General features: G+C 33.6%; 1 protein-coding gene across 1 annotated transcript; it reads left to right on the forward strand.

Annotated features, from left to right (window-relative positions):
* The first annotated feature begins 18,508 nt into the window (after positions 1 to 18,508).
* On the forward strand, positions 18,509 to 53,087 carry LOC126777607 (cell adhesion molecule Dscam2-like). The gene is made up of 32 exons (XM_050500679.1): positions 18,509 to 18,542; positions 27,156 to 27,220; positions 27,894 to 27,979; positions 28,467 to 28,558; positions 29,466 to 29,620; positions 32,576 to 32,666; positions 33,471 to 33,713; positions 33,970 to 34,138; positions 34,246 to 34,381; positions 34,576 to 34,695; positions 35,156 to 35,332; positions 35,590 to 35,734; positions 36,337 to 36,485; positions 36,913 to 37,078; positions 37,679 to 37,818; positions 38,287 to 38,439; positions 38,703 to 38,793; positions 39,253 to 39,335; positions 40,048 to 40,170; positions 41,016 to 41,168; positions 41,817 to 41,946; positions 44,521 to 44,702; positions 44,944 to 45,123; positions 45,398 to 45,589; positions 45,760 to 45,957; positions 46,269 to 46,429; positions 46,867 to 47,023; positions 47,444 to 47,561; positions 48,308 to 48,462; positions 49,747 to 49,851; positions 50,865 to 50,945; positions 52,990 to 53,087. The coding sequence occupies exons 1-32, from the start codon at positions 18,520 to 18,522 to the stop codon at positions 53,016 to 53,018; spliced, it is 4,248 nt and encodes a 1,415-aa protein (XP_050356636.1). The 5' UTR covers positions 18,509 to 18,519; the 3' UTR covers positions 53,019 to 53,087.
* Positions 53,088 to 72,089: the final 19,002 nt, after the last annotated feature.

Below are 72,089 nucleotides of genomic sequence, written 5' to 3' on the forward strand. Positions count from 1 at the left end.
AAGGAGAGATTAGGGCGGCTCTAGAACAGCTTAAAAACAACAAAGCTCCGGGAGATGACGGAATCACAACAGAGTTGCTTAAGGCAGGCGGGACTCCGGTCCTGAAAGAGCTAGCAAGCCTCTTTAATTCCGTCATCCAACATGGCAAGACCCCGGAAACGTGGAGCGGGAGTGAGGTGGTACAGTTTTGTTCAAGAAAGGTGATAAAACCCTCTTGAAAAACTACAGACCAATCTCCCTCCTGAGTCACGTGTATAAGCTGTTCTCTAGAGTCGTCACGAACCGTCTCGCCAGACGACTTGACGAGTTCCAGCCCCCAGAGCAAGCCGGCTTTCGATCAGGCTACAGCACCGTGGACCACATCCATACTGTTCGGCAGATTGTGCAGAAGACCGAAGAGTACAATCAGCCGCTGTGTATGGCATTTGTGGACTACGAGAAAGCCTTCGACTCCATCGAAACCTGGGCAGTGCTCGACTCATTGCAGAGATGTCATATCGATTGGAGATATATCGAGGTACTGAGATGTCTGTACAACGCCGCTACAATGACTGTCCACATCCAGGACTGTAAGACGAAGGCGATCCAACTGCGCAGAGGGGTGAGACAGGGGGATGTAATATCCCCGAAACTGTTCACCAACGCGTTGGAAGACGTTTTCAAAACGCTGGATTGGACTAGGTATGGAGTCAATGTAAACGGCGAGTACATCTCACACCTTCAATTTGCCGACGATATCGTCATCATAGCAGAGTCGCTGGAACAACTCACCGAAATGCTGCGTAGCCTAGGCGAGTCTTCCCGGTGTGTCGGTCTCGGTATGAACTTGGACAAGACCAAGGTCATGTTCAATAGGCATGTCGTGCCGGGACCGATATACGTCGAGGGGAAACCTCTCGAAGTTGTTAGTGAATATACCTACCTAGGACAGATAATACAAGTCGGTAGGAACAACTTCGAGAAGGAAGCCGATCGAAGAATTCGCTTGGGATGGGCAGCATTTGGCAACCTTCGTCAAGTCCTCAAGTCGTCTATACCGCAATGTTTGAAGACGAAAGTCTTCAACCAATGCGTCTTACCTGCCATGACATACGGTGCCGAAACGTGGACACTAACTGCGGGACTAGTCCACAAATTCAAAGTCGCTCAGCGTGCTATGGAGCGAGCTATGCTCGGAGTATCTTTGAAGGATAAGATCAGAAATGAGATTATCCGGAAAAGAACCGGAGTCACCGACATAGCTTGCAAAATTAGCAGGCTGAAGTGGCAGTGGGCTGGTCACGTATGTCGTAGGACCGATGGCCGTTGGAGCAGACGAGTCCTAGAGTGGAGACCGCGAATCGGCAAGCGCAGCGTAGGGCGCCCTCCAGCCAGGTGGACCGACGACCTTAAGAAGGTGGCGGGCACCAACTGGATGCGGAAGGCGGAGGACAGGGAGCTTTGGCGCACCTTGGGAGAGGCCTATGTTCAGCAGTGGACAACGATTGGCTGTTGATTGAAATAAATAACAACAATAAATCACATATATGGAACCAGTGACAAAAGCAGTGATTCTCTTTAAGAAGTATGTCCACTAACGGCTGTCGAATTTGCTAACTCAGCTACGATTGCGCCAAATAGTCCTGTAAATAGTCATGTAGGATAATAAATATCCTCCACATATATACTACATATTTTTTTTAAAGATTTTTATGAATCTCACTGCGTTGGTCTATATATTTTTTTGATTTGTAAAGATTTATATATAAAATAATACTTTGTTAAATATGGTTGAATATATTTTAGATAATGTCTTGCTAAATAATTAATTTTTCTTCTATATTTTAAAATATGTTTACAAAAATCCCAGAGCAATTTTTTATTAAATTCTTTATATGTTTTTTAGTTCCAATAGAAGAAATTCACTTATTCGATAATGGAACAGCTATTTCATTTCCATTGAAATTTAGAACGATTTTCGTCTGGTAAATAATTTTATTGATTTTCATACTAAAGTAGACATTAGATTTTCGTCGAGATAATTAAAGATGATGAGTTCATTTAAATCTAGGCAAGTACCGAGTTTTAATTTTGTAAGTTTAAGTTTTTTAATTTATTTATTTTTTCACTTCTGTGACAATGTGGTACTGTCAGGAAGCATCCATGAGCTGATGATGATATTCTGCCTTCTATATATCCACCAATCGCTTGGGTACATATATAATATGTTTGTTGCTAATATAAAATATATATATATATAAATATATTGATAACTTTTGTCTCAGAATTGCTGCAAATAATTACCAGAAAAAAAATGAATATTTTATTAAATATTTAACCCAAATGTTACACATACGTTGCACTCAAATCTAAACTTGCAATTATTCTTTTTGTGTCTAATGAAACTGAACCAGCTTTCACTGGTGACTTTTCCGAACCGATTTTACAAACCTTCAAGAAAAGAGCGTGCTTATTCCTTAAAGGCCTGCATTGCACCTGCAAGACTTGGGTGTTGTAGGTGTTGCTAAAAAGGTGTCCATAACACCAGAGAGTGTGTGACATAATAAAAAACTATAGAAGTCTGAAAATTCTATAAAATGAAATTACAGTTTTCACTGCTGGATGCAATATCCGAATTCCGGGTAAAGCTATATCAATAATGCTATGTAGTAAACTATATACTACATATATGCTACAAAAATACTACTATGCTTTGCATTTATTTTCTATGGCAACAATTGCATTACTTATATATCATTTTTCTGAAACTAATGAATGGAAGTTCGTGTAATGTCACAGTTTTTCCACAGAAATATGAAATGTATAAAATTTAATCCACAAACTTTATGAATACTGGGAGTGGGAAATAAATAAAAATACAAATTGGCTTTTAAATGCAATTTTGATTGTTATTTTAAATTCAGTCGGTCATATTCCAATATTCCACAAGTCATCTGACTGTAGATACTATTTATGTGAAGTGTTATTCATGTGAAACCAGGTGGCTTGCGCAAAGCCCTAACCTAACCAGTGATGATGACGATTAATGTGTGACGATAGAAGAATTAATATACCAAAATAATATCTGACTTGAATGCTTTCTCAATACGATACTTAGATTTCGTAATCACGAGATTGTATCACGAGACTAGCGTCTTACACTCTTTAATTCCAAGCTTGCTTCCAAGAACACACCATGTAAGAATTTTGTGAGAAACTCAAATTAAGTCTCACATGTATCTTTAAGTCTAGTTTTTACAAATCAGGTCTGGTATCTCTTATTATAACGTTACAGAATTTTACCGTAATATTTAAATTATTACTTACCCAAGCGGTGACATCTTTATAGACAGGTGAAATTAAACAGGTTTAAGTGCTATATAACAAGGTTTGTAGTACGAGCTGTAAAATCTCCTGAATATTCTCCGACAACTCCATAAAATAAAAGTACCATACGACGTCTTAGCATTTTATAGCGATATATATACAGGCATGTATTTTTGAGAGCCGATATGGCCTAGTGCTAATATCACTTAACTTTTAACCAAAGATTGTGGGTCAAATCCAGGCTGACACCACTGATTTTTAATGTGCTTAATTTGTGTTTGTGATTCATATAATGCTCGTATGTGAAAAAACATCGTGGTGAAACATGTTTATCCACTAATCTGCATTAGAGCAGCGTGGTGGAATAAGCTGCTAACCTTCTCGAACGAAAAGGCTATTTAAACAAAACCTTCTCCTCAAAAGGATAGAAAGCCTTAGCCCAGTAGTGGGGCATTTACAGTTAAATTTATATCCTTTACAAGAAATTCAATCTGCTTTTGAAGACCACTTGCTTCCGTAAGAAATTATCATTTAATCGAAACTTGGTTTTATGATATTTTTTTTAATTCTGATAAAATAAAGGTCATATATAGTCAGTGGTTGTGGTGAATTGTGTAATACTTGCTAGAATACGTTCATCCTGTTATTGCAACAAGTAAGTGAGTAAGTGCACCATAAAAATTAAGTCTTGATATTTTTTTATAATGAAATTAATCATGTACATTTAGATTTACATTACTAGTGGTTTTGAACAAGCTCGTCTGGCTAGATACCACCCACTTATCAGATATTCTGCTGCAAAATAGTAGTACATAGTATTCTGATAATACTATGTACTTTCCGGTTTGAAGGGTGAGTGAGCCAGTGTAATTACAGGCACAAGGGACATTACATCTTAGCTCCCAAGGTTAGTAGTGCATTGGCGATATAAGCGATGATTAACATTTCTTTCATTACCAATGTCTATGGGCGTTTGTGACCACTTACCACCAAGTGGCCCATATGCTCGTACCTATTCTATATATAAAAAAAAATATACGATAGCAAAACCAATTTCAAGTCAATATTTTAGTATAATAGACGTTTAAAAGTGATGTTGTTTACTTTTTCACATCTACCCGTATATTATATTCGTGAGTGCATTAATGAGTGAGCTAAATACACATTCACTTGATATTCCATTTAGTTCTCATTACCGGAACTTGTACCCATCACTAGAACGCACCGCTATACATGTTAGATCGACCGTGCTAATGGTAACGCGTCATTAGCTAATGGGCAAGAAACCACCGCATTCAAAGGGTTTTTATAGCCATACGCTTTGTTCTATCGTGAAGTACGGACGGACTAATTATTTTTTCATATAATTTACCTGATTAAAATTAAGTAAATGTAATAATATTTTTTTTTAAATATTGACTTCGCTCAATCATCAAATTATTAAAAATTTGATTTTTATTTTTATATCCATCTGCTAGACACACACACTATATATGTTTTAAATATATTATATCTATTTGTATGGAAGTGTTTTTTTCTTATAGATATATAATAATAAGTAGGTGGACGAGTAAATGGGCCACCTGATGGTAAGTGGTCACTATCGCCCATAGAAATTGGCATTGAAAGCAATGTTAACCATCGCTTTCATCGCCAATGCGCCACCAACCTAGGGAACTAAGATATTATGTTCCTTGTGCCTGTAATAACACTGGCTCACTCACCCTTCAAACCGAAACACAACAATATCAAATACCCTACTAAAGTACCAATAAAGTACCAATAAAGTACCAATAAAGTAGTTTGCTTTATTTGCAATAAGAACGCCTGTTGTATAATTTTTTTCTCATATTTTGTGTACGATGTTATTGTAATTTGTGCGATTGAAATGTCAAAAAATATCCAAATTGAATCTTTGAATAAAATGTTGCTTGTAATACATATTGTATATTGAAATATATATCAAAACTTTTTCCTTTAATATTCGGTTTGATATTTGACCCTTATCGGGCGCCAATGATAAAAACTACATGCGTTTTCATTTAGAAAATTCAATTTTCACCTATTATGATTACTTAAGCGATTTAACTTTTATCTAAACTGAATAATGGTTGATGACTGCTCGCAAAAATAGTTTTAGACATGGATTTTGTCATAAATTATGACAAGTTTATGTCACATGGGTGGGCATTTGTCCTGTTACAAGCCATTCTAAATACTATTAGTTTAGAAGCCCCACGGTTTTTATTGTTATTATTGATATGTAAAATCACCACCCAAAAATATTTTTAAATATTTTTCTGTAGCAATTATTATATTTCTCTCCAATTTAAAATATCATTTTTGGCCCGTAAAAAAACATTTCTAAAAAACATAACACCTCGTCATATTGTCGTTCATATTACTGCTGATTTAAGGCCAGTTAGCCGAGAAGGCCTAGTGGTTAGAACACGTAAATCTTAAGCGATGATCATGGGTTCAAACCCGGGCAAGCACCACTTATTTTCAGGTGCAAAAATAAATGGTAAAGGAAAACATGGTGAGGAAACCTGCATGTGTCTAATTTCATTGAAATTCTGCCACATGTGTATTCTACCAACCCGCATTGGAGCAGCGTGGTGAAATAAGCTCCAAACCTTCTCCTAAAAAGGGAGGGGAGGCCTTAACCAAGCAGTGGGACAAAAACAAAGTGGGACAAACAAATTTGTATAAGATTATTTGAAGTGTCAATGTAAATAAACTCTACGATATTAGAATAAAAGAACTATTACAGCTCTTAAAATTTTCTGAGTACAAGATATTTATTAAAAAAATATGTAGTTATCAAAAAATTTGTGCATAAAACTTTAACTTTAGATGTTGATTGAACTGATGATTTTAGTATTAGTTCCAATTGATACAAAGCTAACCTGACACGTTTTTAACGTTTAATTGTTTCAAAGTATATTGCTTAGAATATTATATAAAAAATATATATGAATGAAAATGGGATGTACTGCGGGTTATTTCTAATTCTTTTTTTTGTTTCAGCTGCTGCTATCAGTATTATATACCCATCAGAAAAACAAGAGGACCATAATTTTCTCTACAGACAATATCACAGGTAAAATAATTCATAAAATATATAAAACAATATAGTATATTTTAAAATTATTAAAATTCTAATAACCGTCTGCACACCGACCGCCCTACCCACTCATAAATTATTTTAACTATCGATACACCGTATTACTGAATTCTGGTTTAAAGGACGAGTGAGCCAGTGTAATTGCAGGTACAAAGGGTCTAAGATCATAAATTCCATCGTTGGCAACGCTTGACAGTACTAGGTAGCTTAAATTCGTAGCTCTTGCAGTGACAATGTCTATTGTTGAAAAGTGATCACGTAACAATAGACAACAAAAGAAGAACCGGCAAGTCGCTCAGTGGTTACTCTTTTCCATCAATTTACAAAGATATATAATTTAAATACAAAAAATAATAATATTTATCCTGTTTGATAGTTAACAAATATCAAAGTCACGTTTTTTCGTCATCTTTATAGTAATTTGGTGAGAATAAAATAAGGCTCATCCTTATGCATGCATTTTATGATGATCCACTGAGTAGTTAAGACGTGAAAACGGAAAAAAAACAATTTTTACTTTTATAATTTTGTAACTGTCTGATATTTTTTAATTTAATCTGGCATCATTAATTTGCATTTACTCTATAAAAATCTTTAAATAAGAAAAAAAATATTATTACTTTTATTTATTTACTTCAAAGTCGAGTAGAATTTAATCGCATTCAAATCAGCAATAATGACTTTCTATTTAAATTTATTATTTAAACGGGTAAACTAAAGACCACCTACTCGTACATATTGTCTAAAATGGGTACAATCAAAGCGAAGAGTGTTCAGTAATGTTGGACAGTGAAATAAAAAACTGCTTATCAGCTGTTACAGCGAATGCTCGTATTTTTATTGGCTTTAAAGTTTTATGTCAGAGTGTACATTATACGGCTGAGGATGTACTTGGTTTATTTATACAATGAGATTATTTATTTTTGAACTTTTTGTTATTTTAAAAATTGAATATTGAATTGCATATCTTGTAAGTGTATTTGCAATATTAGAATTAAAAGTTTTTAGTTATACTTATATTATATATAGTTATATATATAGCATAGTTTTACTCAATATGACAATAAAAATAATCCAAAAAAGAATAGATAACGATACAAAGATCGAACCTTAAACTTTCACGACGGTAGGCGACTTTTCACTGTTGATGTTTAATTTTTAATGCAATTATTTATTCGATAAACAAAGATAGATGACCTATCAATTCATCTAATTGTACTGTCGGACCAAAAACTTAATTGATTCTTAAATTGAACTTAAATGATTAAATGATTAATTGATTCCGTAAATTATTAAGGAGTTGCCAACTATTATATTTAATCTGTGGCTTCTCTACGGTTTTTAAGCTGGCTCATATGTCCACCTTCACTTTTTATGAGTGTGGATGGAAAAAATCTGTACCTATTCATGATAGCTAGGATAAGTGTACTGTATTAAGATGATTAGAAATGCTTGTTTCCTTGAAATCAGGGCTTTTAGTCGTGAAGACACTATTCTACGTGATAGCGCGTCCAAGGTCTTCAAACACTTGAAGGAACACAGCCAAACTATATAAAGTATAAATGAGAGTATTTGTAGGATTTGGGAAGGATAATAGTGCATTACACTATCTGAATCTAAGCACGGAGCTTTTACGATACACACATACTCGAGCCCACACGTAAAGTCATCGTACGTCAAAATCAAATAATTGACATTAAATAACATTCCAACGTATGCATTAACCTAAATACAATATATATTATTAATAAATATTTATAATTTCATATTTTTTGACATTTATTTACATAAGATGTAAATAGAATATGGGAGTACGGGTGGATGACTAAGTTCAATAAATTAATATTATATATTATTCTCTTATTGTGCCATCGACCTATTAATTTAATGTGTTAGCAGTGTCAAAGTAAGAAGAGGGTTTTAGGGGTTGTTTTATTTCGTTTCTTGGTATTAAGATGTGAAATTGAATTCATTTTATCTGTCATTGTATATGTTTATCATTATTATTTATTGCAAATATATTATTGACTAGAATGTTTTTAAATAGCTCTTTGTATTAGTAAAAAAATTGTAACTTTTTTAAGGATTAAGCAATATTTCTATATAACTCTTCAATTATATTTTATATAATAAGTAGTGCTAAATGTAGGTCTTTATAGTCAGGATTTGACATCGCTGGGTTACGTTTAATTAATCCTTATAAATATTATAAAGGCGAAAGTGCGTTTTTTTGTTTCATGTGACAGAAGTGTCAGACGTAAGGTTACCTATGATCTTTCCTGTATTCCTGACAATATGACTGACTGAAAGCGTTACAAACAAACACACTTTCACAATATATATTGTGGTATAATATACAATTTTACATCGAGGTATCTATTAATATATTTCTGAAGTGTATAATTATTTTCATATCTAGACAATCCATCTATTCCCGATAACAATCCTTTGTTGTGTCGATATATAAAAAAAAAACAAATTAATTTATGTCTCAGCATCGGTAATCTCGCTTGTTCACAGGGATCCCGCATCTCGTCCCGGGGCCGGGATTAGTGGAGATAACCCGCTTGACAGACGGACTTATGGTGAGTGATACTTATCTATATTTCTATCCAATGCCTAAGCTCTTGATCAATGGTACAAATTGTTTACGACTTCCGAATATCAAGGAATATCGCTTCAATAACAATTTATACATGGATTTTTTTTCGTTAGTTCTTGTTTTTATCACAATATATTATTTATATCACCAACGGTTGACGTAACGCCACATAATTCTCTGGTAGCTTATGTGGGAACATACATTGCTATGCAGACGATAGTACAGTGCATGGTGGATACCACGGACGCGCAGTGGCTGGGCGGGCGGAAACTGAGGAGAGGCGGGAGAATCTTGTCATTGAACTCGATAGGACGTTAGAGCTCATCGCCAAATGGGGTTCTGATAATCTTGTTGAGTTAATGCCAAGAAAACACAGGTATGCGCTCTCACAGCGAAAAAGTCACCATTTTACCCTCATCCCTCCCTCTTTGGCACACCGCTGATGATACAAAACAAAATCGTCATGCTGGGGATGGACGTTCGCTGCGACCTTAGTCCAAGGGATTACATCGAGGCTATTATAAAAACAGCTTCACGGAAACTCGGAGTTCTGAACAAGGTGGGGCGTTTTTTCACGCCACAACAACTGTGCCTGTTATACAAAACACAGGTACGGTCTTGCGTTGAATATTGCTCGCACCTTTGGGATGGCTCCGCTAAGTACCTACTGGAGGCCTTGGACCGGTTGCAGTACGCATTATTGGCGACGTAAAGGTCACAAACACCCTTGAACCTTTACAATTGCGTCGCGAGATAGCAGCACTGAGCGCTTTCTATCGACTGTATCACGGCGAGTGCTCTGAGGAATTATTCTCTCTAATTTCTGCTTCCCCCTTCCTTCTTAAGTCCACGCGAGCTGGTTCTCAATGTCACCGCCTAACTGTGACATCAATTCCATCGCGAACAAAGAAATTTGGCAACTCCTTTCTTTGTCGCACTTCCAAAGAATGGAATTCCTTACCAGCTCACGTGTTCCCCTCCTCTTACAACCCGGGTTCCTTCAAACGGGGCGTGAAGAGGCATCTTGCGGGCCGTCAAGGCGGGGACGGCTAGTACAGAAACTTCTTCCCGACTGTACTGGCCGTCGTCGCGCTTGGACTCTACTACCACTTACCATCAGGTGGAGTAGAGTCATTTGCCATCCCGGAGCATATAAAAAAAAATTAGGAAAGTATGTATATATTGGTTTACTTTTTCCGAGCTTCGCTGGGTAGATACCACACACTCAGATATTCTACCGCTAAATAGCAATACTCAGTTTTGTTGGTTCCGGTTTGAAGGGTGAGTGGGCCAGTCTTCCTTCAGGTACAAGGGACATAAAATCTTAGTTCCCAAGTGGTGCATTAAAGATGTAAGGAACGGTTAACATTTTTTACAGTGCCAATGTATATAGGGGATGGTTACCATCATGTTGTACCAAGAAAATGTATGTATATCAAATTATAATATTTGTATATGAGTTAGTCCTAAGCAACTGCATTGAAGATTTATTATAGTACACACTTCTCTCAGACTCAATCCGATTCGACTGGAGAGAGGTCAGGCACCGGATGTAACATCTCCGACTAGCACCGGGATCTTTCTGAGTAATCCTCGACAAACTCATTTGTAGACCCATATCGTTATAAATATAAATTAAAACAATAATTATTAAACTTATTTAAATTGTCCTTTTAAATATTCCATTCACGTACTGATCCTTAATTTTATAAATTACACTCAACTTATACTAAATGGTTCCTTTCATAATTTTATAATACAGATATTTTTCTTTAAATATGCTACAACCAGACTTCAGCCACACCTTGGTATACAGCTTTCTCTTGTCTGTGTTACTCATCATATTAATCCTTTTATTAAATAGCTACACTAAAATTATTCATAATCCCATTCTACCGAAGCAAATTGTTATTAATAAAATTATTTAAGCACTCACAACTAAAAGTATGTTACGGAATTTCGAAATTCGAAAATATTCTGACGTGAGATTCGTTATAAGTATAAAACGTTAGAAAACATTTTTAAATCTCGCCCTCATGATTTTTATGCTTAAAGAAGTTTTTTGGAAAATTAAAACTGACGGCAATCAATTATTTGCGATTCTGTCGCACAAATCATTAATATCAACAGAACGCATTTGTTATCTGTAGCTTATCGAAAATAAGTTTTGATATTATGACGATCTAATTTTAAATTTGTTTTTGTTTAAATTTAGCTATATAAAAAACTGTGTAAAAAGTGGACCAAAAAGCTGGAGCGAAGCCAGGAATTCTAGACTTTTACAAACATGAAAAACACAGTCGATAAAACTAGTTGAAAAAAAAAGTTTTAACGCAGTTTTACGCCAATAGATATGGGACACTTTTGGTAAATTTCAGTTACGCAGAAGATCCTTAATATAAATACCAGTCGTAGTACATTTAATGTTTTATTTAATGCTATATATAAATATTTAAATGTTATATTAATGATATATCACAATCAGATTCGATAAAAGCCTCTAATCCCCCGTAAAGTTCTAATACATTGTCACTTCAGAAGCTTACATATTTTATGTGATGTGTTCTCTTAAATGAGTAGCCATAATTACATAATATAAATACAGGATAGTGTGATGTTAATATTTTGAAATGGTTTCCTTTAAAAAAACGATTAAAATTGATGTGTTTATTATTTTACTGAGGATATTTTTTAAACAAAAAAAAATAGTTTTACTCACGGTGAATTTATAATAATACAATTATTATTTAATATATATTATACTCATTATTTTTGTTGTGTCCAACAAAATTTCTTTTTTATCATAGACGGACAAAAAAACTTTGAATTTTTATACAATTCAAAAGAGGAGATATCTAGAACAATGATATAATTAAACGAAATAATTATTTGAACACAGCATATAAATATAATAATAATTATAATTTTAATTTACTTTTGGCACTATGTACAGTCATTTTTACAATATATACCCATGTGGCATTGTACCCGTTATCATATATATTATTATATATCTCATTACATGACAAAACTATACAATTGACTTTGGTCCACCTTCAGTTTTACTGTCTTTTTTTTTTGTAACGCTGGTAAAACGCGTTATGCGTTTCCCCCACGAGAATAGTGGGGGGGTATGTGGGGCTCACCGGCGTCCAAGGCACCGAGTGCGCCGCGAACATCGGAATACCCATTAAAAAATCAGCGGTACCCTTTCCGTCTTAAGAAGGAGCGCCACGGGATCGCTTTCGCATGCTACCGTGAAGTCTAAGCGTCTGGCCAAGTGTCGAAAAATAAATTGTTTGAACAAAATTATCATTAATATTATTCGTTAACTAATGTACTTTAAAGAAGCCACAAGATGAGCTACATACAACATCTTGTATAGTAAAAAATGGCTCAACACCAATACATTATATTTGATATCTGAACTAATAACATCTCTACATACATAACACATATTTAATATATGGAATAGATATTTCATTTTATATACAAGAAGCATTGTCAACGCTGATAACTTTCGTATCGGTCCCGTTCGAAAAGAAAAAAAAAGTTGTAAGATAAAAGTGTTTTCGAAAACTCGGAACTAACTTTGACGCTCCGACAGAAACTTCTGGGTTAGTTCCGAACATTTTGTGGTACTCGCTATCGGTACACCCGGGAGCAGAAAAACTGGAAAGTTTTTTTTGTTTTACGAAGTTATTACCGTTTCGTATTTCATTAAAAATAATGCTGATGTTTACATGATTCGTATTCGCAAGCGGGCAGACTGAAAAAGAACATTATTTTCATCATTTATAATCCAGTGGTTATCTACTTTTACAAAAACTTGGAAATAATCTTACTTTATATTATGATTTTTTTAATGTAATGGTTATACTCTTAAATAAACCGGTGGTGTAAAAACTTCGTCCACCGGTACTGGACTGGTAAAATTGTGGGATGTCGTTTTAAAATCATTTTACTGTGCCATTGAGATTTCTTTCCTAATATAATTTATTTTTCTTTTAATTGTTAACTAACCGTAATTGTTCTTAATTAATGTATTGTACAAGATTTTTGTTGAACTGTTTCAGATGGTTTTCGAGAGTAATTAATATTACGTATTATTTGGTATTCTATAGACAACATACAAATTATTAATATATTTATTTTTGTTTGGAACTGAATAATAACGTTTATGACACATGATGGTTAATGATAACGTTATCATAGCGACTCTCAACCCGGAACAAAACAATACAAAGTATTGATGTTTGGTGATAAATAATATTATCCTCCAGACCGATTTCGGCCACGGCTGCCAATCTCAAGACAGAATAGCTATCTGCGCAGGAGATATTACAGTGCACAAGTATGTGCGAAAACACAGGTGCACTCTTTATTCCCTAACTCTCATAATCCGATATATGTATGTTTACAGAGCGTAATTCAAAAGCGCCCCAATAAAAAAAAGTTTAAATCTCGAAGGTGGGAAGTGAATTTATTTGAGTTAGTTAAATAGCTCATTACTTGTAATTAATCGTCACTGGTCAACTCAGATTCGTTTAATGCACTATAAATAATAATGTTAACTGCCCGTCTCGACTTCGTATGAATAAAATATACATTATATTTAGATATTAATTTTTTTGTTAAAAAATATCCTGAATCTAAATCATCCAGGGGACCCTCTCTAACATATACAAAATAATTCTCAGACTTGGTCTAGCCGCTTTGAACGTGTTTAGTGACATAAGGTCTTCCAGATCGATTTCGGCCACGGTGGCCAATCTCAAGACAAGGAGATATTATAGTGCACAAGTCTGTGCGAAAACACAGGTAAACTCTCTATTCCCTAACTCTCGTAATCCGATGGGATGGCAATCCCACACGACCGGAAAGAGTTCAAGCGCAGGACCAAAGGCTTTACGTGCTTTCCGAGGCACGGGAGTGTATACACTTCCACCTTCCAGACTCCGGGCTGCTACTGAGAATTTTCTGACAGAAAAACCCAATAACTTTTTATTGGCTCGATCTGGGAATTTAACCCAGGGCCTCCGAATCTGCGGCCTTACATCAAGCTATTAGACCAACGAGGCAGAGGCGATAAATATAAACGTATAATAAAAACATGATCAACCCGCGTATGTTTATATTATATATAAATTATATGAATGATTATCGGAATATATTTTACGTTCTGATAGTCATTATTTGAATAAATATATATATAATTTCTTTAAATATTTTCCTTATGTGTATAAATTAAAGTTCTTATAATATAATGGAATGATTTCATGTTGGTTTTCCGTGCCAAGTAAGTTTTACCGCCTGAAGGGGTGAAGTTATATTCTCTACTCGTTATTGTTCAGATTGTTGTAGTTGAGTTAATACCTGGCTGGTTATAGAAGAAGAAAAAAGGTATAGATGAAAAGTGTAGGAGAAAAGCTAAAGTAGTCGGAAATGCTAAGATCTAGCTCCTAGATAATCCGTAACAGCCTGTGAATGTACCACTGCTGGGCTAAAGGCCTCCTCTCTCTTTTTTGAGGAGAATGTTTGAAGCTTATTCCACCACGCTGCTCCAGTGCGGGTTGGTGGAATACACATGTGGCAGAATATCTGTGACATTAGACAAATGGAGGTCAATTATAATCACAAATTAAGCACATGAAAATTCAGTGGTGCTTGCCCGGGTTTGAACCCACGATCATCGGTTAAGATTCACGCGTTATTACCACCGGGCCATCTCGGCTTATAATAATATAAGATAATACATTGTGCAAACTGATATAGAAAAGTTTAGACGAAATCATCGTCATTTAATAAAATGTAAGTCGAATGTAAACCCTGTTAACTACAAAAGTTTTGAAGTGTTTGGTGACTTCAACGAGGATGTAAGTTCATCAGAAGATCTACTGGTGTAGTAGTGGATCTACACTCATCAGATATTCTACCGCAAAACAGCAGTACTTGGTATTGTTGTGTTCCGGTTTGAAGGTTGAGTGAGTCAGTGTAATTACAGGCACAAGGGCCTTGTGCCTGACCTAACATTTTAGTTCCCAAGGTTGGTGGCCCATTAGCGATGTAAACGATGGTTTACATTTCTTACAATGCCAATATCTATGGGCGTTGGTGTATACTTACCATCAGGTGGCCCATATTCTCGTCCGCCTACTTATTCTTTATAAAAAAAGAAGATTTGCCTGTGCCTAAAGATTTGAATATTTCAAATGATAATGTAAACATTGAAAAACTTACATCCCCTTGGCCTTTTCGTAGAGCCAAAGAAATTATTAAGCAACGTCTAGCTCAGATTATATTTAAATAATTTATTTGTTTTATATTAAGAAATGTGTTAATATTTTTTTTATTATCTATTGTTATATTTAATTTAAAGGGGGAAGGTTTTAATTATATTAATTATTTTAGTACTTTAGTTTTTATTTTGTGATGTTTTATTTTGTTTTAAGTGTAATTTTAATTATCAATATACTTAAAAGGGGAAGATGTTGTTGTTTGTAACCTGGCTGGTTATAGAAGAATAAAGTCAGTTGTCAATGATGTTATGTCTTCAATTTACAACACAAATATAGATTTTTGTACAATGACCAAATCTGCCCCATTTTATATAATTTATAAGACTGGTATTGAAAACCTGAATTGAACCGTGAAATAGCTCAAGGTGTGCACTACACCCTGGATAATTGGTCTTCCTCCTTAAGAGAGGCCACCGCGTTATCATCTTATTGTTTTTAACCACTTTGACAGTGGTAAAACAGGTCAAAGAGTGTTTCTCATGGCTAAGTCATCATCAAATATGTTAAATAATATTTTTATTTAATAAAACTTATGCTTTATTAAATAATTTCTTAATATAAGCCCTTAATGTTTGTCGCTGTACATTATTAATGTAATTATATAAGGTTTAGAATATATTAACATTAATAACATAATACAATACAATATCTAATAATGTTTTCAATCTATCAGGTTTTTAATCAAATCTCCTTTATCCAATAAAGATATGAAGCGTACAGAAATAATAAATTTATTTGTTAATACAATAACGGCAGAGCTTCTATGTCAATATGGCTGTAGTTGTGAATCATAATCGTGCCCATGCGTACAACTTTGAAGCAACTCTAAAAAACGTTATCAAACGGGTTCCGTAGCGCAATTTCCACGCGGTTTAGTTCTGTAGTGCAGGGAACTAACTCCACTCCAAAACTTGCACGGCCCACGAAGTTACTCTGAGCCTAGGGCTGCCAACAAACTCACTCACTACTTAATTGTAAGAATCGATTACATACATTTTTCATAACATTTTTATAATGATGTATATTATTTTTGTTTATGAATTTAAAATTTATTTTGTTTTTAAAAACGAAGGAAGTTTATCGTTATCTATTTAATCATTTTTTTAATTAAAAGTAGCAACCCTATAACAACCTAACTGAGTAATCTATATCAAAGCTAATTCCAACTTTATCCCCACTCAATAAAGTTTAATTTCATTTGCGGGCACTTCCAACTTTCCAGTGCACTTTTATTTTTCAATTTAAAAGACCGTCGTGTTTCGTTCTCAAGATAAAGTTCCGAAGTAGAGCCGCAGTGTTCGGAATTTATTAACATGACGGTCGCTTGTAATTATGAGATTTTTTACGCGTTTTCCTTTTTCCTTTTTATTACGGTTTGCATAAAATTACCCGATACAAATAAAACTTTGCGTTTTCGAACGGATTTGTAATTGAAACGTTGAATTAAGATAAATGTTTTTATTAAATTATATAAAATCACCTTGGAATATTGGAGATTTATGAGGAATATATGGAAGGCTTTTTATTGGTGGTAGGGCTTTGTGCAAGTCCTTCTGAGTAGGTACGACTCAATCATTATAATTGTATATATAGTGGATGATATAATTAATACTATCCACTACTCTTTTTATAGAATAGGTAGGCGGACCAGCATATGGGCCACCTGCTGGTAAGTGGTCACCAACGCCCATAGACATTAACCATCCAACCATAAACATCGCTTACATCGCCAATGTGCCCCCAACCTTGGGAACTATGATGTTATATTCCTTGTGCTCACTCACCCTTCAAATCAGAACACAACAATAGCAAGTAATGCTGTTTTATAGAGTATCCAGATGATCTTGCATAAATCCCTACCACCAGTAAATCATATAATACTCAACATACTTACATCTTCATAGCAACACTAACACAATAGATTCACCATTATTATTGCCTATCTTTAAGCCAATCTGTATTCTAATATGGATTACCATATTTAAGATGAATTAAATAGATTATATAACACAAATACTAATTAATTGAAATCTACAATGCCTTAATCCCTGGTGATTGATAAAGGACGTGTTAAGATGGCTTTCTATATATGGTATATGTATATGGTACTGAAATTATTACATAGTCTGATTAGTCTCTCACTCGTAAATTTTACACCGTTTGGCAAAGTTTTTTTTTTCTTAAGGTGATAATTTGAATTATAAATCGCGCGTTGGTAGACACAAATGTAGCAGAATGAACGAAAAAAATTAACATTAGTTACACGTTCTTCCGACTGATTTACCGTTTCATCAGATTATTTAAGTGAAGGAATAGAGTGCATCTGTGTTTGCATACACACTTGTGCAATATAATATGTCCTGCGCAGTTAGTTAGTCTCCCATGAGAATAGTAACCGTGGCTGAAATTGATCAGGAGGACATCATTATATTTTATTATTAAATCGCAATATAAGTAACTTTAATTTAAATAAACATTAATAAAATAAGCTACTTATATATTTTAATTTGTTGTCAGGAGGATAAACGTGAAAAGAACCCATTTAATGGTAAGGTCACCTTCGCCCATAGACTTTGGCACTATATAAATACTTATTAGACAATCGATGGATTGCTAACCTCTTGTGAATTAATTCATTTATTACTCTGGGAAATTTACCTTTCAAACTTATCACATCAATCATCACAGATCACAGAAATATAGGTGTTTAGCCGTAGAATGTAATAAATTTATGAGTGGTAGAATCAATCCAAATGGACCTGCTACAGTAATAGTAATAATATATAAGAATTTAATATTATCTGGGGTTATTTTAATCTGGATATAATCAAATATTATCTTTCAGAGAAATCAGTTATGGTCCAGCTGTTATATGTGCAAACCGGTTTTGCGCAGTTACGGCAAAAAGTCCTAACAATGTGTGATGGTTACTTGGTACTAGTAATGCTTATGCTTTTTCCTCCCCTAAGAAGACGAAGTAAAACAAAAACAACTTGAATATTTAGCAATGTAACAAGTGCTGCTCTTTTATCATCCGCGCGAACATGTACGCGTTTAACTGCGCAAAATTTTTGTTCATATAAACATATAATGACATTAAAGTATGAAATAAAATTTTAAGATTTTGTGATGTAAATTAATTGTGCCGCGTTATTGTTTCAGGTATTGGAGATTTTCATCAAATTATGCACAAACCAAAAATAACAAGGTAAGTTACTTCTATTTGTCCTATTTGTCCGTTCTCTCCTTTTTTGACGAGAAGTTTTGGAGCTTATTCCACCACGTTCCTTCAATATGGGTGGGTGGAAAACACATGTGGCAGAATGTCAGTGCAATTAGACACATGCATGTTCACGATCTTTTCCTTTACCGTCAAGCACGAAGTGAATTATAAGCATAAATAGAAAATAAGCACATGAAAAGTCAGTGGTGCTTGCCCGGGTTTGAACCTACGACTACCGGTTCATGTCATAACAGTCTATATGAAACAATAATAAAATAAAATAGTTTAATAAGCAACATTAATAATAAATACCCATGGTGTTAAAAGTTACATACTAAAAAGACGTTGAATATTTTTATCTGACTTTCTTTGATCCATTTCAGACAACACAGAAACACGAACTCGACCTCTGTTAGTCTACTATACAGAGTTAGTAATTCTGTTGTGTGACAATGTATACGGTTATATAATAGGATTTCAGATCAACATATCCAATTATAAAATGAATGTTGTATTAAGGATATTAAAAGGTTAAAGACATTTTAAATGCTAACTTATTCAAATAAAATCTCTCTTCTTTATTATAGAATTATTCTGTACGTGTGTATGTCACTGAAAACCTCCTAGGCAGCGTGTATTGAAGAGGGATATTTTTTAACAAAAAAAAAACTAAATGTATTGTTTATTTCATTCATACCAAGACGAGACGCATTATTATTCGTTGTGCTTTAAACGAATCTTTGTTGACCAGTGACGTTGATTACAAGTAATGAGCTATTTAAGTAACTCAAATAAATTAATTTCAAATTACCTAACTTCGAGATTTAAACTTTTTTTATTGAGATACTTTTGAATTACGCTCTGTAAACATAATTTTTGTTATCAAAACGAATCGATTTGAAAAAAGAATACCATATTGTTGTCGGAATTAATGTTTCAATTTTAATGATAAAAGTATAATAGTTTCCATTTGAAATTATTATAATTATGAACAGCTTTATTAAAACTTAATAATTAACTCTACACATTATGTATGTTTTGCATTGAATATTTGTTGTTGTATGTAAATTTGTAGGAGTTGAAGTTAGACCGAATTTTGAAATTAAATTTGGACAACAGCCAAAATGGAACAATATTTCAAGCTGTTGCTGGATCTGATTAACTATAACTGATATCGTCTGTCGGTTGCAAAAATTTCACATATTATATAAAATAGTTAATAAATCATATAAAAGGCAAACATAAAAGGCTCGGAGACATGAAATCTAAGCTTGCGACTTCAAGCTTAGTCAAGTACTACTGAGTTTTCATTCACTTAACTTGTGCTTATAATTGGACGGCGTTGTGCAACGTTTCTATAAAAACACTAATTAATTTTATAAGAATTAAAAAGAGATATTTATGTAGGGACAGTTAATAATTTTAAAGACATTTCCGCACAGCAATTCATCTCGTGACCGAATACATAATAAGGAAACAGGTTGCATGTTTCGGACCGTAAAAAGTTATCTATGTCGCACGTATCCCGCACGTTTGCATTGTGTTTGCAGCAAAAACCAAAGATTATATTGCAGTATGACTTAATCGTAACAGTTTTTAATACAGTACAGTAGAGTACAGTAACAGTCTGTGAATGTCCCACTACTGGGCTTAGGCCTTCTCTCCCTTTTTAAGAAGAAGGTATGGAGATTATTCCACCACGCTGCTCCAATGCGGGTTGGTGGAATACACATGTGGCAGAATTCCAGTGAAATTAGACACATACAGGTTTCCTCACGATGTTTTCCTTCATCGTATAGCACGAGATGAATTATAATCACAAATTAAGCAAATAAAAATTCAGTGATGCTTGCCCGGGTTGAACCCACGATCATTGGTTAAGATTCTCGCGTTCTTACCACTGGGCCATCTTGGTTCTTAATAAGCAATCATTAATATCAATATACGCATATATCTGTGTGACGTAGAATATTGCTAGTATGTCAAACGACGTTGTGGCTTATATATATTTGGTATATTGTTTGGCTACGTCAAACAATTGGTATCATTGCTTAATTGGATGAGCACCTTAATACATTCGATGTGAGAATAAAAATCAAATAAAAGTATTAGTAATTATTATAAGTTAATAAATGTATTAGTTTAAATATTATTTTGAGTCTTGAAAACATTTACTTACCACGCGACCTTGGTTGATAAAATAGAATTATCCCGTGCTATTTTTAAAACAATGGTATAAACATTCGTCAACTGATATATGATTAGATGGACTCATGCAAGTTTTCTCATGAAGTTTTTCTTCACCAACACCACGTGAATTATAAACACAAATTAGGCATATGAAAATACAATACAGTTGCTTGCCTTGATTTGAACCCATGAGCATCGATAAGATTCACGCGTTCTAACCACTGGGCCATCTTGGATTTATTTGTTAACTCTGTAAGCTCTATGAATATCAAATAAAACCAAAAATGTAATACATTTATTAAGATATATATCGGTTCACAGGCGATGCTGCGGTGTGCAATTACTTACAACATAAAAATTAGTTGAACAGACACATATTTAAAAAAATACTATTACAGTCTATAATTATGTGCAATTCCATGAAAGGGTTCACGTTCATTTTTATCCAATTGCACAAAGTTCGTAGACGAGGTTGTAACTTGTTAGTTAGTACATAATTATACTATTCATAAAGGTAGGATTATACGTTGAACCATTCTGAGAAAAGCGTGTAAGGAAATGTCGAGTTAATTCCATGACTATACGTAGCTTCAAAATTGTCTCTACAATTCTTAGACGTGTATACTGGATAGTTTCCGAGTTTGAATTGTTCCTTTAATAGTATATATCTTATGTTTCTTGATGATTTTTCTATGTAAAATATTATATACTTTAATTACTAAAGCTATTAATTATTAATTTAATATGAGCAATTGACTAACTGTATATGGGCAAACCGTAATCGATCTAATTATTCTGTCCACCTACTAAGCTTTTAAAGTTAATTAAATATACAATAACCTACCCTATTGATCTAATTCTTGTAAAATGCTGGCCCCGAGATCTTGGATTCAAATCTAAGGTCGGGCGGCTAAAAAAAAATTGGGCATCCTGAAAAAAATAAAAACTATCGGATCGATAAAAGTTGACAGTATTGAAATTCCCGTGCCGTAGGCAGCTTGTTTGTTGGTCCTACGCCTAAACTCTGCGGTCATATCGAGAATTACACTTGAGGACAAGAATCATAATCATTACTGTTGTTATTGTCTTCTATTTTACCCAGTTCTAAATTTAAATCCTTAATAAAATTTCAATAGTATGAAGTTTGACTTAGTTGCAAGTAATATGATTACATAATTTGGTATATTAATTATAACTTTTCGATAGTACGAGTTGGCCTAGTGGTAAGAACGCGTGAATCTTAGCTGATGATCGTAGGTTCAAACCCGGGCAAGCACCACTTAATTTTCATGTGCTTAATTTGTGATTATAATTCATCTAGTGCTTTACGGTGAAGGAAAACATCGTGAGGAAACCTGCATGTGTCTGATTGCACTGAAATTCTGCCGCATGTGTATTCCACCAACAAGCATTGGAGCAGCGTGGTGGAATAAGCTCCAAACCTTCTCCACAAAAAGAGGAGAGGAGGCCTTAAGCCCAGCAGTGGGACTTTCACAGGCTGTTTCGGATAGTACGAGTAAACACATCACAAAACTCAGATTACATCTCCGATCTAATTACGCTAGAGTAAACAGAGCTGTAGTTACCGGTTAACTGTGCATAAATTAAACTGAGATTAATGAAATTACCAGACAGTGGTTGTTCGTGGTTATACATTAATGTATGCTCAATTTGAATTTACGGCATATGCAGGAGCAACGGCATTGTGGCTTTGATATGTGTATAGCTATATTGGATCTATAGACTGGTGATTATTAGTTCCAATTTCAAACAGTTCTTTATTCAAATACGTTATAAGTATATTTGAATCATATTACTGGGGAGAATCGATTTAAATTACCCACAATACTCTTAAACTATCAATAGGATATTCAGTTATTATTATAGCATATACTTTAAATAATTTTGATAACATTACCAGCCATTGAAAATCCTAATAGAGATCTTTAAACTCAAACCGAGTGATCAATACGATATTCTGCATAATTATGCTGCATAAGAGAGCTATTCGCGCAATTTATAACCTAGGACCTAAATAATTTCTAAGACAGAAACTTAAAGAAATTAAAATATTGACATTGCTTCTCAATACATATTATGTAATTTATGTATGTTATGTATGTATGAATACATATAAATGATTTTGTGAGTGAGACGTTTACTATTTTTTTGTTTACATATACCTCGATTTTCTGAAACGCTAGTCAATTTGAAAATAATTAATTTTACTATAATCTGAATTGTAATTGGTAGATTGCAGCCGATGACGTAATAAGCGACCAATGAACGCTCAGTATTTAACCAGATTAGTAAATATGCCGTTGGCTACCGTTATAAACATTGGGGGGTAAATATCGTCATTTCAAATAAATAAGAGTTTGTTTTAAAAAATATTTGTAATTATATTAGGTAATACAAGATTATACTATTTTACATCTTTCAAAATATCCATAAAAAATCTTGTTACTATTAATATGAACGTAGCTCCTTAAATTTTGTTGTAATATTAAATGAGAATGTACTATGAATAAATTTGTCGTAGCTCATGCATCAACGCTACGAAAACAACTGTGTGGCTACGATAAACATGACGTAGCTTCGTGATTCGCGCTTCGCGCTTTCATGTTTTAAAAATAATAAACGGTTATTATAATTTGGAACGCTTATTCGGTATTTCGTAGCTCTTTGTTTCAAGCTACGAAAACAAATTAATGGCAGTAATAAGATCAATCGGTTTACTGTATTTATTATCATTTCTTATTATAATTACTTATTTTCATTAAATCAAAAATATTTAAGAAATATTAAGTCCATTCAATTGAAATTAACCAATTTAATATTTCAGTAATTAAGCCTTAACAAGAAACAACTGAACAAAGAGTGCATTTGTGAAAATGCATTTATTGCAATATAATACAAATACAGAGCAGATATTAATACCCATGGCTAAAATCTGGTAGACAATATCGTTATTTCTAATAATAATTTACAATCATATATCTTTTTATTCAATTCCGTTAGATAGACTGACAAATGGGCTACCTGGTGTTAATTGGTCACTCATGCCCATATGTATTGGCAATGCGCCACCGACCTTGGGAACTGAGATGTTACGTTGTGCCTGTAGAACCGTAAATATTACAGCTTGGCTGTAAAATATGACATGATGACTGGGTGTGTGCTGACCATCAATAAAAAAAAATTAAATAGAACGCAAAAAATATTTTCGAATTCGCATTTAAGTGCACTGAACATAATACCTTTGGTTATAATACCTTTTACACTAAAAGCTATATTACGTTAAGCGCTGGGTTTGATTTTATTTTAAAGCTACGTTTCATGAGGTCATGTCCTAGTTTCATTTTTGATCACATAATTTCGTCGAATCAAACTACCAGTAAATGAACAAGACGTATATGTATATAAGAAGTATACGTTTATAGATTTCAAAACCATTAGTTATTGTGTCTAGTAGACTAAGAGTGTTTAAAATTAGTATTACTAATATTATATCTAGTTTAAAGTAACATGCTAGACTTTGGTAGCTTTGCAGTGTTAGTGCTGCGAAAACTATATAGTAACTAAATTATAATGCTGCTACCATAATTCCATTCTAGTTAATCAATTAATTTTTTAATCATTGATAAATTAAAATTCATTATAAATCTTCATTTATTTACCGTAAAATACAAAGGTCCTAAAAGTACTGTAATGAGACCATGTGTATACAAGATTACTTAAATTTAGAGAAATTCTATAGTTGTTGAATGATTGTGATATAAATATATAAACAAAATATATCTGATACTAACTAATTTGGTATTGTTGTGTTCCGGTTTGAACGGTGAGTGAGCCAGTGTAATTAAAGGCACAAGGGACATAACATCTTAGTTCCCAAAGTTGGTGGCACATTGGTTATGTAAGTGGTTATTGTAATGGTTGACATTTCTTACAATGCCAATGTCTATGGGCGTTGGTAACCAGGTGGCCCATATGTTCGTCCGCCTTCCTATTCTATATAAAAAAAAACCGTCAGGTCTACATAAAACGCTTAATTCACAATACATATTATACCTCTTGTTTACGCAACGCACGCTAGTCAATTTCAAAGTCGGTATGATTTTTCCGAAAGCTTATATAAATTGGCTGAAATAAGTTTATGATTGTGTCATTAACTTATTTCAGCCAATTTAAATAACACTTTAATGAATTATACTTAAACTTTCCTTAAAAATACTCTATTGAAGAAAAACGTATTTTTGGTAGTTTTTGAGTTTATCATGTTTTAACAAGCAGACACACTGAAGCGGCCGCAGTTTATTTTATAATATGTAGTAATTCTTATAACAAAACAGACATTAATAAAAGTAAACATTATAAATAATTAAATATGAAAAGCTTAATATATTTAAGTAAATAATACAAAAATATTCATATAACACGCAGCTTAATTTAATTATTTGTTTGTTACAAATTTATACTAGTTCGTAGTTACTCAAAACACTGTCTATTGTATTTATATTTATTTTTATTATATGTAATTATTATTTATATAATTGTTTTTTTATTCATGTATTAGTAATTACATTGGAAGCGTGATGGCCCAGTGGTAAGAAGACGATAGTCTTAACCGAAGAACCCAAGTACAAACTCGGGCAAGCACCACTTAATTTTCATGTACTTAATTTGTGTTTATATTGCAGGTATATTGTCAAAGCCGTTATATTACTCTGTAATCAGAACGCTCGACGACTCCCACTGCCAACTTCACTCATAATACACCTAGATTTATTATAATGTCACTATAGTTTCCCCCTGACATTACAATGTCACTAAAACCAGGACGTTAAATTTCAAGAAATTGAGTCGATTGACAATTTATCGTTTAATTATAATATCACTAGTGAAATTGTAACGTCACTTGGCTTTCACAATATACCTGCGACATTTATAACTCATCTCGTTCTCGGCAGTGAAGGAAAACATAGTAAATTATTTCACTTTTTACTTGATATATTTTAAGTGACTACATTTTTTACAATTAAATACATGTGACAGTTCACTAGCAAAATAAAGCTCAATAGGTATTTTATAAGTAGTCGAGTTTATTTACGTTATTCAATGAAGAATTCTCGTCATGTCTCGGGTAAACTACGGTTTCTATTATCATGGTGCGAACGTGGATGTGACGAAACCACTTAGGTGGCGACAATGGATACAAACGTATAAGTCAATACGAAATATTTCACAACATTGTTTACTTACTAATCTTAACCGAAAATTTCGAGTTCAAATCTGAACAACTTTTGAGTTGCTCGATATGTCTTTATATGCTTAATTTGTGTTTCTGTATAATCACGTGCTTGGTGAAGAGAAACCACGACAATCATGAGAGGTTAAAAACAGCTACATGTGCCTACCAACCCGTCCGTTTCAAGTCATAATATCTCCTTGAAAAGTCCAATCAAATGACATGTACACAAAGGCTTACAATCTTTTTTCCTGCTTAGTAGTATGATTTTGAAATGAATTATAAGCCATTTTTGTATTCCATATGTCGATTTAATGGGCCATTTTGGTTGCCAATGTGCAATTTCTTCGATACAAAAATAAGCCAGCTTCTCTTATTACCATCATTAAAGAAATATATGCTTCTTAGGTCGTAGTGTTTTTTTTATTCGCATAATTATTAGAATGGTTACGGTATAAATAATAAAACATTGAATGGACGATAAATTCTGAAACCATTTCATACCTAAAGAAATATTGTTTTCTCCCTGACAATTCCTCGTATTAATATTTAAATTTGGAAGTTGGCGCGTTAGAGAGAAAATTTCATAAATGTTAATCTACATTCAATTTATTTTTGACACAATACCTAGTATCTTAATCGAAATAAGCTTTTATACAAGCTTTAATTTAACTTCACCTACCAGTATCTCTGGGTAAAATGTTACAACTTAATTTTAAACCATCTAACTTTCTTATGAATTAGAATTGGCAAATGGGACCAACCCTTGTTCACCTTTAACACTTGTTAAATAGCCAATGTTTATCATTGGCGATTTAATAAATATTAACTAGGATGTTATTACCCTTTTCTCTGACTCACTCACCCTTCAAACTGAAACACAACAATACTAAATATTCTGTTTGACGATAGAATATTTAATGAGTGGGTTACCTATCCAAAAGGGCTCGCACTAAGACCTACCAAGTAAAACATAATTGAGCTAAAATGTTGCGCAAATTTTGGCGCTGATTACAAAACAATTGACAATCATTGTTTAGTGTACACTAAATACTTCAAAATAGCCACCAAATAAAAGTTTGTTTTGAAAATATTGTTAACCGTATTTTTTTATATGTGACATAATGAATTTAATATAATAAAAAAAATATTTTCAGATCGAATGATCACAAGAAGAACAAGAGAAAAAACGAAGACGCATCATTTGAAGCTGTTAGTTTTGGTAAGTGTTACATAATATGTGATCATTCATCCTATATTTAAGTTCTGTTACTTAAAATAAAATATGTGAACTGTCCGCTTCGTTCTTTCATGAGTTAGCAGATCCATATTGACATGGTGATTGGCTCTTTAATAGAACCTGTTATCATTTTATTATAATAATAATAATAATTTATTGATAAAAACATACATTATCTATCTAATATTAATACTAACCTACTACATAATATTTAATACTCGGATAATTGTAATATACTTAATTGTTGAATTCAATGTTAATTTGTCAGATAAAAGTTAATAATTAATATATTTTATTAATATTGTAAGTTATAACTAAGCATACGCGTAATAGATGGCGCTAGTATACTCTTGAATCGCGGTATAGTTTCGCTCAAGTCAAAATTATAATAAGTCATACTATTTTTTTTGTTTTGCGCTTCCCACTAGTAGATGGCATTGTACCCAATCCTAGATCACGCAACAGTTTTCTTTATTTATTTGTACAATACATTTCTTTGCTTTAATTAAATATTGAGTTTAACAACTGTGTGCAGTTTGATTTAATAGTACAAGCAAGGACATAATCGTTCCGCTGATCTCCAAAATAGACGGCCAGCCTGTATTTTAGTATAAGAAATAGATTCTTATCTGTGTGTATGTTTCATTAATTTCAGTACTCAGATATAAGAGAGATATCGAATCAGGAAATATTCTGATAACTCAGCATTTTAATGAAAAGATCATCTCGCCTGGTGAAGACGTAAGTTAAAATTTATCTTATATTAACGTAGTTAATATCATTGTTATACTATAAATGTGAAATCTTATATGTTCGGATATTTGTTACTAAGTAATGCCAGAACGACTGGACGGATTTGGACGACCCCCTCTCAAACACGATTAAAGTCGCGAACAGAACAGAAGTTAATGTTACTAATGTAATAAAATGTATTTTTTTAATTTATTTCCCACATAAAAATCATTTTGCGATAATAAAAAAAATACATACAATAATATCAAGGAAAATTTATAAGAGGAGTCCTTATAGTTTATTTGAAATGGAAAAATAAATATAAGCAAATATCTTGTTTGATTTTTATCCACACAATTGTTTTTGTCGTAGCGGCGTAACAAACCGAACATGCAAGTTTCATAATTTATGATATTAGCAAGTTAATCATAGTTAAGCTCGCATGTAGTCACTAATGAGGAAAGTTCTTAATTAATTAATGTTGAACCTTTAATAGGTAAGCCTACAGTGTACGGCAACTTCAGATAGACCGCCTCGATTCATTTGGGAGAGAGATGGAGTTGTTATCTCGTCGAATACAGATTCCAGGTATTCATTGGGTTTTTATATAATTTTTTACTTTCATAATTGACTCACTTGTTATAACTTTTAACACTTTTTGATTAGCCAATTGTATCATAATTAGGAAAATCAATTTTATTGCTATATGAAATTATATACAATAAAAAGTTTCGCATAGAATAGATTTATGTGCGTTTCTGTATGTATGTATGTGATTTTATAAGTTTTTTTTTACATCAATACTACTGGTGGTAGGGCTTACTGGTGGTAGGGCTTTGTGCAAGCTCGTCTGGGTAGGTACCACCCACTCATCAGATATTCTACCGCAAAACAGCAATACTTGATATTGTTGTGTTCCGGTTTGAAGGGTGAGTGAGCCAGTGTAATTACAGGCACAAGGGACATAAAATCTTAGTTCCCAAGGTTGGTGGCGCATTGGCTATAAGCGATGGTTGACATTTCTTACAATGCCAATGTCTAAGGGCGTTTGGTGACCACTTACCATCAGGTGGCCCATATGCTCGTCCACCTTCCTATTCTATAAAAAAAAAAAAATATATCTTGAATACACAACGAGTTCTAAATCAAGCAATGTCTGTTAATACTTCACTAACCGAAACGTTTATCTAAATGTCACGATATTCCTCATAAAATATGCGACGAAAAAGCTACAATTACAAATACAGCGTATCCCATACACTGATTGCAATAACGCGACATACAAAGAACTTCGTATATTACACTGACGACATTGACGAGGCGGGGAAATTGGTAAATGGAGTACAAATAGCGAATACCAAGGAAATTCTTGACTATAACCTTACAATGGCGATCTTTAATAGAGATAAATTAATAGAGATATATGTATCATATAATATCAATAAATATGTATATATATGTATCAAATTAATATTTATTATATTTTTAATTACAGACATATTCTTGGCCAAATGATGTCTTCAACGGGTATCGGTGTTATATCTCACTTAAATATATCACGGGTAAGAGTAGAAGATGGAGGCTTGTATTCTTGTATAGCATTTGAAGGCGATTCCACCACAAGACACACAGCTAGAATAGATGTTTACGGTGAGTATTACTTACAAAATTATTTTCTTTTTAATTTCAATGCAAATTAATATACACGAATAGGTTTTAAAAAAAAAACAATCTAAATTTTTTCGTTAAAGGTTCATGTCGGTTATATGGAAATATTTGAAGTTACTATATTATTGTATACTGCTGCTAATTTTTGATAATACCAGTGTCGGGATCTTATAAGCAAGCCACTAGAAAAAGACTCTTTCAAATAATACACAATAATAATATATTTATACAAATAAAGCATTAGTTTAAAACCACATTATATAATAATAATATCCTGGGACATTTTTTTTCAAATTTATGATAATATTGGTGAGGGTTTCGAAATATAAAATTAAATAGAGCAATAGAAACTTTTTAATTGATTTAAAATCATTAGTCCCATGTAATAATCTTTATACTGGTGGTAGGACTTTGTGCAAGCTCGTCTGGGTAGGTACCACCCACTCATCAGATATTCTACCGCAAAACAGCAATACTTGATATTGTTGTGTTCCGGTTTGAAGGGTGAGTGAGCCAGTGTAATTACAGGCACAAGGGACATAAAATCTTAGTTCCCAAGGTTGGTGGCGCATTGGATATGTAAGCGATGGTTGACATTTCTTACAATGCCAATGTCTAAGAGCGTTGGTGACCACTTACCATCAGGTGGCCCATATGCTCGTCCGCCTTCCTATTCTATAAAAAAAAAAAATATATAAGAAACTATTTTTTGTATCTTAAATATTGTACCTTATGTTGAGAACTATAATATCCTGGGACATTATTCACACACGGCCATCTGATCCCAAATTAAGCTTGTACAGAGCTTGTACTATGGAAACCAGACAACTGATATACTACATATACTACTTTTCTTTTGTAAATACATACATATATAATTACACCCAAACTCAGGACGAACAGACATGTAAATGCAGATAAATGTCTGTCCTGGGTGGGAATCGTACCCACAACCTTCAATGAAAGGCAAGTATCTATCAACCACGCCAACCGACTCGTCAACCACATTATAATTATGTATTTTTCAATTAAAGCTTAATTGAAGGCTAATTATTTCAATTCTATCGTTAATTGAAATCAGAATATAAATTTGAGTAGCAATTTGTGGTTAATTCATATTTCGAATATAGATTTATTGTAGATATTATATGATAAATTCTATCGAAGTTTTGTTATATTTAGTTATACTATAAATTAACCCCCTTTTATTATGTAATTTTGTCAATAACTATGGATTATTGAATTTATTTTCAATTTAACGATAATAATATTCATATATGTATATTGTGCAGATTTTGTATCGGAGTTTTTGAGAAAAAGATTAATGGCGTTATGTCTGTATCATATGATACTAATATTATGAATGTGACTGTAACTGTATCTGTCTTTTTTTTTTTTTTTTTTTTTTTTTTTTTTTTTTTTTTTTTTTTTTTTTTTTTTTTTTTTTATAGAATAGGAAGGTGGACGAGCATATGGGCCACCTGATGGTAAGTGGTCACCAAACGCCCTTAGACATTGGCATTGTAAGAAATGTCAACCATCGCTTATAGCCAATGCGCCACCAACCTTGGGAACTAAGATTTTATGTCCCTTGTGCCTGTAATTACACTGGCTCACTCACCCTTCAAACCGGAACACAACAATATCAATAACAATATAATTGTCTGTTACGCTTTCATTGCTTAACCACTAAATCGAATTTGATGAAATTCGAAATAAGTTTGAAACCCAAGGACATTTGTATACGTAACACCTGTCCCTTCCTAACACGAGGGTGTAACCACGGACGAAAAGTAGTAAATAATATAATTATTCCCGAATACGTCATATCCTGTATTCATCATCATTTTAAAAAGATAACACTCGTTGATTAGAAAACCTTTATTCTGTTAATCATATAAATTTTAACTTAAGTTAAATATTTGTTATAGACATAATCATACTGGTAAATTAATGTGGGGCATCTGATAGTAAGTAATCACCACCGCCCAGAGACATTGGCGCAATAAAAAATATCAACCACACGCCAATGCGCTATCAACTTTTGGATCTAATAAGTTATATTCTCTGAGCCTGAAATAAAACTGGCTCACAAATCAGACCATAACAATATTAAATAGTACAGTTTTGTAAAAGTGTAAATGGAAAAGTAAAAGTAATTCAAACGAGATTTAATACCAATCTTCAAACTAAACTACAAATAACAGCTTCAAGTATGTAGGTGACACCTATATAACGAAGCAGATCGTACATTATATTGATACAGACAGGGCCTTTGTTTTATATAGTTGCCAGTACATTTTTTACTTTTTAAATTATAAAAAGAAGGACTTTAATTCGAATTCTTCGATAAAAAAATTGAACTAAGACTCAATTTAATTTCAGAAGCCATCTATGTCGTAATGAAATTACTCTCCTATAGGATCGTAAATTTTATTAATTTACTCCAGAACTTCGAGTTCACATTAAACGTACCAGCATTTTAATATATTAATTACGCATTCTTAACAATTTATTGGATTTTTAAAGTATAACCATCATTGATAAGAATACCTAATATTATATAGAATACATAATATATAATTTCAAGGACAAAAAAGTTTCAATTTGTTGTCAAACATTTCAGTAAAATATTTCTTCTAGTTTTACGTGTCATAATACGCATATGTGTTGCGTGTGCTTTAATTTTGTATTGCGATATTATTGCTTGGAAGAGATGCTACAAAGTATAGCATATATTTATTGTGTTCTAAATATGCAACGAAAGACAAATGCAAATCGATTTTTTAAATTTCGAGTATTATATAAGCGGTTGTAGCGTTCAAGTTGAACAAGACAGATGTCATTGCTATTTTTGTAGTAACTTGTTTTTTTTTATTTGTAGATTAATCGTTTCACTTTTTGATAATCTTCAAATAACTTCATCTTTTTTTTCAGGTCCACCTTACATCAGAACACTTCCACCGATCAAAGTTCAAAGTGGTGATTCCCTGAAACTAAAATGTCCGTACTATGGATTTCCTATCAGGTATTATGTAACTGATAATAATTCATTTGCAAGTTTAAATAAATCTTATATTTTTTTAATATAACTAAATGTTCATCGAAACACGTTGACAATCATTTAACTCCCAAAATCCCATTGTTCGTAAAAAAACTTATTTATTTGTATAGCTTTCTACTTCTACTTATCAGAGTATTTAATGGGTATTTTAGATAATAACTAAATTTTGGTTACTGATGTTATCGGATTTATTCCGGCCATTGTGAACTTATTAAATTAAAGTATACACTCTTTTATCAATGATTCAAAGTAAAAAGAACCTACTTCTTTGTTATTCGTCTAATATCTGACAGGCTTTATTAATACTAAAATGAAAATATACTTACTTGAAATTCTCAGTAATTACTAAAATATCACATTATTTTAACCAATAATAAATTTTATTACGATATAAAAAGAAACTACTTGAGAAAACTCAAGCAACTCTGAATAAAATATTAAAAGTAGGTCTCAAGTTTAGATGACATTATACGAAAAAACATTTTTGCATACTCAAGACTCGTAAATTTAGATCTGGAACTCAACCTAAGAATCTAAATGAGTAAACGTGACTATGCATAATTGTTACGCAACATACTAACTTAGGAAATCTGTAGCCAACTTATTAAGCTTAGGATTACAAAACCAAGCTTAACTCCAATAATAATTTAAACGTAAATGATGGTTGGGAAAAGGAAATGATTATTCATTTCGTTGACATTTTTAACAGTTTATGATTTTAGCAAAATGAATGTAGTATATTATGATCTAGATATTTAAACTTTTTAGCAAACTCGAATGGGAGCATAAAGGAAAGAAAATCATGAGTTCAATGTTACCCCAACACACAAGATATAAACGTACAAATATTAACAATAAAAATCGTAAAAACACAAGAAAAAGACGAAGGAAACGACAGTTATTACAAAGTAGTGAAGATGGTGTGCTCAATATAGAAAGAGTTGTTAAGGAGGAGAACGGTGAAATGTATACTTGTATAGTATATAGCCCATCGGGAGAAATGGCTAGAAGGTATGAAATTATTTAGAGCAAAATTCACAATATAGCTTGAATATGCGTTGAAATCTTTAATCATATCATAATTAGTACATATTGTTTCTAAGCTTACTTTGGTATCCATAAAAATCGCGTTCCAAATAAAAGTCAAATAAGTAAATTTGTTAGGAAGTTTTTGTATTGATCCCTTTATTTCGGATTTCAATGAGCAATTGTTTGTTGATCTCGTAATTAACTCTTAAAATAGCAAAAATATTAATTTAACCTTCAGGTCATTTGAAATACAAGTAGTCGAAGCACCTGAATTAGATGAATTACGCGTCGGTTCAGGATTGAAAGAAGGACAGATTGTACAAATAACATGTAACATTATTAGTGGAGATCCACCGATTTTCTTCTCTTGGCTCAAGGATGGTACGAAGATACCTGCCAGTTTAAAAGTAAGTTTTCATTATATACCAAGATCATTGTTTGTTATATTTCTATCGCAGAGCCATATCTTTAGGAAATTCTTTAAATTAATTAACTATTCTAAAATATTTTCCAGATAACTGAAAGAAGTTCGGAACTGTTCAGCGTCTTGATCATAAAGCGAGTTTCTCTCGAACACTGCGGTAGATATACTTGCATAGCTACTAACCACGTTGGAAAAGTTAATCAGACTACAGATTTGTATATAAATGGTTCGTTAATTAAAACTTTATTTGTTATTTTGTAAGCTTAAGGCGTTATTGTACTTTCGAATCATAACTTTTTGTACGCTTAACCTTATCATAAGATTTTATCATTTCGATTTTACGGAAAAAAACGACGAAGTATTTACCTTTTTATAGATTAATGATTTAAAAAGTATATTTTGAGCATATTTGTTCCGTAGTTGCTCCAAAATGGGTAGAGGAACCGACGAATACGTCACTCCTGTTGGGACAACGCGGGATCGTAGATTGTAATGCTAATGGCTATCCCACACCACAGATACACTGGATGAAGAGGGATGGTAAGATATGAAAACAAATAATTTTACTCAATTTTAAATGGTATGTTAAAATTAAAAAATGTTCGGTCTATGACATATTGTGATGCAGCTTCTAAGACACCGCAACTTTTGATCGGTTTATTTGTTGCAACGATTTGCTTAAATGCTTCTTTTTATTAATCACCATTTTTTCATAGGACCCAAATTTTCACATAAGTAGCATCTGTTAATGTTCTACAACAAGGCAAAGACAATTGCTTTGTTAAAAAAGTTTACGTTACGCATTTCGGATAAGCAGATATATAACTCACATATTTCCTTCTAACACTGTCTGGTATCTTTAGAAAGCCTTAATTTAGAATTGTGTGCAGAATAATAAATTCGAAAGTATTTCGATTTAGCTTTAATTAACTCGCTCTAAACAAATCTTTAAAATAAAATTTGATATTATCCTATTAGAAATACATTTTTGAAATTTCAGCTGCTCTCGGTATTTGGCGTCCTATTCTCGACCTAGCTGGTGGTGGTGTTTCGAGTTATCCCAATGGCTCGTTATCCTTGGAAGTGGTTTCTTTAGGTGATGAAGGCGAATACGCGTGTCATGTTGACAACGGTGTTGGAGATCCATTGCATAAGAATTTATGGATAAGTGTTAATAGTAAGTTTATTCTTCAAATTAAAAAAAAATATAATAAAAATAGTGCGATTGCTTGCTTATTTCATTCACTTACAAAATAATTTTAATTTCATTATTATTTTAATAAAAATTTAAATTACTAACATTATTTAGTCTTTTTAATTTAAATATAAAACAAACAAATAAAATATTTGATGAAACTAATAAATCTACAGGTATCCGATCATTACGAATTATTATATTCAATTTTACTAAAATAGTTTCAAAATTATTTCTAGAGCCGGTGCACTTTGAGTCTGTAGGATTGAACCTAACTACCAAGATGGGGCTACCAATGGCTCTAACTTGCCAACCATTGGGAGACAGCCCAATAAGGATCAAGTGGAGTTTGAGTGGGAATCCTGTTGAATTTACGTCTTCAAGGTATTCTTATTTTTTTTTTTAATTTATTAGCTATTCTACATTATATATCAAGTTTTGAGATACTAAAATCTGTTTGTGTTATATAAAACTCGAGACTCGAGTTTTTGATAAACTCCACGTCTAATTTTAAGAGAAACTAAACATTACATTTTATACATTCAACTTTTTCTCAAAGAGTTCTCAAGTTTTTTTTTTAATTATTGGAACTATAAATAATTTATAATTTAATAAAATTATTAATATATTTTTCAAAATCATTTCGTAGCGACATCTGCTTGAAATGCTGTAATAATTGTAGTCGCTACATTTAGAATGAAGGCGGCTCTATTCGAACGTATCCTTTGCTGTGATAGAAGCAAGAAGTTCAAAGTAAAAAACATAGATGGCGTGACGATCTTTCACAAATATAACTTTTTGTCTATTTTGTGCCTTCTTGATATCAGCTCGCTCAGTATGTCGTTAGTTCTCTTGATGTTATATAATAAGTTTTATCGATTTCAATATTCATATTATATTTAATATAAAAGTAATATTATCAAATATTTAATTTAAAGTGATGAAATATTTTATTCAAATATAAATTTTTCTTTTTTTGCTTTCAGGATAACGATATCAGAGAGTTCAACAACAAATGGTATGAAGAGTATCATAAATATAAACTACGTTGAAAGTAGAGACGGAGGGACTTACGAGTGTAGAGCGAGCAATCCTTATGGTGTTGCTACGTTTAATATTCACCTGAATATACTTGGTAGGTATTCTTAATATTAATAATGAAATTTTATAGTTATTTAACTCATATCTATTTTTTTAATTTGATTAAGGCTGACGATAGGTATTATACGAATTGATTAAAAGAAAATCTAAATAAATTCCTTTTAATATAGTTATGTATAAGTATTAATAAATGAAATGTAAGCAATATTTGAATGTATATTCTATATTTTAACGTATGATTTTGCTAAATTGTATTATAATTTAATAGGCGTTAATCGCTGTAAAGGCAATTTATTAATTAATTATATTTGCATGCTGTTTCAAAAAGAACTTTAAAATATAAATACACAATAATTATTTGAAAAAACCGAGCTATAAAATAATGTGTAAAATTCAAAACACGATATTTATTAATTTAAGCTAACTTAAAATACGAGTATATTCAATCTTTTTTAATCCAGAACCTCCGACCCCTCCAATGGATCTCCAAGTGGATTCCATCACAAGTTCATCAGTAAAATTATCTTGGCGTGACACGATCATGATTCACGTCCAATACTATAGTCTTCAGTACTCATCTAACCACTACACCTTATGGGATACGGCGAAAACGATAAATATTACCAGGTAAATATGACCAATTTTAACCAAGTTTTCATTGGTTACACAAATAAAATTATAATTCGAATCAAAAATGTAGAGACCTCATGTGCCTTAGTAAGTCTTGTTAGAGAAAACCTTTACGCATTTAATAAATATAAATATTAATATTTATTAAAATATATTGATTCTTGATACCTTATATGAATATATAAGGTATCAAGAATCGCCATTATTTTTTTATCTTTTTTTTTTTTTTATAGAATAGGAAGGTGGACGAGCATATGGGCCACCTGATGGTAAGTGGTCACCAAACGCCCTTAGACATTGGCATTGTAAGAAATGTCAACCATCGCTTACAGCCAATGCGCCACCAACCTTGGGAACTAAGATTTTATGTCCCTTGTGCCTGTAATTACACTGGCTCACTCACCCTTCAAACCGGAACACAACAATATCAAGTATTGCTGTTTTGCGGTAGAATATCTGATGAGTGGGTGGTACCTACCCAGACGAGCTTGCACAAAGCCCTACCACCAGTACAATCTAGAAAAACATCCATTTTTAAAGGTTTTTGTGTTGTCTCTATACTTAGTAGATATAATAGCAGGACAAAAATACTTCCAGGCAAGAAAATGATATACGGCAAAGCGTTGAGCTGCGTGATCTCCAGCCGGCAGTCGATTACAGAGTGCGTGTCGCGTCTGGGAACCAAGTGGACTTGAGCCCTTACACACAACCAGTGCACTTCACCACTTTGCAAGAAGGTAGTCAATTATTTATAAAGTGTTTGACGTATTCATTTGTGTACGTTGAAATACCGGGTTATGAAATGGCATTAACTAAAAAAAAGTCGAGATGGCCCAGTGGTAAGAACGCGTGAATCTTAACCGATGAACGTGGGTTCAAACCCGGCAAGCACCTCTGAATTTTCATGTGCTTGATTTGTGTTTATAATTCATTTCGTGCCTTTTGGTGAAGGCTGTTACTGGAACTACAACTGAATTAACTAAAAAATATATATTAAAAGTTTAAGAATATAAATAGTGGATTTGACTTTACGTAAACCTTTTTCTTTGTATACCTACCACACATTTACTTGTTTGTTTTTTTTTATTTTGTTTTAATTTATTATGTCAACGCAAAATAAAATACGACTTGGCATCATGAAACAAGCATTTGACTTAGTCCTTGTAAATGGTTATATACTGTATTATAAAGAGGTAATTTTTTAGCACCATCCTCAAGCCCTCTAGGAGTACAAGTTCAACAGACGGACAACCCTGGGGAACTATTCGTATCATGGATACCTCCAGCTCGTGAGACTCACAACGGCGCTCTACAAGGATACCACGTTAAAGCTGTACCAAGAATTAATGGCGAATCAGGCAAGGATATTTTTTAATGAGCATCATTAAAATTTTAGTAATATATCACAGAAATTATGTCAATAAATATGGAAGCTTGATATCATTGCTTAAGGTACAATTTTCATAACATAAGTAAGTCTGTGAGACTGACAACTGTGTCGTTGGTTTATGGGTTGTCGATCAATAGTAAAGATTGTTGAAACTTTATTGTTGTTATACGAAAACCTAAAATCCAGAATTAAAACGCGTTGATTATTTAAAATTAATCATTTGAATTACAGGCACAAATGACTCTCAAACGAAAATTGTGAAAGTAGTTTCTAGGAAAGGAAAACAGGAGACTGTACTGAGTGGTCTTTTAAAGAATGCCAGGTGAGTTGAAGGAGATCCTTTGGGTAATATTTTAGGACTATTTTTATTTGAGCTGAGATGGCCCAGTGGTAAGAACGCGTGAATTTTAACCGATGATCGTGGGTTCAATCCCGGACAAGCACCATTGAATTTTCATGTGCTTGATTTGTGTTTATAAATCATCTCGTGCTTTACGGTGAAGGAAAACATCGTGAGGAAACCTGCATGTGTCTAATTTCATTGAATATCTGCCACATGTGTTTCCACCAACCCGTATTGGAGCAGCGTGGTGGAATAAGCTTCAAACTTTCTCCTCAAAAAGAGGAGAGGAGGCCTTTAGCCCAGCAGTGGGGACATTAACAGGCTGTTACAGATTTTTATTTGACATATGAAATTTTAAAGAAGTACTTAAATGGCCTTCGATAAAAGTATTTCTTAAGTAAGTTTTACGACGATAGATATTATGTTCTTTTATTTCAGGTACGCGGTTTCTGTAAGTGCTTTCAACTCAGCTGGAAATGGACCATTTTCTTTACCGGTTTATCAGACCACAAGAGAAGGAGGTACATTTTAACACATGCGCTAATTTTAGTCATTTTAATCTGATAAATTAAAATAAGAAGTTTGTGTTTAATTGTATCGGAGATGTGAGATAGAAATTTTCAATTATAACACAGAATTCTCAGAATATGAAATATAATTAGTTTTTATAAAAAATTTTAATAAATTTAACGTTTGTTAATATATTCCATTCTTAACATTTTAATTGAACGTTGTTCTAAGTGGAAACTTGATTGGTGTATGAACGAGTTAATTGTTGTATAATGTATGTTTCCCAATTATAATAAAAATATAAAAAAATATATAATCAACGAGACTATCACAAGCTCCCGTCTACAATCGAACCCAGTCGTAATCATCGGGAAGTGGCGGTTCACTGGTGGTAGAGCTTCGTGCAAGCTCGTCTGGGTAGGTACCACCCACTCATCAGATATTCTATCGCAAAACAGCAGTACTCGGTACTGCTGTGGTCCGGTTTGAAGGGGGAGCGAGCCAGTGTAATTACAGGCACAAGGGACGTAACATCTTAGTTCCCAAGGTCGGTGGCGCATCGGTGATGTAAGCGATGGTTGACATTTCTTACAATGCCAACGTCTATGGGCGTCGGTGACCACTCCCCCTCGGGTGGCCCAGACGCTCGCCCGCCTTCCTATTCTATAAATAAAAGTAAATGAAGTGCGGCGCGTGGCCAAGCAGTGTCCGGTGTGTCCGCAGCGCCCGAGGCGGCGCCGGCGGGCGTGCGCTGCGCGGGCGCGGCGCCGGCCGCCGTGCGCGCGGCGTGGCGCCCGCTGCCGCGCGCCGCGCTGCTCGGGTACGCGCTGCTGTACTGCGCCGACGGTGAGCCGCCCTCGCCGCCCCTCGCCGCCCCTCGCCGCCCCTCGCCGCCCCTCGCCGCCCCTCGCCGCCCCTCGCCGCCGCGTGTTGCCGTCGGTCGAGACCGGCTCGGTGTCGACTGCACGAAATCAGTTTCTATCTTCCGCTGTGTATTTTTAAATATAAAAAAATATTGCATTTTTGGCGTGTAGGCTATCTTGAGATCCTGAGGCATATGATGTTCAGAGACGGATCCAGGTATGAGGCTAGCCAATACTCAAAGACCGTAGAAATAATATATTTTATTTACGGCGCGTCACGATTGTTTGAGTACCCTGTACTGACCGATTAATGCATTATAATAATCTGTCATATCTATATACCATCATGCCAAATATGGAGTGCAACTAAAAAGGCGATGTGCTGGCGGCACAAATTTCTTTCCTATAAACTGTCTATAAGCAATAAATCATGTCAATACGTCGCTCCGTTTCTAATTTAATCGTGCAATAAGTAATATTTGATGGAACTAGTAATGTAACGAAGCGTTATCTTTTTGCCATTGGTATTTATATAGTGATTGTTAACCGTAGTTATATCTGTTTGCTTTCTCATCTCTCCTAAAAAATATATAAATATAGATTGCTAGCTTAATTTTTGACAGTTTGTCGTCTGCACAAGCTCATTGATATTAATATGTTTGCCTTGAATACTCTTAGCAACTTTAGTATAATATGTGTGTCGCTTACTTTTCAGAACATTTTAAGGCATGTGACCATGATATCCAAAAATTAAAATTTATATAAAGCATGCTGTTTTATTACTGTTTTAAGAGTTAACAAGTTAAAGAACGCAAATTATATTTCCAGACGGTCCTTGGATCAACATCACTACACCACACACGGAGTTATATCTGCAAGGTCTAATGAAATATACAAATTACACGATAAAGGTCGCCGGATTTTCAAACTACGGTCTTGGTCCATTCTCTTATCCCGTTGTTTGTACAACTCTACAAGACAGTAAGTATTTCTCCTACACATTTTACAAAAATCTATAAATTTAATCATCATCATCATCATCACCCTTTTCGCGTCCACTGCTGGACATAGGTCTCTCCAATGGCACGCCACTGAGCTCGATTTTCAGCTCTTAATCTCCAACCGCTGCCAGCCACCTTGCGTATATCGTTAAAATTTAATCAATATAGAAAAAAAAACAATCTTTTATGACTAACTACCAGTTTTGAAAACATAAAACTGACTTAAAATTTTTGCCGATGATATTATTGATATAGTAACAGCCTGTGAATGTCCCACTGCTGAGCTAAGGCCTCCTCTCCCTTTTTGAGGAGAAGGTATGGAGCTTATTCCACCACGCTACTCCAATGCGGGTTGGTGGATTACACATGTGGCAGAATTTCAGTGAAATTGTCACATGCAGGTTTCCTCACAATGTTTTCCTTTACCGTAAAGTACGAGAATAGAATTATGATCACAAATTAAGTACATAAAAACTCAGTGGTGCTTACCCGGATTTGAACCCACGATCATCGGTTAAGATTCACGCGTTCTTACCACTGGGCCATCTCGGCTATATTGATGTAAAACATAACATAACATAATCTCATAAAACAAAAACAATAAAAACAAAATACCATTCCATTTCAGTTCCTGGACCTCCGTCAGCTATAAAAGCCCTAGTATCATCTTCGACCTCTATTCTTGTCAGTTGGAAGAAACCTGATCAGCCCAATGGAGAAATCACTCATTATACTGTTTACGTCAAGCCTGTTACGAGGTAAATAACTGCAGAGATTAAACCTCAAAAGCACAATATACATATTTATAAATTATTTTATTTATTGTGTTATCAATTAATTATCCACATAATAATAATAATGTCCTCTAGACCGATTTCGGCCACAGCGGCCAATCTCAAAAGAGATTAGCCAACTGCGCAGGAGATATTATAGTACACAAGTGTGTGCGCAAACACAGGTGCACTCTCTATTCCCTAACTCTCATAATCTGATGGGACGGCAATCCGACACGACCGGAAAGAGTTCCGGCGCAGGACTAAAGGCACGGGAGTGTACATATTTCCGATTTCCAGACTCCGGGCTGCTACTGAGAATTTTCTGCAAGGAAAACATTATAATTTTTTATTGGCCCGACCTGGGAATTGAACCCAGGACCTCCGGGTCTATGGTCTTACATCAAGCCACTAGACCAACGAGACAGTCAATCCATATAATAGTTGTAACAATGAAAGTTGTCGTAACTATATAGTTGTAGTTTACCTAGAAACTATCTAGGTTTTAATCTAAAATCTAATCAAATACATAAGGGGATCGGTCTGACCCGGCAAATTATCGGCCAATAACTATCACCTCAGTACTTTGTAAGGTGATGGAACGGATTTTAAACAACCAACTGATCCATTACCTAGAAGATTAATGATCGTCAGTACGGGTTTCGACCAAAACGGTCCACAGGTGATCTTCTAGCGTACGTAACACACCTCTGGGATGAAGCTATCGACAAGCATGGAGAATCGTTGGCTTTCAGCCTCGATATCTCCAAGGCTTTCGACAGGGTCTGGCACAGAAGTCTTCTCTCCAAGCTACCGGCATATGGTCTGCCTGCTCAGCTATGCACCTGGATTGCCAGCTTCCTACACAAGCGTAGCCTTCGTGTTTTAGTAGATGGTTGCGCTTCACAATTCTATGTAGTGAATGCTGGGGTCCCCCAGGGATCTGTGCTATCTCCCACACTCTTTCTTTTGCATATCAATGATATGCTCTCCCTTGGGAACATACATTGCTATGCAGATGATAGTACAGTGCATGGTGGATACCACGGACGCGCAGTGGCTGGGCGGGCGGAAACTGAGGAGAGGCGGGAGAATCTTGTCATTGAACTCGATAGGACGTTAGAGCTCATCGCCAAATGGGGCTCTGATAATCTTGTTGAGTTTAATGCCAAGAAAACACAGGTATGCGCTCTCACGGCGAAAAAGTCAATATTTTCCCCTCTTCCCTCCCTCTGTGGTACTCCGCTGGTGATGCAAAGCAAAATCGCTATGCTGGGGATTGACGTTCGCTGCGACCTTAGTCCAAGGGATTACATCGAGGCTGTTATAAAAACAGCTTCACGGAAACTCGGAGTTCTGAACAAGGTGCGGCGCTTTTTCACGCCACAACAACTGTGCCTGCTGTACAAAACACAGGTACGGTCTTGCGTGGAATATTGCTCGCACCTTTGGGATGGCTCCGCTAAGTACCTACTTGAGGCCTTGGACCGGTTGCAGCGACGTGCCGTACGCATTATTGGCGACGTAAAGGTCACAAACACCCTTGAACCTTTACAATTGCGTCGTGAGATAGCAGCACTGAGCGCTTTCTATCGACTGTATCACGGCGAGTGCTCTGAGGAATTATTCTCTCTAATTTCTGCTTCCCCCTTCCTTCTTAAGTCCACGCGAGCTGGTTCTCGATGTCACCGCCTAACTGTGACATCAATTCCATCGTGAACAAAGAAATTTGGCAACTCCTTTCTTTGTCGCACTTCCAAAAAATGGAATTCCTTACCAGCTCACGTGTTCCCCTCCTCTTACAACCCGGGTTCCTTCAAACGAGGCGTGAAGAGGCATCTTGCGGGCCGGCAAGGCGAAGGCGGCTAGTGCAGAACGTTTTTCCCGTCTGTACTGGCCGTCGTCGCGTTTGGACTCTACTACCACTTACCATCAGGTGGAGTAGAGTCATTTGCCCTCCCGGCGAATATAAAAAAAAAAAAAAAAAAGTACGATATAAAAGTTATTTAGATTTTGTAATTTTAAAATCAGAGAATGGTGGTAGAGCTTTGTGCAAGCTCGTCTGGGTAGGTACCACCCACTCATCAGATATTCTACCGCAAAACAGCAGTACTTTGTATTGTTGTATTCCGGTTTGAAGAGTGAGTGAGCCAGTGTAATTACAGGCACAAGGGATATAACATCTTAGTTCTCAAGGTTGGTGGCGCATTGGTGATGTAAGCGATGGTTAACATTTCTTACAATGCCAATGTCTATGGGCGTTGGTGACCACTTACCATCAGGTGGCCCATATGCTCGTCCGCCTTCCTATTCTATAAAAAAAAATGTGACATTGAATTAAAAAAAATTACAAATTATTATATTATATCCAAAATTGTATGCTACTTTTATTTAGGCTGTATCCATGTTTTGTATTTCTTTTTTCTCTTTGTGGTGTACAATAAAGTATAAAGTAACTTTAATATTGCATTTAATATAATGAGTTGTATGCCCATTTATGTCCAAATTTATTTTACAACGACGCTATTTTTGATCTTAAATGGCTTACGTTTATTTTAGCACCAACGCTCCACAAAGTTATCGAGTAGAATCGACGCAAGAGTCCAACCTGTCCCGTCAGCTGACCTTCCCACTGCCAGGTCTCACAACTGGCATGCAATACGAAGTATTCGTCAGAGCGCATACATCAGCTGGTGAAGGTGCCCCTAGTGCAAGGGTCCATGTAGAAGTTAGTGCAAGAGGTAATGATAAATTGGGTAAAACCTACGCTACTTTCCTCGATTTGAAAAATAAACATATTGGCTATTCTATTGTTTATCGTTCACAGCTATCGGAGTAAAACTTATAATGAGGAACTAGTGAATTAATACTTGTTAACTTTTATACAAAATAATTTTTTTAAAGAAATTTGTTTTGGGAAAAACGTAAGGAAGTTATCAAATATGTGACTCACCAAGATGTGCCACTGGTCCCCGTCCGCAGTGGTGGCGGGCGTGTCGTCGCTGGGCGGCGCGCTGTCGGCGGGCGAGGGCCGCTCGCTGCTGCTCGTGTGCCAGTGCGTGGGCGCGCCGCCGCCGCGCACCGTGTGGTACCACAAGCACAACATCATCACGCACCACCCGCGGTTCACCAGGAACCACGACGACAGTCTTCTGATTAACAGTAAGAATTCGTTATTGTTGCCAATTTGCTTCCAAATCAAGAATCGTTTATTATTTCACCTTATTGTGTCACGAATCTTTTACTACTTCATTATAATTTGCATGTATTATTAATGATAGCAATACTGAAATATGTATTTACTAGATTGACTCGAAGGTTTAGGTTTAGGATAGGAATTTATATGGTCAGATTGGACCTTAATTTTTAAGTAACTGACCAAGACAAATTTCGTTAAACAATTCGTTCGAAACACATTTATTTTATCTCCTTACAGACATAGATCAATCTTTAAGCGGTAACTACACTTGTCTGGCCAAGAACTTATATGGATCAGACTCAGTATCATATGAAGTCTCGGTTCTACCAACTCCCGAACCTCCAATATTGAGAATCACTCCACACAAAAACGCCTTACACTTACAATGGGACCAGCCAAGGAAGGTTGGAGGCAAAAATCAGAAGATAAGTAAGTAGAAATAACAATACATTTTTCGTCATTAAAATTTAGTCTTGTCTAATTAATATAATCTTGCTTCCATATTCGAAAAATAAGTTTTTTGAATATAAAATAAAAAATTTAAAGTTACTAAAGTCATGCCATAGTCTGAAACTGATATTAAAATTTCCGAATTTCAGCTTACGAGCTAACATGGAAAGAAGCAAATGGGCCCTGGCAGGAAACATGGGCGGATAAGGGGACTACTATACAGGGGGTTCAGGAATACATGCTAGATGGGCTGAAGTGTGGCACGAAGTATTCATTGAGGATGACAGCTGCCAATAGCGTCGGTGTATCGCAACCAGCTTATGTCGATGCTATGACTTTAGGAGGAGGTAGGTCTTAGAACTTGTAACATATTGTGAGTTGTTGCTCAGCAAAGTTTTAATATTTAGGTAATTAGTTTTACATATTTAAGTATAGTAATGGTTAATAAATAAAAGAGTTAAATAAATAAAGGTCGTTATGTCGTTTGAATTCAAAGTATTTTAAATGAAATTAGTAAAATATGTTTCTGCAAGTCATAAATTTATTTCTTACAACCAATTATAACTATATTTTTACCTAATTGTTGATCATAATTTTCTCAACTTTCACTTTACAACCATAAAAGATTTTTTGCATATATTTAATTATTTTCTTTCAGTTCCAATAGCTCCCACGACGACAGAGTGGTTCTGGAGTAATTCCAGCCACGTCTACATCCAGCTAAGTGGCTGGGACGACAACGGCTGCGAGATCACGAGATGGGAGGTCGACTACAAGGAATATGGAAGCAAAGTGTGGAAACGAGCTGAAAATAGATTGGTACGTAATGTAAATCATACCGCAAGTTACACTTATCTATTGACATAGACCCCGTGTGCTGTATAGAACCGCCTCAAACTGGTTTATTTTCAAGAGCGACTCCAGTTTTTTTTTTTATAGAATAGGAAGCGGACGAGCATATGGGCCACCCGATGAGAAGTGGTCGCCGACGCCCATAGACATCGCATGGCATCGTAAGAAATGTCAACCATCGCCTACATCACCAATGCGCCACCGACCTTGGCTCACTCACCCTTCAAACCGGACCACAACAATAGTACTGAGTACTGCTGCTTTGCGAATATCTGAGGAGTGGGTGGGACCTACCCGGACGAGCTCGCACAGAGCTCTGCCACCAGCAAAGTTTAAATATACGTGTCACGTAAATCGGGAAGGGAAACCTTCGCGAGGGTCGGGTACAGCTGAGCGTTCCGCAGCCGGCGCCGGCGCCGTGGGCGTTCGGCGCGGCGCGCGGCGCGGCGGGCGCGGGCGCGCTGCGCGCGGCGCGCTGGTACCGCTGGCGGGTGCGCGCCGCCAGCAGCGCCGGCGACACCACCGCGCTCTACGACTACGCCACCACCACCGAGCGCGGAGGTGAGCTGAATTAAAATAAATAAATAAAGAGATGAAGTATAAATACGTATACACGTAAATATACAAGAAGCTGACCGAAGTAGATCAAAATCATATGTATATTTTAAGCAAAAGGTCTTATGTTTGATTGCTTTCTTTTAATTTTTTTAATAATATTTAAGTACTCTTTTATAACGAAAACAATTTTGCTTGTTGTAATTGTAAGAATATCTAAACCACGCGTCCTCCAGGCGCTCGCTCCATTCGTATTTATGCTATCGATAGTGGTTCTCGAATTTATTTCGAAATAACGAGTAACTTTATTTTTATATACGATACATAACGACATAAGTATGTATCGTTTTTGAGGCCAATATATGGCGCACAAATAAAATTATTATGTCCTTTAATTTTTTTTATAAATGCATCATATTTTTATAGAATCGATTGGTCCACCCACGGACTACTTCGACATCAACTTGCTGGTGATCGTGTGCAGCTCCATCTTACTCTTTCTCTGTTTGGTGACGTGTGTCTACATTCTAATTAAGCGACACAAGTTAGTATAACAATTTAAAAGCCATTATTTTAATTATAAATACGTCCGTAGGTAAGATTTTCACTTATAAAATATTTCTCGTAAATGTTAAGTGATCACCACCGCACATAAACATTTATATTGTAAGCAACAGTAACCATCACTAATGCACCACCGACCTTGGGAAGTGGCGCACTCATCCTGCAAATCAGAATACAACAATTCTAAATGCTGCTGTTTTGCGGCAGTATATCTGATGAGTGGGTGGTACCAATACAGGTGAGCTTATACAAAGCTTTACCACAAAGTGAGAGTGAGTAATATGTAACTTATCTAGTTTAAAACTGCGATTTTTACAGCTGTCATACTCAACAACTTTGTTGTTTTATGAATATTTTTTTTAGTTCATTTAGTTTTGACATATACGTATATTTTAATAATTCATTTTTAATAATTCGTTTTAAAAATTTTTTTTTTTTAAATAAAATTTCTGGACGGGTGTTTCGACCTTGTTGATTTTAAAAAATACAGCCAGTATCATTGTACCATAACATAGTATCGCTTATATGAATTAAATTCTAGAAAAATATATGTGGCAAATTCAATAAAAGTTCTCAATTTGTCATTGTAACTGACAAATATATATACATTGATATAGTCAAATTGTTTGCTATGATACCAAGTTTTCATCACACATCTACCACCAATGTACGACGTCACGCGTATTTTCTTCCGCAGAAAACTTTATATGAGTACAATATTTTCAGCCACCAAAGATTAACGGAATACAGAAACTCATTAACCGGAGAATGTAAGTCAGAACGAAGTAACGCGACCGTCAACACGCCGCAGAGCGTCCCGGCGGAAGTCAACAACAGAGTGTACAGCACGCCCGTACATCTCACGGCTGACAATAAACATGGTGAGGAATTGACTATCCATACATATTCTATTTATGTACCATCGTTAAAAGTTATTCATTCTTCATAATATGAGTGTCCGAATGAAAAGCCGAGATAGCCCAGTGGTAAGAACGCGTAAATCTTAACCGATGATCGTGGATTCAAACCCGGGTAAGGACCACTGAATTTTCATGTGCTTAATTTGTGATTATAATTCATCTCGTGCTTTACGGTGAAGGAAAACGTCATGAGGTAACCTGCATGTGTCTATTTCATTGAAATTCTGCCACATGTGTATCCTACCAACCCGCACTGGAGCAGCGCGGTGGAATAAGCTTTAAAAATTCTCCTCAAAAAAGGGAAAGGAGGCCTTTAGCCCAGCAGTGGGACATTCACAGGCTGTTACGGATTACGGAATATGAGTGTGATATTTAACGATAAAGTGATTTCCTTTCGTTTTTTTTTTCATTTATGTAAACATATCTGCGTGCCTAGTATTAGTTTATTACTTATTCGATAGCCTTAACATTAACTGCGATTTGCATGGAATTCCAATTCATTTCATACAAATCGCGGTTAGCGTGAACGCTATCGAATAAGTAAAAAAAATCGTACTGTTACACATCTCTCTTTCGTAACTAACCTATGTAGTATACCTTTTTGACTTTATTCGTTCCAACGTAAAATTTTACTCTCAACGCGCCTAAAAATTCTAAAGTTAAGCCTTTCCACGTAGAAGTACACGTGGAAATTTGAGCTCAAATTTGATCTTGAAAATTCTAAAGTTAAGCTTTTTTTCGTAGAAGTGTCCATGTTTAAATTTGAGCTCAAATTTGATCTTGAAACTTTATAGGAGTAAAGACTGATCGCAAGGAATGTCACGTAAAATCTATTGCTTTACATCTTTAGGGCCGTTTGTATAAAATGGTATATGTTTATACCATTTGAAAGTTTATATAAACGTTTTAAAATTATTGGAAGCTGGAGTTTAAGCAAAACTCTATCAAACGTAATAAACACTGTAATTATTTAACTGAACCAATTAAGTTATATTTTTATCATTTTAATATTAATCATTTTAAAAATACTTTTTTTGTCTATCGGGAAGTATTTTGTGAAGGCTATCTTTCTGTGTGTGTGGTATATTTGTATTCACAATGCTCACATGTTTTTTTTTATTAAGGAAAATGCAAAAACTCAATAACAAATGGACATTTCATGACACATTATATATAAAACTTTTATATATGATATTTCTTTCAAATAGAATAAACCCGCTTAAGTGAAATGTCATTTATTTTCAGAACTATACGAGATAAGTCCGTACGCGCAGTTCGCCATCGGCTTCCGTACGTTCGGTCACGTGGACAACCAAGAAGCGCCGAGACGTGGAAAGCGATACGACAGCGGTAACTTTATTACATTTATTTTTTGACTGTCTCGTTCGTCTAGTGGCTTGATGTGAAGCCACAGACCCGGAGGTCCTTCGTTCAATACCCAGGTCGGGCCAATAAAAAATTAATAGGTTTTTCTGTCAGAAAATTCTCAGTAGCAGCCCGGTGTCTGGAAGTTGGATGTGTGTTCACTCTCGTGCCTCAGAAAGCACGTAAAGTCGTTGGTCCTGCGCCTGAACTCTTTCTGGTCGTGTCGGATTGCCGTCCCATCGGATTACGAGTGTTAGGGACTAGAGAGTGCACCTGTGTTTGCGCACACACTTGTGCACTATAATATCTCCTGCGCAGTTGGCTAATCTCTCTTGAGATTGGCCGTCGTGGCCGAAATCGGTCTGGAGCACATTATTATTATTATTACATTTGTTTTTACTGTAAACGACATAATACCAACAATTTAATTATATCAGTACAATACAACACACTCATGAGAGAGGTTGCATTTGAATTTCAGTTAATTTTGTTACTATAGTGTACTATGTATATATTTAAGCCGGTTGGCGTGGTTGGTAAATATTTGATTTTCACGCCGAAGGTTGTGGGTTCGATACCCACCCAGGACAGACATTTGTATGCATGCTCATGTCTGTTTGTCCTAACTCTGGGTTTAATTATATAAGTATGTTTTAACGAAAGAAAACTAGTATATGTAGTATATCAGTCGTCTGGTTTCCATTGTACAAGCTCTGCTTAGTTTGGGATCAGATGGCCGTGTGTGAATAATGTCTCAGGATATTATAGTTCTCAACATAAGGTACAATATTTAATATACAAAAAATAGTTTCTTATATAAAGATTATTACAATATTATCATAAATTTGAAAGTTTATTTGTTACGATATCACGTCTTACAACTCGACCGATCATTATGAAATTTTACATAAAAGGTACCTAACACCCCCTTCCCCCTCAACTTGGGCGAAGTCGAGAGTGAAAACTAGTATTCTAAATTTTATTGATTTTTTTTTTAGAAACGAGTTTTCAAATGAGATCAGAATCAGAAGAGAGCGATTGCGTGTCGCGAACGACTACATTGAAAAGTGCGCCGAGAAGTGAGTTACAGTATTTAATTATTATTATTGTTTATTTGGTGGAAAAGTTTGTATGTGTTCGCGGTAGAATCCATACTCCTAACCAGTTGTAGATTTAAATTAAAATAAATCTTAAAAAACAACGACTAAAAATTCTCGTTTTTGCTTATATTACAGTACAGTACAGTAACAGCCTGTTAATGTCCCACTGCTGGGCTAAGGCCTCCTCTCCCTTTTTGAGGAGAAGGTTTAGAGCTTTCCACCACGCTGCTCCAATGCGGGTTGGTAGAATACACATGTGGCAGAATTTCAATGAAATTAGACACATGCAGGTTTCCTCACGATGTTTTCCTTCACCGTCAAGCACGAGATGAATTATAATCATAAATTAAGCACATGAATATTCAGTGGTGCTTATATTAATATAGTTTTAATTTGATTTGTTTTTAAATGCATTTTCAGTTTGAAAATTGGACTGTCTACGTCTATGGTTTCAGAAAAACTTACAATTAACATAACAAAAACCAATTATTATAATATTTAGCTCCAAAAATAAAAAAAATCGATAACCGCTAGACTATAAAGTCTAAGCATCAATAATAAAACATCGACGAATGTTCATTCAGAAAAGTATTTGAGATTACATATAGATAACTGCCTTTCATGGGACATACATATGGATGAATTATGTTCAAAAATATCAAATTTAATTGAGACTTCGAGGTACTATTCGATGTTTTCCAAAATCTGTACGATATCTTATAAATAATTCAATGGAAAAACCTCACCTTGAATATTTGATTGAAATTTGGGGAACTGCTGAAAGTACTAACTTTAAAAAAATTACAAATAAACCAAAACAAAATCATAAAACTACTTTTGTGATTATAATTCATCTCGTGCTTTACGGTGAAGGAAAACATCGTGAGGAAACCTGCATGTGTCTAATTTCACTGAAATTCTGCCACATGTGTATTCCACCAACTCGCATTGGAGCAGCGTGGTGGAATAAGCTCCAAACCTTCTCCTCAAAATGAGGAGAGGAGGCCTTTAGCCCAGCAGTGGGACATTCACTGGCTGTTTCGGATTTCGGAAAACTACTTTTTCACTATAAGTATCTATCTCCTACTGAAAAACTGTACAACGAAACAGGGTTGATGACAGTGTCCCAAATATATAAATATAACACGTGTCTATTATAGTGCAAAAGATTTTGAAAACATAAACACAAAACTATCCTTCACAAAAATAGGACAAACACAGAAACGGATAACTAAACTGATGAATACGACCATGAACAAACTACGGTAAAAAAAGTATATTGTATGAAGCACGAGTACTAAGGATATTCAGTCTTTAACTTTATAGAAAAAAAAACCCTAAAACACCACATCTTAAAACAGTTCTTTAGGCCCTAAAGTATTTGCATTTGTTATAAAATTGTTTTAAGAGTCTCCATTAATATTATCAACGACTAATTTTCAACATTTTTATTTTATTATTGTATTTTTCTTTATGTGATATATTATTTGATTATTATATTTTTCTTACAAAATTTTATTGTGTAAATTAGCTAAAGAAAATAATGTCAATTACTATACAATTGCTATAACGCATATTTTTGTCATACCCACATTATTTTAAGTGAAGTGTTTAATTTGTTGTTCATTATTTTTGTGTACCGCCCGTGTGCTGTATATATAATATTTAAGTATGTTAATCTTGTTTTCTTAAATATTTAAACTGAATTGCATTCTTTTTTTTGAGAAATAAATTCTTAAACCATAACGCCATCTTACTTTACTTACATGACATTGAAGCCTTGGGCTTCCAACGTTGCATGTTTCGTGAGAGGTATGATGGGAGGAAAGGTACCCCTTACATGTGCGCAAGAAAGGCAGCTGTCAGAGAAGAACGGAGAATAATTTTGAGGCGTGCTACAGCATCGCAATGACGACCACTCTGTCAAGAGCGAAACGACGAAGAATAAGAAATCTCTGAAAAAATGTTATTTGTTTTGTACTATTAAAATAGTAGTAACGAGCTTATCTTTATTTGATTTCAGAAGGATGCAGAGTACCACATCACAGGTAGCTCTGCAAGAATCTACAAACGGAATGAAAAATTTGTTAAAATATTACTATATGTTAAAAATTATCAAACAGTTTAGAGGCAGAGGATGTACTTTATTTAAATTTTTCTATGGAATTAATTTGTTTTAAAATTAATTGAATAATTAGTATTAGTAAAGTTAATGGATCTATAAAAATGTTTTGTTCGTAATTATAAAAAAAAATTGTTTGCATAATTATTGAATAAAATTTTTCAATACAGTATGCGTTATGCAACGTTTATTTTAAGAAAACAACACTATGAATGCAAGGTTTTTAATACCTGTGTTATGCTGCCACACTTTAGTTATAAAATAATTATAATAAAAATCATTATATATTTGTTAATTAACTTTATGTCACGAATTCATGCAAATTTTAACAGAAGTTTTCATGTTATCCAACATTATTTGATATTAATATTATTAAACAAATTACCTACCTCGAAAAGTAGATCAGAAGTCCAATCTGATAATTACGCAATGTTTTCATAAAGGAGCATCAAACTTCTAACAATTATAGATTTAGGTGATATTTCAAAACATTTCAAAACTGCAGTGTGGCAGCGCCATTATAAATATATTCATTCTGTCATTTATTTCTAGTCGTAAAAATATGTTACTAAGTTAACACTGCCATAATATTGTTTAATTTTTTATTAATATTAATGACTTTTTAAAACTAATTATAAGATGTTAATACCCCAGCGACAGACATTTTAGCAAAGATCTGCAGTCACATTCAAGCGAATTTGAAATTGGAACAACAAATCGCTCATAATTTAACATTTGTTGATTTACCAAAGATTCGTGTGTAACAGAATTAACGCGAATGTGTGGCGTCGATCTAATACAAAGGATATGATAATGACATTTTTAATATTAAATTTTTGTGATTAAAATTTTTCAATCATCTAAAAAGATAGATAATAAGATAAGTTAAGGTAAATCTTTTGTAATATAATTATAGAAGCAATAGAAATATCGTTTAGATGTAATTTTGCTTCTAGATAATGTTGTAGTGAAATTAAAATTTACCTTCAAAAGACTGATTGTTTAATGTTTATTTATTAATTACTCAAACTTGTAAATGTTCAATTTACTAGAAATAAAATTTCGAAAATATAAATGTTAGAACATAACTTGTGTTTAATTTATAATACTGGTAACACTAATTACAAATTCACGTCAACTCTTTTCAATTTATAACAAAATACATTTATTTGTCTACCTCCCTTATTGCTATCGGGATGACGTTTGATCAATCAAAGACAACAGTGTTTTCGCGCCATCTTGAACGCGCGGCGGCAGCGGAATAAAACATATGTGAAAATCGTTTTTTTTATTATAGCATAGGTAGGTGGACGAGCAAATGGGCCACATGATAGTGGAGTGGTCACCAACGCCCATAGACATTGGCATTGTAAGAACTGCTGTTTTGCAATAGAATATCTGATGAGTGGGTGGTACCTACCCAGACGAGCTAAAGTGATTAGCAAAGGCCCTAACATCAATAAATATAAAAGTCAGTAGTTGAGTGATTGATAAAGACTAATAATTAAGGACTGGGATAAGCTTAGCATATAACTTATCTATTATAATTACTCTCGTTATAAATACAACTCGTACCATAGTTTGTTTTGTTAGTTAGTGATTGGTTGTAATCTATTGAAAAAACCTTGGATAGATTTGTATCAAGGGAGATTTCCCCATTAATAAAAGTCACTTAAACTTTTATTTATCTCTTAATAAAACATTATTTAACAAAATCAATGTCTTAAAAGGCAAAACTAACATTATCAAGGCATTCTGGTTACCAAAACCTTTATATACATTAATGATGGTGGCAATTTATTAAAAATTAATTACATAAAATAGTAAAAATAATTTCTAAATTTTACAATAATTAATTCAAAAAACATACTCTACTTAAATACCATATATATTCATGTATAATTTACATACCTACAAACAATTCATCATTCAAAATAATTTTAATTAATTTTAAATAATAACAAAGGATATATAAATTCCCAACATGAACAACTTCTAATTATGTATATTATTTATATATAAATAATACGTAAATATTACCATAGCAATGATCGAAAAAATCACCAATGACCTGATGAGGATGGCGATGTTCGACTAGATAGGCAAGTCAGAGATCCCGAAGCCTTCTAGTAAAAGGCCGGTGTCCAGCAATTGATAACGATTGTCTGTATACGCTTAAAAAATCATTTATCATTAAGAATGGATGATATCATTTTTGGATGATAATGATATAAATTTCTGGCCTGTTAAGCAGTTTCACATCCAATATTTTACTATAATTCTAAGTATTCTTTTTATTTTATTTTTTATTTTTCTGCTTAAATTTTAATATTAAGTGGTTACCTAAAAATAGCATGGTAAGAGACACTATCTATTCCTTATCCCTTGAGCCTTTAGATAAACTGCCTCAGTTTTCAAACAAAGATAGCTTAGAACTTGCAGTAAAATAACTAGTAATTGGGTCGCTATCAATCCAGGTAAGCTTATACAAAGCCCTACTCACGATCTTTTTAAATATTAAGCCATAGCCCCACGAACGAAGCGACCACGTATTGTCTCTCTTTCACGTAGATAACACCCAATAAACTCATCTTCGGTTACTGTACAAAACAAAACAGTTCGTTTTGCTAACAAATGTTGAAATTTTCTACGAGGCATAGAAAATTTCATGTGTATATTAATATGTTTCATACGTTTCGAAGTAACTTTAAGCGTCAATAGCTCAATGGTCTACGGCCGCCTACCAATGTAAATGGTTCGACCCTGAACTCTTGGTTTAATGTCGTCCCCATTTCCAAACGCTAAATTGGAGGAGTAAATATTAATATTAGTAATACATAGCCGAGATGGCCCAGTGGTAAGAACGCGTGAATCTTAACCGATGATCGTGGGTTCAAGCCCGGGCAAGCACCACTGACTTTTCATGTGCTTAATTTGTAATTATAATTCATCTCGTGCTTTACGGTGAAGGAAAACATCGTGAGGAAACCTGCATGTGCCTAATTTCATTGAAATTCTGCCACATGTGTATTCCACCAACCCGCACTGGAGCAGCGTGGTGGAATAAGCTCCAAACCTTCTCCTCAAAAAAAAAAAAAGGGAGAGGAGGCCTTAGCCCAGCAGTGGGACATTTACAGGCTGTTACTGTTACTGTTACTGTATTTAAAAAGGACATAGCTATTATTAAAAAAAAAACAAATAGTTTGTATAAGAACATTTTTTTCTTATTTTTTAAAGTATAGGTAGGCGGAAACGAGCATATGGGCTTATTGATGGTAAGTGGTCATCAATGCCCATAGACATTGGCATCGTAAGAAATGTTAAACATCGCTTACATCGCCAATGTGCCACCAACCTTGAGAACTAAGATGTCCCTTTTGTCTGTAATTACACTGGCTCACACACCCTTCAATCCGGAACACAACAATAACAGCGGTAGAATATCTGATGAGTGGTTGGAACCTACCCAGACAAGCTTGCACAAAGCCCTACCATCACGGCTTATAAGAACGGCTTTTTACTAATAGGTCATAGCACAATTGTACATATTCTTAACAGATGACAGTATAATAGATAATGTGACGTATGTAGCTAAGGCTAAGATCTATATTGGCAAAACATTCACGTGTGGAATTTAAATTGGTATATCATCGTTGTAGTAGAACTATCTATCTAAAATATTATACCTAACTATAATATTATAAATATAAAGTTATTAATGCGGAAGTCCTGTTTGCTTCTTACGCTTTCACGTCTCAATTACTCAACCGATCATCATGATTCTTTTACACACACACGGGAACGAAGCCGTAGGTGAACATAAGTATAATTATAAAATGAAACACATATATGGCTAGACAAACGTCATACCTCAATAATTAATAGTTTTAGACTAATCATGTTGTTATTTACTTTTAAAATACTATGAAACAACTTTTATTGAGTCCTTATTGATATATAATACCATACAAAGGAAGAAAGAATCCTTGAAATTCCATAGTATGTACAAGTTACCCACCCAACTTTAACTTTATCGCACACCTCTGGAGCCAGAAAAAGTTTTCGTATAAAATCAGTTTCAAACTAACGTTTTGTTCGTTGCGCGCATTCAACCGAGAAATTGGCTTGAAACTCTCCCTAAGATGGGTAGATAATAAAACTAGTCGGCTCTTATACGATCGGAAACTCAATATGCCATAATCACTCGTATCTTTGATTACTGGATAACATTCTTGAAAATTTATTGTATAGATAAATAATATGAAATAACAAATTCTATACACACTCAAGTTAAATTTAAAATAAAATCATGTCAAGAGCCTTAATTTACTCATGCATTTTTAATTAATTAATTATAAATTGATTATTTATTATTAAATTATGTTTTCTTGATTTAAAAATTAAATTTATATTAAATTAAATTATATAAATGAATTATATAATTTCATGCACCTATTAAATATAAAAAATGTCTTGTTTTGTAATTACTTATGATTAATTTATAAATGGAAACTGTTTTGGTTTATGAATTGTTTTATATTTTTTATTTTATTGTAATTATTTCACTGTTTGTTTCCTGTACACTAAATAAATAAATAAATAAATGTCAACTTACAGTGCAGGTAACAGACTGTGAATGTCTCATTGCTGGGCTAAAGCTTCCTCTCCGCTTTTGAGGAGAAGGTTTTGGAGCTTGTTCCACCAATTTCAGTGAAATTCGACATATGCAGGTTTCCTCACGATGTTTTCCATCATCGTCATCACCGAGATGATTTATAAACAAAAATTAAGCACATAAAAACTCAGTGATGCTTGAACCCACGACCATCGATTAAGATTCACGCGTTCTAACCACTACGTACTCAACTCAGCATAACATCCGAAATAAACACAAAACTGAATTATCAATGACTTCCAAACACGGTAATAAAAGTATACATTTCGATAGCACTATACAAGGCATTACCAAGTGATATTTCATGAAAAAACCCTTTATAAAGAGAAAAAAATACAACAATATTGTAAATAAAGTAAGTAATATTTTGTGATTTTGATTTATTTGATTAATTATTTGCCTAATCTCGTTTTATAATTCACTACAGCTTATATTGTAATCTAACTAATTATATATTTCATTTACCATACCATAATACCATATATATGTATTGAAAATATGAAAACTAATGAATTTCTTGCTATATGTGTAACCTTTCATTGCTTGTAAAATAAAGATATAGAAGTATTTGGAATAGCCTACTTTAATATATTATACTGGCACTACCTAAGCGACTTTAGATGCTGTAGAACCAACAGACTTTCTTGGTATCACCATAGATTCTAAGCTTCAATGGGGCCCTTATATTAATAAATTGGCACATGGACTCGGCTCTGCAGCTTTCGCGGTAAAAGAAATTAGATTGTTGACTGATACGGCTCGCCTAGTGTATTTTAGTTATTTCCACAGTATAATGTCTTATGGCATTCTACTCGGGGGTAATGCAGCCGATATTAATACGATTTTTGTACTGCAAAAGAGGGCTATTGATGGATGATATAAAAAAAATCCCGCTGAGTTTCTTTTGCCGGTTCTTCTCAGGTCTGTGGTGTTTATTTCCGAACCGGTTGTAGATTTATGACGATCAATAAGTAAGTGTAACGCTTCTATATTGAAAAAAAGATTTTTGACCTTGACTTAAATCCTATCCGAGTAAAGTGATTTATTTTATGTTTACATTATCCTAGAAACGTATATTAATACTTTAAGCGGGTATTAATAACTTAAGGAAGGGGTGCAGAGTTAAAAAAATCTAAAAATCGTTTCTTTATATCATTGTCACATCGGTAGGATAATACCTCCTTCCATTTTGAAGAGAATTTATGTAGTTAATATTACCATGTGGCTTAAATGTGACATGAAAGTTGCATCAAGATGGTTCCTTCATCGTGCACAAGATGAATTATAAACACAAATTAAGCACATGAAAATTCAGTGGCTTCCCCGTGTTTCGACTCTTGATGTTATTATCCCATGTTAGATGATTTAGATTTAACATATAACGATCAAAATTTAGCCAAGATGGCCTAGAGGTAAGACGCATGTATTTTAACCGATGATCGTGGATTCAAGCCCGGGCAAGCACCACTGACTTTTCATGTGCTTAATTTGTTGTTATAATTAATCGTGAGGAAACCTGCATCTGTCTAATTTCATTGAAATTCTGCCACATGTGTATTCCTCTAACCCGCATTGGAGCAGCGTGATGGAATAAGCTCTAAACCTTCTCCTCAAAAAGGGACAGAAGGCCCAACAGTAGAAATTCACAGGCTGTTGCTGTTACTGATCAAAATTTATTTTTATTTCTTAAATAATAGCCTTGCTCGTTACCAGAGAAAGCGAATCAAGAAAGCTATCATATGTATCATTATTTACATATCCTTACTTCCTTAGTAATATTATAAATGAGAGAGTTAGTTTTTTACGCTTTCACGAATAACTAATCAACTGTCATTTTGCACGTTGTCAGGGAAGTTGGGTACAGCAAAGAATATACATTACATATTAACACCGCCTCACATGTGGCTGAAGTAGCGAGCGGGAACTTGTATAGAATAAGTAGAAATATTCGTTTTATAATTTCAAACCCGAAACAATTTATATATTTTATAAAGTAATACTAATTTATAATAGAACATGACCTATTTATGTTTTAGTATTCATTTCATAAAATATATTTGGAAAATATAACATTACACAACTTTTATAATTCTAGTAACAATAACGTTTTTTTAGATAATACTCATTCGTCCAAGAGCGTAGCCTTGTCTAGCTTTCTTGGAATATCGCCAAGAGCTATTTCATTTGCATTCGGATTACCTTTAATAAGGCCTATCTGATTTAATGTTTATACACAAACTAGTTCGAACTAGTTTTTTTTTTTACAATATTTATATCTACAATTTGAGGTCTACCCAATAATATCTGATTGAGAATTTACTATTGAACTTTCTTTAAATCGAAAAATAAGAGTTACAGTCCTAATGCAAATGCCTCCTATCATCTATAGAGAAGTTTTGGAAATTAGTCCATTTTTTATAGAATAGGAAGGCGGATGAGCATATGGGCCACCTGATGGTAAGTGGTCACCAACGCACATAGACATTGGCGTTGTAAGAAATGTTAACCATCGCTTACATCACCAATGCGCCACCAACCTTGGGAAATAAGATGTTATGTCCCTTGTGCCTGTAAAAACACTGGCTCACTCATCCTTCAAACCGGAACACAACAATACCAAGTCTTATTTTGCGGTAGAATATCAGATGAATGGGTTGTACCTACCCAGACGAGCTTGCACAAAGCTCTACCATCAGTAAAATGATACTTGTATGTGTATTTTAATTATATATGTTAGTTTGTCTATGTTTAAACAGCAACCAAACAAGCTGACAGGGCATAGACAAAGGTGTCAAGAATAAAACTAAATGTTAATATTATACTTTGGTTATTATAAATAAATAAATAAAACTGAGCACGGATTGGTGGTCTTCCATAAGATTAATTTTAAGATAAACAAAACCTTCTCCATAAGATTAATTTTAAGATAAACAGTCGGACATTATCAGACTCTTACGAGTTCTTGCTATTTACAACATTAGTCTATTACATAAATCGCAACAGCTATACATATTTTGATTACAAAGTTCATAAGTGTGACTCATTCATAATATTAGGATATTTATACACGTTGTAAAATTTAATTAGGGACCCGAACCCGCCTTGTTGGTGATTACAGGAAATGACGTCATTAGCTTAACTTTGCAGCCATGTTTCGTTTTGTTTCAAATGACTTTGTAATGGCTTTAGAGACTCATGTTATAAAGTAGTACAACATAAATAATTAATTTACATATACATAAAAAAAGTAATTGTGGTAAGAAATAGATACAACTGCAAGAAAATACCGTGTATGAGTAGACTTTATATTTTCAAAGGCAGCTACTGTGATATTATTTTTTGCTATTTATATTTATTATTTTATAGACCAAAAAATAAGCTAGGTTTATGTGATTCATGTTAAAAACTGCTTTGTAGATATACTAGATTGTAATGTATCAAAAAAGTGTGCATTATTTTAGCCCAATCGGTTGAGTAGAACTTTACTAGAGACCAGTTCTACTAATTAATAACGGTTACGATACGTTCCCGATTCTATTCCGATCCAACTTCGACCAAACCGCAACTATAGATGCGTTACTACCAACGAGTACATTTCGATTCGATTGCGATGAAGTGAAAATTTGTTAATAGTCGTAGTTTGTTAAATAATTAGTCCCCTGGCTTAAAATTCAGTTGCAAGGTTTGACCAACACATACAAAAGATAAATCGACCGGTGCTTAGTCTAAGGGTTTTGGATAAAACCTTCTGTGAAAAAAAAATCATTATATTTTTAAAATTTATATTAAAAAGGGTTATATAAAGAAAACTTGTCTTGACTACCTCGTTCTTCCTATGTCAGGTATACAAGCTCATAGAGGACGAGATCCTGCGTTCAAATTCAGTGTCGGGTCAATAAAAATTATTTGGTGTTTTAATCTAATAAATTTTCTGTAGCAAGTAAATTGGAAACATTGATCGTGCGACTGAATTTTTTGGTGGTTTCGGTTTTGTCGTTCCATCGGATTTAAAAAATGAGGGAATAGAGAGCGCACCTGTGTTGGCACATACACTTGTGAACTATATCCTGTGCAGTTGGTAAGGATAGACGTCATTCTTAAGATTGGCCAACGTGGCTGAAATCAGCCAGGATTTAACTGGTCCATCATCATCATCCTGATTGTATTAAGAGCAGATCTATTTTTTCTTAGAATATAAAAAAGCGTGAAATTAAAATTTATTAACATTTAAGTTAATTTATCGGTATTATTAAAAAGGTAAATATTTTTCTTGTTAGTTATTCTCGTTAAAATTTTCATTTAAATCTCATTTAATTCAATTGATTTGGTTTGATCATGCGGTGGCACGACCAGAGATTTTATCTCGAAACGTGCAATTTATTCACAATCGAAAACCGAGTCATCATAACGCAAGTGCTTGTGGTTAAAACAGCAGTGCTTAAGCGCTTAAACAGTACACATAATTTAACCAAAAATCTGCTGAATAATTTTTCAACAATTAACATGAATTCCTAAATAATCGTATGAACAATATTCTGTGACTCGGCTTGGGATGTATGAAAAAAAAATACTAAGCAAACAAGCACGTCATAATACTAAGCAAGTTAAAGCAAATGAAGACCAGATGAAACTGAGACTGATTCCAATTCCGTCGCAAAATGAATGTACCGAAAGCATTCCACATCCACGTCACGCGCAGACTCATTGTGCTAACGACAATGAACATCGGATACAAGATATTTTTTAACTTCTGTGAATAACTTTTTTGCTTGCGTGTGCATGTATTTTTATTATTGTCTTGCTCTTTGTGATTTTGTGTAAGCCTGACAATATATATATATATATATATAATGTGTATGCTAACGGTACTCATTGTCAGGCTTACACAAAATCACAAAGAGCAAGACAATAATAAAAATACATGCAAATATATATATATATATATATATATTTTTTATAAAAAAATATATATATATATATATATATATATTTTATGTCAGGATATTTTATATATATACCTATATAAATATATATATATATATATATATATATATATATATATATATATATATATATATATATATATATAGGTATATATATAAAATATCCTGACATAAAAAAATTATTGATCGTTTTATAATGTAATGGCATAATAAGAAGCTATTTTGCAAAATTTCGAGGTGTACAACCTATACAGAAATTTTCAACTTTGCCCGATCATACTATTTCATACATATTATTTTCTATTTTTTTCACATACGTTTTTGGACTACTTCACATATACACTTTTTTTATTTATGTATGTTATGTAAATGATATAAATATTATCTTTACTGGTGGTACGGCTTTGTGCAAGCTCGTCTGGGTAGTGTATGTCGTCTCATCAGATATTCTACCGCGAAACAGCAGTACTTGGTATTGTTGTGTTCCGGTTTGAAGGGTGAGTGAACCAGTATAATTACAGGCACAAGGGACATAACATCTTAGTTCTCAAGGTTGGTTTCGCATTCGCGATGTAAGTGATGATATTGTGAGTGACATTTTTTACAATGCCAATGTCTATGGGCGTTGGTGACCACTTACCATCAGGTGCCACATATGCTCGTTCGCCTTCCTATAATATTAAATAAAAAAACTTGTATACAATATTATACCCTCCTAATAATTCGTTTTTTAATAATAAAAATTGTCATCAATGTTAAATATTTAAATTTGAGAGTATCTGCTGGATTTTCTCATGGATACATACACTTATGTTAATTGCCCGCGAAAATTATTAGGCATTTTTTTCATATGTATCTAATCCTGAAATATAACAACGTGTATGACACGTCATTTGTCAAAATAATGACATTTTGAAAGAATCGATAGGGTGAAGTATTTTACTTGGCGGTAGGGCTTTAAGTAAGCCCGTCTGGGTAGGTACCACCTACTCTTCAGAGATTCGACCCCAAAACAGCAATTCTTAGTATTGTTGTGTTTTGGTTTGAATATTTCTTACATTGGTGGTGGTAATCACTTACCATCAGGTGGCCCATTTGTCCGTCCGTCCACCTATTTTACAAAAATAAATAAACAAGATAACAATACAGCGCCCTTTTAAAATCTTAATAATGATAATACTCTCTTAGTTTGCTCCTCACTACAAAACGAAGACCTTCTCTCAATTTCAAGTGCCTCTATTATATTTTAAGCTTTTCTATTATATTATATAAATTGCGCTCTCAATCTTAAATATGTATTTACATACATATATGTGCACAGATAGGCGACTAAGCTTTCACGTAACAAGAAATTGGTAATTAATGTATAACCAAAGAGCGCAAGTAATTCCAACTCTGTCGCCTTTACGGATACTAATTTCTCACTCTACCAATTTTCATCTTGTGATTTCAGTTTTGATCGTGGCGTTTTAATTAGTAATTCTTAAGGATGATTCAAAAGCAGATACTTGTGAAGTCGTTTTGAATGAAAATATTTTGATGATCTATGGGCACTCCTTAGGGGTTAGACCGACTCGTATATCATAACGACAAACGTCACGATCTTCTTTTATGTCATCTTGATGTGAGAACGGTGGCAGCGTTACTCCTTTTTGGGTGGCGTTTATAGCATATACTTCGTTAGTATATATTATTATAATAATGTAACAAAATATATTAATACAATATATGTTTTTATTCACTCCGTACTTATTAATTGTTTTCTTTATAAATAGATTATATAAATAATATTGACACAAGTAAAAATAGAAATTTCTGTGCTTTTTATAGAGTAAATTTGACCCGAAAAACTTGCGATAAGCTTATATGTCATATAAAATTGTACATTATAACACAATACACATTACATAAGAATTATTAATACTTAGGCTTTAGGCATGTACGAATAAAAATAAAAAACAGCTTTGTATAAAAAATTACCCTGAAGAATAGTGGAAAGAATGCTAGCAGCAAATCTCAAAAAAAAAACACGTAACTAAATTGGTATTGATTATAAAATTTATTACACCAACCCGCATTGGAGCAGCGTGGTGGAATAAGCTCCAAACCTTCTCCTCAAAAGGGAGAGGAGACCTTAGCCTAGCAGTGGGACATTTACAGGCTGTTACTGATAAAATTTATTTTCCATATTAGATCTTTCTTAAGACGTAAATATCTCTTGCTCGATATACCCTGTAAGCATCTTTTCTTGCTAAACAACAAATTCATCGATAAGACCGCCCTTCGCGTGTTTTTATTTTATTAAATAAACAAACTACAAATATGTCTTCATTTTGTTCGTTTATTGTCTATGCGTAATATTATTTCAATAAAAAATATAATATTAAAAAATCTTGTGACCAAAATCGTTGTTCAGAATAATGAAACTCGTAATAAGTTTCCATCACAAAATACATTAATTCCTAACTTATCAGAGATGTTTCTTATCGTAATTAGTGTTCAGTCAGACAGCGAACTCGGAATTAGTTTAGTCCCTGGCAGTAAAACTAATTATATTGCGATTATAGATGTCACTAACTTTAGTGTGATATTTTATTCCATGTAGGCTTACTAGCTGATATATAAAGTAATTATTTGACAAAATGTGACATGTAATTAAATATTATTAAATAGATGTTTTTTTATTTAAAAACAAGTTAATACATACAAATTGTGCAGCTGATCGTTGAGGCGTTCCTTCGTCTTGACCCAAACTGGGTGCGGAATCAGATCATGTTTACCATTTAAATGCATTTTCGTCTAAATTGGACCAACATGCAAAATTTCAACTCTTTTAGTCAAGATGTAGTGAATCTTTGGAGCTTATTATCAATCTAAGTTGAATTGTTAATTTAGGATATTTACTATGAAATTTTTACGTGTCTATTAATATAAAATATAACATACCACCTCATTAGCTCTGCTGAAGGTAGTAGTTCTGGAGTCACTCATTGTTCCATTACACGAGATAATGATTGGATAATAATATTTAAATCCTTAATGCCAATAATTTGTATGTACATATCTCTATACTAATATTATAAATGCGAAAGTAACTTTGTCTATCTGTTACGCTTTCAAGGTTAAACTACTGAATAAATTTTAATGAAATTTGGTATGAACCAAGCTTAAGCTCTAAGGAAGAACATGGGCTACCTTTTTATACCTAACCCTAAAATGCGAAATAAGCTGCTGGCGAAAACTTGTATAAAATATTATTATCATAATTTAATAGTTGTCATAAAAATATATTTTTCTTTTATTTAAATACTTATTACTATGGACAATTTATTGTCAGCCAATCTACTCCAAATCAAAAATTGCTTTTGTAAAAATTAATGATGTGTTGTATTAGCTATGTTTATTTACAAACAGTATCATTATAAATTATGAGTTATTTCACGGTTCGGAGGGTATAATTTAAATTAATTAAATTGGTTATATTATTTAGCGTAATTAACGCTGGGAGGCAACATAGGCTTAATTGCTTTCAAGATCAATAAGCCTTGGAAGATTTTAATTGAGTGAGGGTCTAAATGCACTACTTGGGCACCAAAATTCGTAATATTTCTCTTAATTTACAAAATAATTTGTATACATATACAAACTGTTTAATTTTTGAGTATTTATATTTTGTGCTTTTTATATACGCTAAAGTTAATAGAATTTAGATGAATATGTATTATTTATTTCATATATAAACAGTCGTCAACATCATTTTTTTTATAATCGTTTCTCTGATTGAAGTTTTTCTAGGAGTTATTGCGACTATTGCGACCTAATGCAACATCGTGCAATGTGGACCTGTTTAAATATATCATTAATTAGAGAGCAATGAATTATAAATAAAAAAATACACTTTTATTATTCTCACTGTATTCTGAGTTTACGATTCAATTGTTAAATTTTTGAAAATTAAATTGGCCTTTTTTAAATGTTATTATTATTAGGCGGACTCGCGAATGGGCCACCTGATGGTAAGTGGTTACCACCGCCCATAGACATTGGCAATATAAGAAATAATAACTATTCTTTACATCGCCAAATCGCCACTAACCTTGGGAACGAAGATGTTGTGTCTCTTGTTACTGTATTTACACTGGCATTATTTACATAGTATTAGGTATACGTATATAATAATCCAAAAAACCTAATGGCTTTTAAAGGACTGACTGGGGCTTAACCGAGGATCTCGGTATAGTCAATGAGGCAGTCAATAAATGCGATATGAAAATGCTTGCTACCTGCAATACTGAATTGCGATTCTTAGGTGATACCAATATAAGAAAAATGTAATCCAAAAATCATCGCAAAAAAAAAATTGAAAAAATTAAATTTTGGATTAGAATGATAGTAATTAAATGCACATTGAAATATTTTATATGACTAAGATTTTATTTGAATATTTCTACACTTTTACCAAGTAAAAATGGTTTGAAGAATATCTTATCTTGTTTATCAGTAGTGCGTCGAGGGATCCTCATTTCAACAAATTGCCTTACTAATATTATCTGTTGCTTGGTTCCTATCTGCAATCTTGGGTTGAATTGGTCTTCAGCTAGTTATCTATGTGATCTCAGTTACTTTAATTGGAACTGTATTTTACAATCCAAGAAGAATAGCTACGCTTATATATAAATTACCTTTAAATACTGGAATGCCAAATTTAAATTTGTAGTCACGTGTAAAATAATACGTGAATCTTCAAGATGATTCATGAAGATCATGAAGATTGCGAGTTCAAGTTCGGGCAAAAATCATTTGTCTTAATTTATTTATATAATGCATCTAGTGTTCAGTGGTGAAGAAAAACTTCGAAAGGAATTTTTGCATGTGGTGGATGAAAATCTGCCACATATGTGTCCACCCAGCGTCAGAACATGGTGAAAAAAGCTCCCAAGCCATTTCCTCGAAAAGAGAGGATGTTGTTTCCTTGCTCTGGGTCTAAAGGCTGTGAACTTGACTGACTGAAGTGTACCATTACGGAGGTATCATAAAACAAAATAACAGAAGATTAATTAATTTAAATATTCCTTTTAGGATTTTTTTTATATTATTTATATATATATTATTTAAATACACCTAAAGGAAACCGACCAAGATACATACACCGACTACATATGTAAAATTTGTAGTCTAATATTTAATAGACGTCTTGCGTGAGAAACGTTTCTTTTATTTCAGTTTAAATTTTGTTTCAATTCATAATTGCTTGTAAAAACCTACTTTAATAGAGTTCGATTTGTTTTTTTTTGTAATGGTGTATTACAGCTTACAATAAGCATGAGACATACGTTAAAAGCCACAATAACAATTTCATGACAATTTTAAAAACAGATTTTTTAAATAAATTGCCTTATTATATTATTTGTGATCAATAAAAGTAAAAACTAAATGTTATTACTTAGAAAATATCTGGTGATAATAGTTCATTGAAATTGTGCAACACTCATTGAAATCTAGGGTATATAGATGACATCGTTGAAAAATATATAACATTCTAACAAGCATACATCATACAAACGAGGGAAATAGAAATCCATTCCTTTGAAGTCGTTAAAACGGAGAAGCGACCCGATCGAATGGCATACCAACAAAAAGAATTTGGAATTTCATGACATCGTGTCTAGATATTCGAAAAGATTTTCCGTATTGTTCATACCAAGGGAATTCGTCATACTTCAGCGGACACTGATTTTTATCTAAGTCTCTGGGTTTCTGTGACCTACTGAGCGATTTGGTGTATCAAATTAAACATTGATTTTTTTATAATGTGGTTATAGATCAATTCTTACCTTCAGTGATGGCATTTTATCGCCCATAGATCTTTAAATTTAATGATAAGATTTTAATAGTGATAAAGTTATTTTTGATATTACGAAACAAACTGCTTTGGAAAACATTTTTGTAATTTATAGTATGCATTTTATCAATTTGAAGTAGATCATTCAGCTTAGACAATGTAATCTTATCGTTAGTAGGCCCCGAAAAGCGGTCAAAACTTCCGAATCCCTTATTATATTCAACAAAATATATATAATAACTATTTACTGTAGTATTTCAATGGTACTAATTAATAAAAAAAGTTCGTTCGATTACTTTTTACCTTTAGGCAGTTGTTCGGAAAAAGCTGGAATTAAAACAAAGTTCCGTGTACACACGATGTGCTAGCCTTAATGAAAATATAAATATTTAAAGCAATTCCGCACAGTCGGCCATTTGCGGCCAACAAATGGCTTTCCATGTAAATTATAATAAAAGTCCATGATACCATGTGTGAGCCTTAGGCATATAAATTGTCTTGTTATTTTTTCATAGTAAATCCTCTGTGGATATATGCGATAGACTAAGAAATAATATAATTGATACAAAATTAGTAATATGAAAATTCAATGTCGAATAATAGTGCAAAGCTTATATATATAAGAACACAATTTGTATATGTAACAAACACAAATATTTAATTACGTAAAATAAGCATCAACAGTAAATCTACAAACATTCTTGTTCTGCGTTCCTCTGGGACAGCAGCCATTGGTTTCCATATGTTGGTACCCCTGAATTTCATCATCACTAGATTGGAAAAAACACATGTCTGTTCCACGGGAACAACGTCCTGTTTGAGCTGTGTTCTTATGCTTCGAACAAATATGGACTTTGTGTGGAATTTCTATAAAATCATTTCTAGGACTTTGTGAATATTTTGTCGATTTATTTAGTTGATTAGTGCACGTGCATTTCTGAAATCAAATAGTGAAACATGTAATGAAACATATATATATTACGTACGTATAATACGTACATTATAAACGACGTCAGGAGTACTGAAAAGAACATACTCGTATTAAGGTACCTAACCCTCTTAAATGATATTAAATAAATATATATTATAAACATAATAATCCAGTTGGAAATTTTACAGCTGAAATTAGTTACTAAGTTTTCCTCTCCTCTGACATCCAGAACAGCTACTAGCTTGGAACAATCACAACACATCTGTGTTTGATTTGTTCTAAGATTACAAGAACTTATATTTAAATTAAGCATTGATGTTTGTAAGTATTTTGATTATTTAATAATAATAATATCCTGGGACATTTTTTTACACGCGGCCATCTGATCCCAAATTAAGCTTGTACAGAGCTTGTACTATGGAAACCAGACAACTGATATACTACATATACTATTTTTCTTTTGTAAATACATACTTATATAGATAATTACAACCAGACTCAGGACAAACAGACATGTTCGTGCACACAAATATTTGTCCTGGGTGAGAATCGAACCCATAACCTTCGGCGTAAAAGGCCGCCAACCACGCCAACCGGCTCGTCAAACTGTTATTTCCCGATTTAAAGCAAATTTGATATCATTTAAGCCCGCTGAAATTTAGTTCTACTCTATAGGAACTCACTTCGTACCTCACTCGTGAAATATTGAGAACCGATTCACGTTAATACGCTGTTTTAATGCATGTTACCTTAAATGCTATGTTATAGGAAACGGTGTGTAACATTCAACCAATCATCTTGACTATAGGAAGCTATGTGTACACAGTAACAATAACAGCCTGTTAATGTCCCACTGCTGGGATAAGGCCTCCTCTCTTTTGAGCAGAAGATTTGTACATAAATACAAGTAGAACAACGCTTTGCTAGTATATTTTTATATAAATGTATTATATTATATATAAGAGAGATGTAAACTGCGTAGTATTTCAGCTGAAGTGTATATAAAAGTTAAAAGAAATGAACAAATAGAGATTATCTATTGCTTAGTGCATTCCAAACCCAACCAGAATTAGATATTTTTGTAAGTTCGCCTTGTATATATGGTATGAAAACATACGTGCAATACATAATACAGAATAAATAATAAATAAGGCGTACTCTTTTATACGAAGTCTTATTTTTAGCCACTTCAACTAAGTCCGATATTGAGAAACATGATCAAACTTTCGTAGAACATCATCTAAAATAAATCTTAATCTTAATTAGCACAGACAATCTTTGTATCGTCTAATAATAACTATTGCTTAAACAAATCGAAGTTTAACAATTCTTTTAGTTTCAATCACCATTCATGTGTGTTTTGTGTTATCATATATTATCATTTAAATTTACTAATGTAATGTTATTGTACATATGTTGTTTTATTATTGTATGTAATAACAATAATGTCCTCCAGACTGATTTCGGCCACAGCGGCCAATCTCAAGAGAGATTAGCCAACTACGCAGGAGATATTATGGTGCACAAGTGTAAGCGCAAACACAGGTGCACTCTCTACTCCCTAACTATCATAATCCGATGGGACGGCAACCCGAAACGACCGGAAAGAGTTTAGGCGTACGATCAACGGCTTTACGTGCTTCCCGAGGCACGAGAGTGTATATACTTCCAACTTTCAGACTCCAGGTTTCTACTGAGAATTTTCTGATGAAAAAACCCAATAACTTTTTATTGGCCCGACCTGGGAATTGAACCCAGGACCTCCGAGTCTGCGGCCTTACATCAAGCCATTAGACCAACGAGGCAGTCGATTATATGTAGTAATAATATAAATAAATATTTCGCTCAACTAACCCTTCTATGAACTTTTCGTCTAAATCTCAAGAATTTCGGTCGTCTCAGAACACATGTACAGCCTCTACGTCTTTCTTTTCTTCTTTCCGCATTGTTTTTTAATTTTAATAAAGTATCACACCATTTGTCGTTGCAAGAGCATGATGAACCTGTAATCAATTTTTAAGTTATTACTTAATTAAAAAAATATTTCTTATTGTGCTAAATTAAGAAGGTTTTAAATTATAAATTTACCCATAGAAATGTTTTGATTCGGTCCACTTTTAAAGATGGTTTTATATTTGTGAATGTAATAAATATGCTCCATGACCAGCGAGATTTTTATTTTTATATGTCAGTCATTTGTTAGAAGGTCTGTCTCCGTGGTTTTCGTCTATATGGTATATTATAATATAGTAATTATATAATTTTCTTATATTATATTATATTTAGTTTTTTTAAATTAAATAAATGTAGTTTATAATATATAGAATACTGGTCTAGTAAACAAAAGTGCACTTAGGTATCTAAGTTCATAAATGAAAACATTTCAAACTATATTGAGTGTTTTTTTGCATAATTTAGATAGACACGAATTAAGTTACAATTTTGTTGAATACAGATTTAACTTTGATATTGGCCTTTGAGAATTTAGGTATACCTTTCGGATCAAATACTCTTAAACAAAACATACCTATCTACTAAATCTGATATTTAATCATTTTGTACCTAATACGTGAAGTAAAGTTTTATTATGATTATATATAACCAAGATAT

The sequence above is a fragment of the Nymphalis io genome, chromosome 23 (assembly GCF_905147045.1).
Source record: "Nymphalis io chromosome 23, ilAglIoxx1.1, whole genome shotgun sequence".
NCBI classification, from domain to species: Eukaryota; Metazoa; Arthropoda; class Insecta; order Lepidoptera; family Nymphalidae; genus Nymphalis; species Nymphalis io.

Bases quoted from the DNA above. Each gene is read 5' to 3' on its own strand.
- LOC126777607 (XM_050500679.1), top strand. From the start codon at position 18,520: ATGCACAAACCAAAAATAACAAG. The intron at 32,667-33,470 runs GTATTATGTAAC...TAAACTTTTTAG, and splicing joins TACTATGGATTTCCTATCAG to CAAACTCGAATGGGAGCATA. The intron at 47,562-48,307 runs GTTAGTATAACA...CAATATTTTCAG, and splicing joins ATTCTAATTAAGCGACACAA to CCACCAAAGATTAACGGAAT.